This window comes from Notamacropus eugenii, chromosome 2, assembly GCF_028372415.1.
Source record: "Notamacropus eugenii isolate mMacEug1 chromosome 2, mMacEug1.pri_v2, whole genome shotgun sequence".
NCBI lineage: Eukaryota > Metazoa > Chordata > Mammalia > Diprotodontia > Macropodidae > Notamacropus > Notamacropus eugenii.
In genome coordinates this window covers 90,855,468-90,920,210 of record NC_092873.1, presented here as the reverse complement: position 1 = coordinate 90,920,210, position 64,743 = coordinate 90,855,468, and the positions used below count along the sequence as shown (strand labels likewise).

The following is a 64,743-nucleotide window of genomic DNA, read 5'->3' as shown; positions in this document are numbered from 1 at the left end:
CCTCTTGGAATCCCCGTTTTTTCAAGATAGCTCAAGCACCATTTTGAGAAAGGTGTAGCTTTCCTAACACCACCCCACCACCCTGCTGCCATTACTAAGATCCCTCTCTCCCAAACGACTTCGTATTTTAACTGTTTTATACTTGTGCCATTTAAATGTTTCTGTATATACTTGAATATTGTCTCCCCGCTTAGAATGTAAGCTCCTTGAGAGTGGGGATTGCTTCATTCTTCATCCTTATATCTCCAGTATCTAGCATAGGAAAAGGCACATAGTACTTACTTAATACTTACTGATCAACTGTCAGAATTTAGAAAAAGATGGGAAAACTAGTTTGAAATGATAGAGTGAAATATGCTGAACTCAGAGAACAAGATTTATACAATGACTGAAACTATGAAAATGAAAAAAACAACCAAACGTATAAAAGAAATTGGAACACTGAGGGATTGTAACAAACAGACTTGGTTCTAGAAAACAGTTGGTAAAATAATGACCAACCATAACTCTAACATAACCATAACTCATGATGAAATATCTTATCTGCCTCCAGATAGAGAGAGGGGATGGATTCAGAATGCAGTCTGATGTACATAGACATGCAATATACACATGTGCTGTAACATGCATGTGTTACATGAGAACATGTACACACATGCAGATACATTAACACATATGTACATATCTATTTATTACATGGCTAATGCATGAATTTGTTTCGTTTAGCTATATATACATATTTGTAACATTTTTATTTCTCTTGCTTTCTCAATGGGGCAGAAGAAAAGGGATGTGCCAGGGAGAGAATTCAGAACTAAAAATTAAATTAAATTAAATTAAAAAAGGAAAGAAATATTTGATAAAAACACATCTCCCTCCTAGTGGAAAGGTCTTGGAGGAATAGAGTGTCATATTTGATAATCTGGTTGTCAAGGTTACTGTCTTGCTTGGATCTGCTTCGTGGTTTTTTTCAAGAAAGTTAATGCAATCTTAGGTTTCTTTAAGAGGTACCAAGGAGCCAGAAGGTGTCCTAGATCCTATAAACTCTACTGATTGGACCACATCTGAAGTATTGTGTTCAGCTCTGGATGTCACATTTCAGAGAGGATGTTGAGAAGCTAAAGAGCATCCCGAGGAAGACAACTAAGAGGGTGAAAAGACATTGAATTCGTCCCATGTGAAGATGGTTTGAAGATATTTATGTGCCTTCATCAGATTTGATACTTGAGTTTGACATCAGAAGGGTCAAGCTCTGGCCAATCAGCCTGCAAACCTCCCTAGTGGGGCCCAAACCAAACTAAAATGTAATTGGAAAGTGTTTATTAATATAAATAAAAATACAATATGAGTAATGCAATTTGGAGCAGCTAGTTGGATAGAACATTGGATTTGGAATCAGAAAGACTCCTCTTTCTGAGTTGAAATCCAGCTTCAGACACTTACTAGCTGTGTGACCCTGGGCAGGGGGCCATCTCCAGTCCTCGGGATCTCTCTCTTGCCAGTGGATTCAGATGGCTCTGAAGGAGAGAGTGAGGCTGGTGACTCTGTGCAGCCTTCCCTCACTTACATCCAATTCACTTGCAAGTTGTGATATCACCTTCCTGATGTCATGGTCCTCTCTGAGAAGGACAAACCATGAACGAATGACCCTGGGGCAAGTCACTTATTCCTGTTTGCCTCAGTTTCCATATCTGTAAAATGAGCTGGAGAAGAAATGACAAACCACTCCAGTATCTTTGCCTCAAAAACCCCAAATGGGGTCACATAGAGTCTGAAACAACTGAACAACAACAAAATATTAATTTGTGTTTTTCTAAGTCAATATATGGCACACAGGGATTAGCTGCTATTTGAGGCTGACAACACTGTTCTTACATGATGTCGACCTGAAAGTTTGGTTAAAAAAGGCAAACAGGCTAAATGCATACTGTTTATTCCCTTAAAGCTTGCAGTTACATGGCCATGGAGCCAGAGAAGGAAATCTCTGACTGACTGTTAACAGGAATGACCAGGCTTTATACCCTATTACAATCAAGCTATTTGTTTTACTTAACTTTTTTTAGGTAAAAGAAATTGTTGGAAGTGACTACATTAAAATAAAACGTATGAATTTTAAAGGAAAGAATAAAATTCATGTGCACCTGGGAGGGATTCCTGCATTATTTCAACAGATGTGGAACTCAGCATTTTCTCTTTTATTTCTATACTTTCATCCATATTCTGCATGACCGGAAGGAATTCTCTCTGCATCTTCAGTTCTCTAGTTTCATTCAAAGCTCATCTCAGATGCCAGTTTCTCTTAATATGCTATTTCTGAAATCCCTTGGGGAATTGTTTCACTTTTGTCTCGTCATCAACTCTGAACTTTGTAGCACTGAGCATGACTCACCTCTTTCTGGACCTCAGGTTTCCTCCGCAATAAAGGAACAGGTTCACCTCTGCAGCTTCCAGCTCATAGTGATCTGTTCCATAACTCTTACACAGTGTGTCCCCAAAGTCTTAATTCAGTTCTAAGATATGAAGGCTTAAAAGTGCACTAAGACTTTTGGGACACTCTGTATACATCTGTGTTTGTATCTGTATCTATAATTATGTATCTATCCACACACACATATACATATATTTATATAGAGATAGATACATATGTACACACATACGTTTATAAACACACATATACACATACCTACGTATAGACACACACACATATAGACATATAGACATGGACATTCATATATATTCACACACATACACATACATATACACACATACATTTATATAAATTCACACGCATACACACACATACACACTCATATACACACAGATTTATATAAATTCACACACTTATGCATGGTGTGTATATATGTACATGTATGTACCTGTGTATTTGTGCATGTATGAACGCACACGCGTGTATACGTATGTACATATATGTAGTGTATATGTACATGTATGAATGCACATGTATATGTATGCACGTGCGTGTGTACATGAATATGTGTATGCATGTGCGTGAGTATATATGTACGTGTGCATATATGTGCCTACATGTACATGCATGTGTGTACGTGTATGCATGTATACATATTTATATGCACGTATATATGTATATGTACATGAATGTACGCGCGTGTATATACATGTGTGCATGTACGTGTGTATATGTATATATGTACGTGTGTGCATATGTATGCATGTATGTGTGTATGCATGCATGTGTATGTGTACATGCATATCGCGTATACATGCACGTGTGTATACATACATGAATATGCATATATGTACATGTGTGCAGGTGCGCGCGTATGTACATGTACGTGTGTGTATGTATGTACGTGTATATGCATACATGAATGTGCATGTACATGTTATATATGTGTGTGTACGTGTGCATGTATGTACGTGTATATATGCACACGTGTGTGCACACGTGTGTATATGTGCATGTATGCACGTACGTATATGTCATGTATGTACGTGCATATATGTATATGTATGCAAGTGTATATGTACATGTATGTATGTATGTGTGCGTGTGCGTGTGTATATATGTATTTGTATGTATGCACGTGTATATATGTATACGTATGTATGTGCGTGTATATATGTATCTATATGTATGCATGTACGCGTGTGTGTGCATGTGTGTGCATGTACGTGTGTATATATATGTTCGTGTATGTATATGCATGTGCGTGTGTACGTACGTATAACTGTCACAAGCCCCCCACCCCCACCCCGCATCCCTGTAGCAGTCCCTGCGCCTGCGGTCCGAACCCCTGCGGAGAGCCACTCCACACAACTCCCCACCCCCCTACCCCCGTCTCGGCCCCAGCCCCTTCTGCCCCGTTCCGCTGAAGGCGGGAGCGGCGCCTTTCGCGGAGAGGGCACCGCCGAGGGGGCGCAGCAGCGCCGGGCTCCAGCGCAGGCTGTGCCGTGGCTAGCCCCGTGACCCCGGCCCCAGCCCCGCGCTTCCTGGTTACTGCCTGCCTCGGCAGACAGCCACAACGGCTTTAAAGCAGCGGGGTGAGGGCCAGACGCGGAGTCTGCGGTTCTTCTCGCGGCTGGATTCGGGCCAGGCTCCCCGGCGGCTCGGACCCCAGACCCCCCGGGCCTGTCCCCGCCCTAAAGCTTGGATCTAATGAAAATCCACGGAAAACCAATTGGCATAAACATGCGCTGGTGTTTTCACTCTCTGCCTCGCCCTGTCTCCCGCCCCCCCCCACCCCCCAGGGAAAGCGGCTAGGCCTACGGCCCGGGTCTAGGGGGGACGGGCGCGGGTGGGACTGGGAACCGTGGGATGTCCTGGCCCCCCAGGGACAGACTAAGGGACAAGTAGCCTTGGGGAGCTGCTGCAGCCCGGGGATGGGTCAGCCGTGGGGAAGTACGTGGAGGGGGAGGGGAAGGACTCGGGGCAGGGGTGTTCTCTCTTTCCCCACGGCTCTAACAACTTCTGGGCCACCACGACGGCCGGGGGAGCATGTCGGGTATCTTAGAAACAGCGGGGGCGGGGAGGGGGGGGAGGAATGGTCTCCGCAGCTTCTCCATTTTCTGGGCCAGCCTCAAAGGATGCCGGGAAAAGAGGTTTCTCTTCTCCCTCGCCTTTCTCCCTCCCTTCCTCCTTGACCCCTCCCCTAACCCTCCCCGGCTCTGCAGCCCTCTGCCGCCCCCTGACGTCCGGCTATCGCCCCTGCGGCTCCCGGCCGCGCCCTCCGGAGCTAGCTGGTCCCGCCCCCTCCCTCTCTTCCTTGTAATCGGCGGCTCGGGGACTCCGCCCACCCTGCCGTTTGGGGTCCTCCGCGCTTTTTACCTCTCCGGCCCCGCCCACCGCTTCCCCTCCGGATTGGCTGCTCTCTGCTCCTGGGCCCCGCCCGTTTTCCCGGGGCCCTAGCGTCACGCGCCGCTCCGGCCGCTTCCGGGGTGGGAGGGGTGGGGGTGGGGGGGTCCTCGCTCGCTGCCTTGCGGAGGCCGTGTAAGCTGGGGCCGCAGCCGCGGGAGGTAAGGCCGTTTGGCAGTGCCCGGGGGGCTGCAGAGTGTGGGCGCGGCGTCCTGTGCCCTGGAGTGCAGAGGCCTGCCTGGCTAGAGGCAGCCGTCCCCCCCAGACCCCTCCCAGGAGCTCCCCAGGAACACTGCATCCCACTTTCTCCCCCCTCACCCCGGGCCCCGGAGAATCCCGAGGCACTTTGACTCGCGGGAGGTGCCCCTTGAGGGAAGTGGCTCTGGGGCAAAGGATGCCCGTGGGGTCCCCATGCCAAGCTGGGCGCGGGGACGAGCTGGAACGGCGGGAGTGTGTGGGCCGGGCCTGACAAACGCGGGGGCCCGCCCCAGACGCCTTGCCCCGCGGAGACCCGGCCGGGTGGAGTGGGTGGCCTCTTGGAGTTGCCCCGGGAGACCGATCCTCGGGTCAGAGTAGCCCCCTTCCCGCTGTGGTGTCACCTGGTGCCGGCCTCCTCAGGGTCCTGAGAACCCAGGGCTGGGTCGGGCTGATGATGCCGGTCCCCAACCTCGTGCCAAACTAAGGGTACTACTGGCCCTAGGGAGGTGACGTCATCCCCTCTCGGCTCCGGCCCGCCCCAGACTTCGGTCCCTGCTCCTTGGGCATTTCGGGGGTTGGACGGAGGAGCGTCTTCCGGACCCGAGCCCGGGGATCTCTTAAACCCACGTTTGGGGGGGGGGGGGGTTAGTCCGTCCCTTGTAGGGGCGAAGGGTGTGCTCCATCTTGCCTTTGGGGTCAGGCGGGTGGGGCCCCCAGGTCTGCCCTGAGTTAGGAATCTGATGCTCTTTTGGAAATGGAGCCTCTGCAGTCCAGTCTGGCCTTGGTCCCGGACGATAGGGAGTGGGAAAAGGTGCGTGGTCAGGTAGGGTCCAGCTGGGCCCAACCCGACGAGTACAGAACCCTGCACACAGTAGGTGTTTAATAAATATCTTTTGCATTAAGAGTCTGAAGTGGGTGGTGAGACAAAGACGAAAAATTCTAGGAAGTGTCATCTTGGAGTCCAACTTTTTCATTTAAAAGCCCCAGAAAAGGAGGTTATGACTTGCTTGAGCCTCCCAGGTGGGAGTTGAACCCGGGTGTTTTACACCGCAGTGGTGGATCACAGGTGTCTGACAAGAGGAATGGTATCTGAAATTAGGAGACAATATGTCTTGCCACTTAGTAGCTTTGTGGCCCTTGGGCAAATAACTCCTTTGAGGGCCTCAGTTTCCTCTTCTATCAAAAGGGAAATTTTACTATTTGCGCTTTAAAACCCTACCTTCATACCTCCCTGCATCCTAGTGCTGTTGTGAGGAACTCGCTTTGTAAGCCAGAAAGCCCTGCGGAAATGTGAGTTGATATTATTATGGTTCTTGTACAGTGTCCTGAGGCCTCGGGTAGGGGAAGGGCGAGGTCAAGGTCAGCCTGCTGAAGGGGTTCACCCAGAGTGAAATGGAGAACTTTTGTGCCCCAGGGACCCGAGTGGAGGTGTCCCTCCCGAAGCGCCCCATGCTGACGGCTCCTCCCCTGCCCTGGCTACTGGTGTGATGAGTAACACCACAGCACCCAGTGCCCCCAGGGCTGCCAGCGACTCCATGGTGGGCTACGTGCTTGGCCCCTTCTTCCTCATCACCCTAGTGGGGGTGGTGGTGGCTGTGGTAAGGAGAGAAGCCCTACCTCTGTCCCTCCCTTTACCCCAAAGGCCCTTCCAGGGTGGTGGAAAGATCTCTTGGTTTGGGATGGGAGGTGGTGTGGGGGGTATCCCTGGGGGGGGCCCATCCCCACCCAGTGTGCTTTGTCCTTATTGCAGATGATGTACATCCAGAAGAAGAAAAGGTAAGTGCTGGTCCAGGTGAAGGGAAGAGGGGGCAGGTGAAGGCAGTTCTGCTTCAGGGACTGCTTTGGACTGGGGACCTTCCCAATTGGGCAGCTAGATGGCGCACTGGACAGAATACTGGAAACGGGGGTCAGGACTGGTGTTCAGTTTATGCCTTGGACACTTAATGGCTAGTGTGGCACTAGGCTGCACTTAGCCACTATGTGCCTCAGTTTCCCCATCTCTCAGCACACCTGCCTCATAGGGTTGATCAAAGGTGTGAAGTGCTTTGCAAACTTTGCAGATCAGTTTTCTCAGTCTGGGGTGAAAGTACATTTTATCTTAAAGATTTCTCAATGTCTGTTTTGGGGGCCTAGGCCACTTGGTCTCAGAAATGGTTAGAGGGAAATTAGAAGCCCCCCCCCCCCTTCCTTTCTGGTTAACTTTGCCCAGTCTAGTGAGCAGACAGGTTTTCAGTGTCTGTTTTGAGACCGTCACCTTGGTCTGAGGAATGGGAAGGGGGAAATTGGCGGACCCCTTCCTTCCCAGGGTGGACAGGCTGCGGCACCACCTACTGCCTATGTACAGCTATGACCCAGCAGAAGAACTGCATGAAGCTGAGCAGGAGTTGCTGTGTGAGGTGGGGGATCCCAAGGTGAGTGATTAAATCCTCCCAGGTGAATTTTTTTGGGATCCTGAGCATCCTCGAATAGGGATTATTTTGACCTTTTGTATATGCTGGGCTGGTGAAAGGAGAGGGGAGTGCGGGGTAATGCTTCCCCAACAGGCTGGAAGCATGGTTCACACCTACCCGGTTGCCTGTCTGGGATTCAGGGTTGTACAAGGACATCGTACAGGACGTTTCAAGCTACCTCTTCTCCCCTCGCAGGTGGTCCATGGCTGGCACAGCAGCTACCAGCACAAACGGATGCCCCTTTTGGATGTGAAGACATGAAACTGTGCCCACCCCCTCCCCCCCAATCATGCACTGGCCTCATTGTAGGGGAGACCTTTTTACCTATTACAAGAGTCCAAACTGCTTACTTCTGCTGCCTTCCCCTCCCTAGCAATGACACACCATAGTCATTCCTTAATTGACTTGGTAGCTGGGACTGCCCTCTTACTTCTAGGCAGGGGTTGCCCCCACACCCCCAAGGGGCTAGAACTTCATCTCCATTGTTTTTCTGACTTTGCACTTACCTAAGCACCTTTTGGCAAATCCTACAACTGGAGGGGAGATAGTAGGAATTACCTGGACTTGTGTTGTACTCCTCCCCTCCTTGCCAGATTTGTTCCAGCATGCTCAACTTTGCCCTTGCTACTGTCAGATGCTGGGTTATGGTTTCCTAGGGAGGGATTTGTAGCAGAATCCTCTCTAGGGATGGCTTTGTTTATATTATACAGTGTACATATATTTTGTAAATAAAATGTTTTGTGGATGAGAGTGTGGTTGAGATAGCTCTGGCTAGGGAGAAAGCCCTAGCTATCATACATGTTCTTTGCTGGTAAGGTGAAAGACCCTTTTGGCTCCAGGAACCAGCTGTAAAACTGGCCCAGAGCATTTAAAAGTATATTCTTTAAGCCCATACAAACTATCAATTCAGGGTGTTGTCCCCCCCATAATGAGATTATTACGTCCAGAAAAAAAAGGAGTTAATTTTTTATTCAAGTAACTGCAAATAGGAAACCAGAGTGGGGAGGCCTCATGACGGTGTGGGACCACCCCTTCCCCCACTTTGGGGGACCTCCTTCCCTTAACCCTCCACACTTTAAGATTACCAAAGGAGGGACTGATACAAGTGGGGACAGGCAGCTCCCCTGGGGCCCACCTCCCCAAACAATGTCACTTTTTTTTAGTAAACTAGGCCTGGTGTCCACTATCTCCCCAAGCCCTCCTTTGTGATGATTTGGGGAGGATGAGCAGAGTGGATGGAGGAGGGGCAGAGGGCAGGTGAACATGAGAACCAACAAGACTGTATGGCTGAGTCTGGAAGCCACAGAATGTAAGAACAAAACCGTTTAAAAAAGAAAACCAACAAAACGTGTTCAGAGGTAGATTGTGAACAGAGGGAAGATGTAACCGGCTCCTTGGGGGAGGGGGATGGCATTCTGAAAGGAGGGATGTGGGGCTAGGGAAGAAAAGTCCTTGCAAAACATGCATTCCAAAGGCAAAAATCACAGGCCGAGGAAGGCCAGCCCAGGAGTGGGGGAAATTACTAGGATTGTCAAGTCCCCCTTCTCCCTAGATCTCCTGAGCAGCAAGGAATCAGATGAATCAGACCCTTTCCCTTCCCCGTAGCTACTTTTCAATTAATGCCCGACACCCCAGGCTCCAGCCCAGCCCCATTCCAGTTTGATGCTCAGGAAATGCCAGAGTGTGGAGAGAGCAAAAGGGTGGGTATTGGGGGGGGCCCCCCCTTCCACTCCCAGTAAGAAGTCTGCTTCCACCTCCACCCTTGGGACCAATCCTGACTGGGTAGAAGGTAGAAAGGAGGAGGGGGGTACAGAATATCCCCAGACAGACATCACTGAAGCTGAGCTCTTAGGATCAAAATACACATCTGTCCTTCCCTCTCAAATTCTTTTGAGTTGGGGTGGGGGAGAGGGATGATGGGAAAACAGGAACCCTGGTCCCATTGGGGGGGGGGGGAGGGCCAGAGACAAAGAAACAGGTGTTGGCAGCTAAGTCAAAAGGTTAGCTCTGTCCAGGGCAGGAGGAATACAAAAGAAATCCCAATCCTGGGAAAGGGTGGATGGATGTGGGAGGGGAAGGGAAGGAATACCACCTGCTGTCTGCTCCACCCTGCCCAGCACCATCCCCTCTAGGGTGGCCAGGGTTAGTGTGAATGCATCCAATGTGTGAATGGGGAGGCATTTTTCCCAGGTAGAGCTATTATTTCTCTGACCAGTAAAACCAGGAAGGACGGACTGAGGGAAAGGAAAGGGTGGGGAAAGAAAAATGGGGATTTTTAAAGATCAACATTTTTCTGTCTAGTCCCAGAATAAAAGGGCCGCTGCCGTTGTCGTTGTCATCAAGGGGAATGAGGTAGCGAGATATAAGCAGGCTTGGTTACTGCTCCTCCTCTGAAGACTCCTGGGATATCCCTTCTTCCTCTTCTTTCTCCTGCAGAGAAGGGAAGCCACTGGTTGTAGAAGGATGGGAGGGGGCTGTCTGTACGGGGAGGGGAGAGGGAGACAAAGCTCCCAAAGAAACCTACACACACCAGCTAGCTTCCCGCTCCCTGCCTCCACTTCCTCCAAGGGAAGGGCCCTCCCCCACCCCCTGAACCCACAGGGCCAAACACATTAGGAAGGGGAGCCCAGACTGCCACCCCCCAACACACACCCCATACACACGCCCAGTCCCCCCCCCCAAACCCCAAGTGCTCTAGGGTTGGGATGAGTCAGGGCTGAGTGTGTGGGTGACTCAGCATTCTTGCTACCCGGTTTCATTCATAAAATGAGGAGGAATTTAAAGGGAAAACAGAACTCGTTCCACTTGCTTCCTCTCCACCCCTCCCCCCTCCTGGCTCCCATAGCAGCCTGGCCTCTATCTCCCCAACAACCCCCAAGGCATTCTTTCCACTACAGAGGGGGAGGGGAATTCAGGAGGAAGGGGGGAAAGGAAGTAACCGGTCTAAACTCAGAGCAATCCTCCTTGGCAAGAGGAGGAAAAGCAAGCACAAAGGCAGATAGGGCAGGGGGACCCCATCTCCTGGTGGGCAGTTGTGGCAGAACAGGAGAAGAAGAGCGAGTGAGCCACCTGGCTAGATCTACCCTTTGTTTCTGTCTCTCCTGGACCCGTGGATCCTGCCCCGTTTCTCAGAGGAACCCCGGCCAGTCCAGAAAGTCCCCACAGGGTCGAAACAAGATCCCCAGAACACTAGAGAGCAGGAGCTGGCTGTAAGGGGGTGGCCGAGAGCTGACCTTGGTGAAGGAAAGGGAAGTGAGTTCTGGAGAACACTCACAGGGTGGGAATTCGGGGACACCGCACGGACCCAGGGCGGCCCCCATGCCAGGCAGAGACTCCAAAACAAGCTGCTTCCTGTTACTCACTCCTGGAGGTCTGCCAGGTGCGGTTTCTCTTCTTCCACCCCCCACCCCAGGGGAGGGGGACTGGTTTGGCTGAAGACAGAAAGCCACTGGTAGTAGGACAGGGTAGAAGGGGGTAAGTGGGAGGAGAAGGAAAATGGTTACGGTACACAGCTGCTTATAAGACTGGAGTACCTGTGCTTCAGGTTAACCACCACCTTGCAGACTACCCTGGGCAGCTTCCCCCAGCCTCGAAAGCCATCTGTTCTCCTCACTAGGAGGTCCCCAACCTTGACACTAGTAATCATCGTACCCCCTGGTTACTACTTCCCCACTTTTATTGGTCTAAGGTAGGTAGTCCGTGGAGAAGAAATTAGGAGTTTTAGTGGACAAAACTGCCTTGGGAGGAATATAGGAAGAGTAGGGGGAAGAAAAGAAAAGAAAGATTGGGGGGAAGAAACTCCGTGCAGGGCACTGATACTTGAGATTCCTTGACCAATCCAGATCCTAGAGGTAGAAGCAGGTGCCCCGTCTATCCCAGAGTACAGTCTCTCTTTCCATTCTCTCATACGTGCATCTCTTATACTTACCAGCTTTTTGGGTCTACCTCTTGGTTTCCTCCCTGGTGCAGTGGTGGTTTTCTAGAGGGGAACAGACCCAGGAATTAAATAGTTAAAAAAAAAAAAAAAAGGAAGCAAAGGCTCTAATTTTCTCCCACAGGTGTGGTGAACTGATCCCATCTCTACACAACCCAGAACGGTTGACATCTCTCCCACACTAGGTAGGATTTACCCTCAACACAAGACTCCTATACGTACACCACCCCCCCCCACAACCACCACCACACACCTCCTCACTCCCTTTTCCTCCCACCAGAGACCTCAGTCTCTTCCACCCATGACTCAGAGGATATGAGTCGAGCCTTCAAAATAAATAAATAAATAAAGCAAAAACAGCTTCTCAAAGAAGCCATCATGTTGTCCCCCCACCCCCACCCCACGTGTTCAGCCTCTTCCCTTTCCTTTACCACCCCCTCAATAACAGAATTTTCTGGGGGATGAATGGAGCACGCCCCCTCCCTTCTACACCCAAGATGAATCATTTCCCATTCTCCTCAAGGCCAGGAGAATCAGAAGGGGGCTAAAGCCCCTCTGGCCAACACCAATCTCTTTCCTCTCCAACCCTACGTGATAATTTAACTTTTATAAAAGTTTGTAAAAGACATTTTATGAAGTACTAGTCTACAGCAGGTCATCCTTTAAAATGTTTCTCATACTTTATACCATCTGATCCTCACAAACAGCCCCATGAGATAAAAATACAAGTATTCTTTTATTTCTCATTTGAAAAATGAGGAAACCAAAGCACATATGCAACGAGGTCACAAAGCAAGTAACAAAGCAGGGAGCCTCAAATCTCCTAGTTGGAAATCCAGTGTCCTTTTCCACTAATAATAGCTTGCATTTACATAGCTTTCACCATGTGCCAGGCACAGTGCTAAGCTCTTTACAGTTACCCTCGTTGTATCTTCACAACCACACTGGGAGAGGTAGGGGCTATTAATTATCCCCATTTTACAGAGACCAGAGATAAGGGGGAACCTGCCCTGGATCACACCTGAACTCCAGGTCCACACAGCTCTATCCTCTGAGCCATTCCCACCCCTGCCACTGTATCCCCCAACTCCAAGACAGGACACTAGGCTTGGTCAATGCTGGGAGACACGCACACACACCCATATACATCTATATAAACCTTGCCTGTGTATACATATACAATCACTCTGCCTCCAGCAGCCCTCCTCCCACCCCCATATTCTGTTGAGTAAAAAAAAAAAACCTCTTAACTTCCTCCTAAATCTATGCCCAAGGAGACCAAAATTGCTGCCTAAATGAGGGAAACCTTTTTCTCCCCCAGGAACTCACCCGGCCTTTCGCAGCCCCCTTGTTCTTGCTTCCCTTTGGTCTGCCCCGGGGTCTCTTGGGAGTTGGTGCCTCACTGGGCTCCTTCTGGAGGAAAGATGGGGCAAGGAGTAGAAAACAGAGGAAGAATGAACAGAGGGGACAGGGTAGGCACTCTCTCACCCACCAAATAAACAATTGCATCATGTTTCTCAAACATCAGGGAAGTCACAAATTTCTTGCCTTATAAGAACCTTAGTTAAGTAGAATGAAAGTTACTGAACCCATTTTACAGATAAAGTGAAATGGATTTAAGGTTACCCAAATACCAGTTGCTCTTTCCTTTCCATGATGAAGAATGGGAAGGGAATTCTAAGAATGGTTATTACCCCTGCACCCTACAAGGTTGCCAAAGAAGGGCAACCATGACATCTTTCTAAGCCTCTGATTCATTACCTATACATCAGGATACCACTCTTCCTTGATGCTTTTTCTTATGGCAGAAAGAATATTTTTTAAAAAACCCTCTGGACCTGCTTTCTGCCTGGGGCCCTGGGCTCCCCCAACACCTCCAATTCTATTGCATTCCCTGTTTATTGCCCCTCAACAGATAATCTAACTTCTCCCTCACACCTCTTCCTATCAGTCTCCCAGTGGGGCAAAAATAAAGGTAAAGGAGTGAAAGACCAAGCAGAAGAAAAAGCTACTTCAGAATTCTGGGGCTCTGCCAAACCACCTCCCCCAGGGAAACAAAGTAAAGTCCGAGACCCCACCTTGGAGGTCCCTACCTTTGCTGTTGAAATTTTCATAAGCCAAAGAGAAATAAAAAGCTAATGAATAATGCATGAGCAATGAGGGAAAGGCGTCCCAGCTATGGTTTCTTCAGTCACCTGGGCTGTTTATAGCTACAGTCCAAGAAACCCAACACCCATTTCCCTGCTCCACAGCAGCCAGCCACAAGAAGGAAGGTGACCACTGGGACAGTCAGCTCTGGAGGGGAGGGAGAGATGGAAAGGATGCTCAAGGGTGATTAAAGAGAGTGGAGAATCGCCAACCTCACCAAGCAGGGCATCTCCCAGGGATGGGGAACACAGAACTGACCCTTTCTTCCATTCTTTCCCTACACAAACCTTCCCTCTCCATCATCTAGAAACTACTCCTTGAAAGATGTCACATCTATTACTCATCCAAAACAGTGAGCAGGGGTTTTGTACGACGGGCATGTATCTCCATTTTACTGATGAGTTCCAAAGGTAATCTGACCTACACTCAATTCACAAAGTCTTTCCAGCTCCACCTTGGGATTCCTTAGCTAAGGCCCTCTTTTCTTCCTTCAAAATCCACCCCACAAAGGGGTTTAAGTGTTTATCAGCAGATGCTTAGGGAGCTTGGACATCGAAGGCTCAGGAAATTCAGCACATTTTAGCAATGACTAACATTTATTAATACAGCACCTACTATGTGCCAAGTGCTTGACAAATAGCTCATTTGGTCCTCACAGCAACCCTGAAACATTACTGTCATTCTACAAATGAAGAAACTGAGGCAAACAGGTTAAATGACTTGTCCAGGGTCACACAGCTAGTAAATGTCTGAGGCCATATGTCAACTCAGGTCTTCCCGAATCCAGGCTCAGCACTCTATCCACTCTAACATCTAGGTGCCTTGGCTTCTCTCCCTCTACCTCCAAAACTGACCATTCCAAGTGGTCATTTCCTTCCTTCTGGTTGACTTTGGCCAGAAAGAGGCTTATGGGCCAAGGGGCGTGAGTGGGTGTTGGATTACTTGGACTGCAGCTATAGACAAGCCACCTGAGATCTATCCCAAGGACAAAGGCTCACTTGGTCCCTACTTGGTCCAAGCTGACCATCATCCCCAACAAATCATGCTGATTATGGGGTTCTCTCCCTTTTTTCCTTCCCTGGAGGACTGTAACAGAACAACAGTATCCTCCCCTTTCTTCGCACAAAGAGTAGGGCTGGGGAAATTGTATCAGAAAGAAAGAAGACTGATACTATGATCCAACCCCTTCATATTACAAATGAGAAAAAGAAGGCTGAGAGTCAGTGATTTGCTTGGGGTTACAAGGCTAGCAAACTAGTAGAAGAGAGGGATCAACTGGTAGTGCACTTCACTCTCCTGACTACTATGATCCCATGTGTTAAGAGTTTAGCTCAGGGATGGGAACTGGGCTTTCCTAGGTTCTGTCCCCCACCTCTTCAGTACTGGGTTCTTTCTCCCTCCCAGCAAGATGACAGCAGATACCAGAATCTTTCTCACGGTCAATACTGTAGCAGTAGGTACGATGACAGGGAAGGGAGAATGACGTCTAGCTTCCTCTGCTCCAATTTTTCTGGTATTCCAAATTTACTCCCCCCCAGTTGACCCAGAAGGTTACATTGAGGCACCACTAGGTTATACTCATTCTCAGGCCCAACAGAAAACTGCAGTCTAAGTCTCCACAGATTTACAAATTGCAGGACTATTTAAAAGTGGGGTTCCAAGAGAGACAATACCTTTCCAAATGTTATAAAACTAAGTAGGAAGGTTAGATTTGAATCTAGTCCCGACTCCTAACCCAAATGATCTTTCTACTAACAGAATGGTGAAATAAAAGCATTGGACCAATTCCCTTCTTTGACATTGTACCCTTATTGGAAGACCCCTAGAACCTTGCGGGGGTTGGGAGGAGACAGGACAGGCTGGGAGTTGCAGATACTTTCAGACATCTTTACCACGAACTTACCGGGGGCTGTTTCCTGGGTCGGCCCCGCCCTCTCTTCTCAGACCCGTCTTTCTCTTGCTTGGAGGCCAGAGGCTGGCTGGACTTTGAACCAGATTCACTCATCCTTCCCCCTTCTCTACTGAGAGCTGGTAAAGGGTAGGGGGATGGGGTTCTGGGTGGGGGAGAGAATCATAAAAAAAAAAAAAAAAAAGATTATAAAACTCTTCTTGTAGCCAGCTGCCACCATTCCCTCATTCTTCTCTCCCCCTGCACCACCAAGCCATTCCCACTCCCCCTCCCTCTGTCCTAAGCATGGAATTCCCTGGCTCCAACCCAAGCTGGTTCCTCCCCTCCTTCTTCAGTAGCATCTGCTATCTGAGCAGTGGTGGGGGCCGGACAAGATGGAGTTAATCTGTGTCTTATCTCCCCAGCTCAGAAAGGCTCTTTGTCCCAACCCCAGTTTCTGCCACCCCCATAGGGCCCAGGGCAGAAGTGGAGGCACAACCCGCCTACCAACCTAGCTTTTCCAGGTAGGGACCCGCCCAGAAGCAAAGTTTGGAAGAGAAGGGAAGGGGAATGGGGGAGGGGAGGGTAGCACATTCAGGCTGTGCTCGGCACCACAAACATCACTTAGGACCCTCCCTTCCTCTGCCAAGCCTGTTTCACAGGATAAAAGAAACTGAGGTACTAACTAGGGAAGAAAGAAAGTACTCTGAGGATGGGACATGTTTGGAGAGGACTTACCACTATGCCTTGTATGACCTTGGGGAAGCTACCTAATTCCCCTGGCCTGTTTCCTCATCTGTTAAATGAGGCTGGTATTTAGGATCCTGGGTTCTGGTCCAGTTTCAGCCACTTTACATTTGAGAATTATTCGGGGCCAGCTAGGTAACACAATAGATAAAGATCTGGACCTAGAGTCAAGAGATGACCCAAGTTCGAATCTAGCCTAAGAGACATTCTACCTGTGACCCTGGCCAAGTCACTGAACCTGTTTGTCTGTCTCCTCAACTGTAACAGGGCAATAATCACAACACTTACCTGGCAGGTTTATTGTTGGGATCAAAGGAGGTAATACTTGTAAAGCTCTTAGCATAGCAGTTGCTATAATAAATGTTTATTCCTTTCCCCTCCCACCTCAAGAGACTCAAAGATCTGTGCTCCCCTCTTTGCAGTTTCCTTCACCCTCCCCATCCCCTCTCTACCCGTATCTTCAAAAGGTCAAAGGTCCAAACATTCCTTTTGTGTACCAAGGAGAGACTATTTGGATGCTTAAAAAAGTTCTAGAAAAAGTCCAGAAAGTTCTAGAAACTTGGTTCTAGGTAATCTAATCTGTCCTATTTGCCTACAGGCAGTTTCACTCTTCAAGCATCCTCTTAACTTTTCTCAAAGTTCTAGGATTGAGTCACCTGCAGTTAGAGCAATCTTCCAAATGTTAAACCTAAGATTTCCCTTACTGTATAAAGGTGAAACATTTCACAATCAGGCAGCTAAGAACAGGACTGTATGTAAGAAGCTCTCCCATCTAATGCCAAATCATTTCCATCCACAGCCTTAGCCCTGCATCTGTGAACTGGGGAGAGCATTACTATCACTATCTACCTCACAGGGCTGTGGTGAATGAAGCCTGGAGGTGACATAGGAGCTGGGCCCAAGACGTCAAGGCAGAGGGAACCCCTCCCCCATGAGGAAATTCCTTCCTCTAAAGAAGATCTTACAGAATTGCTGAGGGGCTTTAGTGACGTGACTTGTCTAGGGTCACAAAGCCAGCATTTGTCAGATGTAAGACATGAACTAGTTTTCATGACTCAGAGATGGACTCTACTAGTTTACTTCACCACCTCCCTTCTTTCTTAAAGTAATTCTAGGAGAGAGGTGGGGCATCAAGGCCACATGTGGCCCTTCAGATCCTCAAGTTTGGCCCTTTGAATCCAAACTTCACAGAACAAATCCCCTTAACAAAAGGATTTGTTCTGTATAATTTGGACTCAGTCAAAAGGCTGCACCGAGGACCTAGAAGACCACATGTGGCCTCATGGCTCCAAGTTCCCCAAACCTGTTCCTAGAAGAAAGGAATCATGGTTCTTATCAGAGATTGGAATCTCTTTCCTAGACTTGAAACATGAACTCCATGAGTTATTACCCCATTCTAAATTATTATTCCCAAGTCACAGATGGAAGACCAAGGTTAAAAATGACCACTGATCAGTCACATAGAGGGGTACTTGAGTCTCTCGAGAGACTAGAACCTTGGAGTTTGGACTCCTCTTTTGCCTGCCCAGGATTAACCTTTCAGGGAACAGGCACTCCTTTGCTCCAAATTCCACACACTGTCCCCCCCTGATCACTCAATGCATCACCTTGATGGGAATCATCCATAAAATAAGGATAATGCAATAATTGCAATGCTTATCCCTGGAAGATCAAATAAAAGAAAAGGGGAGGAAATAAGAGAAATAGAGCTGAAATGGATATTGGTCTATACATGAGGAACTGAAACCCAAAGACTTCATTTAAAAGTGGCCTGACCAAAATCCTAGGGGTTAAATGACAGGAGGCAGGATTTAATCCAGGTTCACACTCCAAAACCAGCCCCCTTCCTGCTGGATCATGTCTTTCCAATTCTATATGCCATTAGACTAAAAAAAACTTAAGTCTCAAAACTTTAATTTTTTTGTTGTGTTTCTAAGTAGTTTTTTAAAATAGTTTTTTCAGTACGTACTCATACATACACAGATTTTAAAACAAAACATGTTTTGTAAACTGATCTCAATGGATTCTGAAGCCCCCTCATCTTTCTGCCCTGGGGAAATTCTCTCCACAGCAGGTCTCTGCCCTATTGGTAATTATTGTATTTTATAACATTTCAGATTTTGAGATACTTTTAAACAAGGTGGTTTGGTGATTTATCCTGCTTTGTAATTAGTGGTTTGCCTTGCTTTGTAATTAGACAGTGATTAGAATCTTATATTACACCACAGGTTTCCGTTAAAAACGAAACAAAATTAATCAGCTAAATGAGAGCCCAACTCATATGAAATCTGGACCATCTGCCCCATCCCTCCCCCCAAGTTCCCACCCAGGAATTGCAATTCACTCAGTCATCCTTGCAAGTCAACTCTGAGCACAAACACCTGCTTGTTCTGGGATGGGAGGTCTGGGGAGGGGGATGTGAGGTAAGAGATGGGGGACCCAGCCCTAGACCCTTTTAAGCCTCTTCCTGCTTAGTCATACCTGAAACCTCTGAGACCCACTCCTTAACATTTGCTGCTGCTCAGCTCACCCAAAACCTGTGTTTCTACTTCCTGGGAGAACGAAGCATCAAATTAAAATGAACGGCCTCACCAAAAGGAGGAGGCAAATTCGGTCGTTCCACCTCAAGTCTTGGAGCCTTACTTGTGAGCGCTCTGGAACGGACCTTCCCTGCACCTATCCAACTCCGACGAGGACACTGAGGCCCAGGCTGGGTAAGAGGTGGGAAGGGCAGGGCTGGCTCCCTTCCCTTCCCTTCCCCAGGTGGAATCACACTACCTGGTGGGAGGCTTGCACAGCCCTCCTCCCCCAGGAAGCTGGGCTTGTGCAGAAACCAGGCCATCGGCCTCGGAAGCTTTCGGGGGAACCTCATTTCCAGGCCTGGCTCCCAGTGAGTTAGTGACTACACCACGCTCCCTGCCCCCAATGCCTACCAGTCAGCCGGTTACCTGTCCCTTTGGGGGTGAATGGGGAAACAATGGCTGGGTGCCCCTTCGCACCCCCCCAGAAAACCAGGGGTGCCAAACGAGCTAGTCGCAACAGGGCCCCACAAAGCTGAGAAACCTGTTTGTGGGGGCGGGAAGGCCGGCCTGGCCCGGCCCGGGGTGAGAGCAGCGAGCCGCCGGCTCCAGTCTCCGGGCGGGGTGGGGCTGGGGCGGCTTAAACCCCATTTACTCCAAAGGAGCCCCGCCTCCCGGGGGGAGGGGAGGGCCACCGGCGGGGGGGGCACCAGCCCTCCGCCACTACCTTGACTTTCCTCTCCCTCCGCTCCCGCGGGGGGATGGGCACAACCCGACGCACGTGCCCACCGGCCCCCTCCCGGGCCCAGCTTCTCCCTCGTGCCCCCTCCACCACCGGGTCCTCCGCAAGGAGCAGCCCCTCCCCTTACGGCAGAACGGGAGGTGGAAGCGGGGGGCGGGGAGGCCGAGGGAGCCGAACCCCGGCGTCCCTCTCCCTCCCGGGGGGCTACCTGCGAGCGCGCGAGTCCCCTCCCCCCAGACCTCCCGCGCCAATCCCGGGTTTCCGCCTCCGAGCCCGGGCAGGGGGCGTGCGGCGCCCCCCATGCGGGCCTCCCCCCGGCGGCCGCTCGCGCAGCCCGGGAGCCTGGGAATAAAGCCGGCAGCGCGCGCTTCCCGCCCCCTCCCCGCACGCGCGGCGGCGGCGCCCCCCGCCCCTCCCCTCCCTCCGTCGGCGGCCTCCGCAGCCGCGGGCGCTCACCGGCAGCGGGCCGGCTCGGGTGCGTAGCTCCGGGCTGCGGGGAATGACCTGGCCAGGCTTCGTGCTCGGGCCGCTCGGCTCCTCCCGCCGCCGCCGCCGCCGCTCGCTACAAATGCGGATCTGAAACCGGGAGAGGAGAGAAGCGCTCAGAGACCGCCGGCCGCGTGCTCCGCGCCCAGGCCCCCGCGGGGTATTTATGTGTCACATTGGGGGGGGCGAGGGCAGGAGGGGAGGGGGGTAGAAAAATAGAAAGAAAAAGAACGGAGGCGAGCGGCAGGAAGCCGGTCCGGCCCGTGCGTCCCCCCACCCGCAATCAATCAATAAATAGAAATTATTGCGAGGGTGGTGGGTGGGGAGGAAGAGGAGGAAAAAGAAGGTAGAAAGCCGCCCGAGCAGCAGCCGCGAACTCACGCCCTCTTGGAGCGGCGCCAGCTCCAGAAATAGCCCCGGCTCACACTCCCAATTAGAGAAGCGCAGCCCCGGCTCAGGAGAGCTTAAAAAGAGACCGGGGCAGGGGGGAGCACGGGGGGGCGGCCCGGGGGCCGGCCCGCGCGCAGGCTGTGTCACCGCAGGGGGCGGGGCCATGCAAATGAGCTGGGGATTTAAAAAGGCGGCCTCGGCTAACGTGCTAGGTGGGCGCGGATGGGGGTGGGGTGAGGTGAGGGGGGCGGGTGAGCGCGGGCCTGAGGGATCAGGTTTCGAGGGGGGGGGCCGGGCTCGGGGCGGGGTGGGTTCCTGAGTACCTGTCTCCACGTGGTCCTGGGGCTGGGGGCTGAGGGCGCGTGGTCGAGTGTGGGGTCTGGAGGTGGAAGTGCGTTACTACGCACTGTTCGGAGAAGCCCTGGGGTTGTGGTTCTTGGGGAGGGACGCACATGCCCGATTGGATAGTCTCCTTCCTTTTCCCCTCCCCTTTTCCCCTCCCCCTCCCAGTTTCCCTCGGTGAAAGTAGGGGTCTCTTTTCTTGTTTGTTAGGGGCAGTTTCGAGCCAGCGAGGCCGGGATGGTGTAGTGGAAAGGGCGCCAGGCTTGCAGCCAGAAGGGCTTCTCTGCCTTTTATGCGCTGTAGGACTTAGAGGAAGTCAGCGTAACCTCTGTGGCACCCAGATTCCTCAGGCGTGAAAAGAGGCACTTGGACTAAATCGTATCCCTAAGGGTCTCTTGCCCCTTTATTCTAGGAACCCCCCCCCCACACACAAGCAAACCTCCAACCCTGGCGCGGAGGTGGGACGATTTGGGTGGGACGAGCCTAAGCGTGTGGGTGAGGGGGTGTACAGGTATGTACAGGCGAGATTAGTACCGGTGCCCCCCGACTGGGTGCCTGCGAGTGTGAGAGCTGAACGCTGAAACACCTGTTAGCACGGCCCTAATAAGAAAAGAATAAACAATTAGCCAATTTATGGTTTTTCTCCTTATAAAGTACTCCACTTCCCTAAACTAAGTTAGGTTGTCAAGGGGCTTTATTCCTTGTCTTACTTGTGAAAGGGTTGACCAAAGTTTGGCTGACTGGTAAATGCGAGACGGTTTGAATTAAAACGTGTGTGAAATCAAACTAATTTATTAATGGACACTAATGGCCTGTAATCAAGGCACAGCCTGGTAGTCGAACGTTTAGCTTGTTTGCCTAAAATGTAAACCAGGGAATGCCCTTTGGGCAGTTGAGCTGGCGGCTGTGTTAGTTTTCCTGGGGTTCCTTGTGCCGGACACCCTTCTCTGCCCCCTCCACCCCCTCCCAACTCCTTGTAAAATGGGAGGCGGACACACTTTGAGAATGGAAAGAAGTAGAAAGTCGCCTGCAGTGAAAGGGACAGACCCGGGGAGGAGAGATGGCGCCTTCCTCAGCTCCCAAACCTTCGGGCCCCCGAATTCCTGAAGGCGTCCTCACTACCTCCTGCGATGAGGGGTATAGCCATGCGGGGCTCGGTGACACACGCTCGACTGTGACTCACATGTTTTTTTCTTTATTTCTTCCTTCCCGTGTCATTCATTCCCTGGCCCTTTCCCTTCCAAGAAGAAAAAAGTTCTAAGGAAGAAAAATCCCAAGCCCTAAACCAAGAGCCATAGTGAGGACCCAGCCCTGGCATGGGGAGGCGTCCTTCTTTCCCCTACCTCAATCTGGAAATCTTTAAAAATGCTTTTAAAGCGGGGGGGTAGGGGGGGAGCCACTGGGCAGTTGACTGTAACTTTGGGTTCTGTGGGCTTTTGTAGGAGGAGAAGGAGATGGAATTGGGGGCAAATCCTCCTAGATAGGAGAGGGAACATTTGGATCTTTTCTCCGAGGCTCAGGGCTGGGAGATTTGGGAGAGAAGACAGATAGCAGAGAACTATTTATTCGCAAGTGGAGAAGGGCTTGGGAGAATGAGGACGTGAGGACGTTGAGATTGGAGCATGTAATCGGGACCATTCCTGGGGAAGGGGGGGGGGCGAAGGGGGGAGCCCAAATCACATATCTATCGATGGATTTTTAAAAACGGAACTCCTTCCTTCGGAAAGAAAAAAGAAAGCAAGCATTTTCACACAGGTGAAATCAGGTCACATTGAACACCAAAGGGCAGCTTTGTAGGCAGGGAGGGAAAAGTCGAAATCATGCACACAAAAAAGCCTGGGAGAGAGGGGGGTGGCGGCGGGGAGTAGCAGTTCCTTCACTAGACCCAAGTCTTTCAGAGGGTAGGGGGCGGGGTATTGAGAGTTGATTGTATATGACCCTCTAGGCGCTTTTAATAGAAACTGCTGGAGCTTCCTTTTTCTTTTCCCTTCCCTGCCCTCCCCCCTCCTCCCTCGTCTTTGACCAGAGCAACAATGTTGCATTCCCCAAAGTCCTGAATTGGGAGCCATCTTGTTTGTATCCTAAGGATCCATCTGTCCTTGAAAAATGTGGTTAAGGTTTCCCCAGTTTCTACTGGGGAAGTGTCTGAGGTTGGGGTGGGGGTGGAGAGGGCTTGTCTGGCCTAGGGCTATTTTAGATTTCCTCTACGCCCCCCTCCCCCTTAAAAGTGTTTTAACTGCTGGAAATATGCATCTCCCTGGCTTCCTGTGTGGCCTGGAAAGGGGGAGGGGCCCCCTTTGCTACAGTGGCAACCTGATGTGGTGTGCAAAGAAACCTAGGTCCTCCTGGTTCTGCCATGAACTCAGTAAATAACCTTAGAGAAATGAGTGGCTTTTCTTCTCTGAGCCTTGGTTTTCCTCTTCTGTGAAAAGGGACTACTAGATTATCTCAGAAGTCGATTTCAGCTCTGATATTGTGGGAGTCTCAAGAATCCAGTGTACTTCAACTTCAGATAATTTTCCCATCCCTGTTGACTACTTTTGACACTACTGTGTGCCAAGCCCTGCACCAGGTATTTTGAAGGAATATAAGAAGATACCTAGCTCTCAGCATCCCTATAATCAATCCAGCACCAAGATACACCATAATTAAAAAAAAAAATAGGTAGCAGCAAGAGAAATTCTGTAAGACATTTTGTAAGAAGAATATTAGTGCTGAAGTAGGAAATGCTTAATTTGGAGTCTGAAGACAATTTACCTGTATCACCTTCAGTACTTAATTTACCTCTGTTTTCTCATCTAGAGAATGACAGGGTAAACTTTAAGGTCATTCCATCTCCAAGTGTATGATTCCATAATCTGAATTTTAATCCCAGCTCTGCTTGTGTGTTAGTTGTGTGTACTTGAGCAAGTGATTTCCCCCTGTGGTTGGGACTTCATTTGCCAATCTGTAAAATGAGAAGGTTGGATTACATACAGAGGGTGGGGAACCTGAAGCCTCCAGGCCACCTGTGACCCTCTAGGTCTTCAAATTCTGCCCTTTGACTGAACCCAAACTTCACAGAACAAATCCCCTCAGTGAAAAGATTTGTTCTGTAAAACTTGGATCTTTCGAAGATCTCTTAAATTGCTTCCAGCTCTTAAGTCCCATGAGCGTCTTGGTACCAAATTTGATCAAATGCTTCTGACTATTAGGAAGGGGGAAAATTACTTTTGTGGGTTAGAGTGGACTTCGTGGACAAGATAGGTCAATGCTTAGCCCATAATAACAACAGTTAGCTTTTATAGAATATCTTAAGATTTGTCAAATGCTTACAAATATTTTATTTTATCCTTACAACAACTGCGGGAGATAGGTGCTATTATTATTCCTATTTTATAGATGAGGAAACTGACAGTGATTAAGTGCCTTGCTCAGGTTCACCCAACTGTTAAGTATCTGAGGATGGTTTTGAACTCAGGACTCCATGACTCCAAGCCCATAGATGTTTAACTGTAAGCACAAATTAACCAAAAGTTTGTTAAATTTATCACACTTGGGGAGAAAGGAGTCCATTTGGACCAAGAGAGACGCTAGTAGGCACACATGGGCAAAAGTACGTAGAATTTTCCCGTCAGATTAGGGGAGGGGAGAGAAGAAGTGAGGTGCTCAATTTGGTTGGGATTTAATCATACATAGTGGTTCTGGCTCTATTCATTGTGATTTTACTTTGTTCATTTTTTACTTTAGTAATTTAATTTTCTGCTCTCTTTCAAAAAATCCAGTTAGCTCAATGTAATAAGATGAAAGGTAATAGGGATAAATGCTAAGTCTTATACTTGTGTTTGGGAAATCGACTTTACCAAGGTGGTAGTGGGGGAACAGTTAGAAAGCAGTCTGAAAAAGATAAATGGGGGTTTTAGTGACTTGCGTATTCAACATAATAATAGTGTGACTTAAAAAAACATTTATCTCATGCTGAATTATGAGAGGCCTGGCTTTCAGGAATAAAAAGATGGTGGTCCCTCTGCACTCTACCTCCATCAAACCTCATCTATATTATGTCTTTCAAGTCCAGATGCTGTCACATTTTAGGAAGGACACTGGTTTCTAGAAAAAGAGCCAGAATGGTTAAGAACTTTTGAGTCCATGTCATCTAAAAGAATTGTGTCAAAGGAGCCTATGGAAGAGAAGATGCAGGGGAGTGGGTACATAATAGTTGTCAATAAGTATTTATTAAGCATTTACTGTTTGCTACATGCTGATGATACCAACCAAAGCAAAAGCAAAGTCTCTGCCTTTAAGGAGATTACATTCTTCTTTTTTTTAGTAGTATTTTTTCTAATTACATGTAAAATGCATTTTTTTATTACAAATTTTTACATTCATTTAGAAAATTTGAGTTCCAAATTTTCTCCCTCCCTTTTTCACCTCTCTCTTCCCTAAGACAGTAAACAATTTGATATAAGTTATATATGTAAAACATTTCTGTATTAATCACGTTGTAAAAGAAGAAACAGACAAAAAAACCCCACAAAAAATAAAGTGAAAACAGTACGTTTTGAGCTGAATTCAGACTCCATCAGTTCTCTCTCTGGATGTGAATAGCAATTTTCCTCGTGAGACCTTTGCAATTATTGTGGATCATTGTATTGCTAGGTGTAGCTAAGTCATTCATAATTGATCATCACTCAGTATTACTGTTACTATGTACACTGTTCTCCTGGTTCTGCTCATTTCGCTTTGCATCAGTTTGTGTAAATCCAGGTCTTTTTGTCATTTCTCATTGCAGGAGATTTCATTCTGATGGGGAAGACAATATATAAACAACTTTGTACATTACAAGATATATATATATAAATATATGTGTGTGTGTGTGTACATACACACACACACACATATATAGTATAAATTGGAAGCCATGTTAGAGGAAAGACAAGAATAGGTGGTTGGGGGGGAGGGGAGGAGACTAGATGAAGAAAGACCTCTTATAGAAGATGGAATTTGAGCAGCTGAGTCTTCAAAGAAGCCAAGGAATTGAGGAAACGGGTGAGGAGGGATCATAGAGAACAGAGAGTAAAGAAAAGTAGAAAGGTAGTAAAGAACCAGATTGTGAAAAGCTTTAAAAGCCAAACAGGATTTTTATATTTGAATCTGGAGGTAATAGAACTACTGGAGTTGATTGAATAAGGGGATGACATGGTTAAATCTGACTTGAGAAAGATCACTTTGGTAGATGAGTGGAGGGTGGACTGGAGTGAGGGATAGACTTGAGGCAGGACAACCAATCAGGAGATTATTTCAGTAGTCTAGGTGTGATGCAGGGTGAAGAGCCTCTGTACCAGCATGTCAGAAGACAGAAGGGAACATGGAGGAGACATGTTTCAAAGGTAGAAATGGCAAGACTTTGGGAAGAATAGGAACCATCTGTAGAAGTTACAAAGAGGCAAATTTAGGATTGATTTTGGGAGAAATTTCCTATTAGAGCTATCCAAAAGTGAAATTCAGTAGGTGGATGAATTCTTCCTGGATTCACATCCTGTCTGACCACCAAATCTGGCCCTCTCAATACCCTCTGCCCAGCTCTCCCTTTTCATTTCTTGCTCAGGTAACAATAATCAAATCAACACTGCCATTATTTATGTGACTATGCTCATCATCTCTTCAAACAAAATACCTTTCCTGGCCATACCCTTTACTAGAGTATAGAGTCAGTTGTGGAGCAGTGGTTAAGAAAATGGCCTTGTGACCAGGAAAACCTGCATTCAAGTCTTACCTTGGGGGAAAATATATATATATATTTTGCATGTATATTATGTATACACAACAAACACACACTAATTGTATGACCCAGAGCAAGTCACTTAACTCAGTGCTTTAGATATCCTTCTTAAAACTGTACATTTCAGAAAGGGTGCCCACCTTCAGTGGTAGAGGGAATTTCCTCACCTGGAAGTTCTCTGTAGTCAGTGACATCACAAAACTTACTACAGCATGAGTCCCTTTTTCCACCTTTCACCCTAGAGATGCCTCCACCTCTTCTCATGGATGAATTGCTGCCCAGAACCTGCTACATCTCACTTCTCTTCCGGTTCCACTCCTGACTCTTGACTTTTCTACCTTCAGCGTGGTATATCAGGGATAGCAGGCTGACCAGACAGGGTAACAACCTCAAGCCCTTTGAATCAGGAGTACGTGTGTGTGCCAACTCGTGTACGCATTTCTTTCTGTAATTGCATAAACTGTTTGGCACTTTCTGATTCCTCCAAAATATTAGAAATTATGTGGTATAGAGGAATCACATCAATTGGTAAAGTCAGATATTAAATTATTCAGCTATTCAGAAATCTCAACGAACTGGACTTTCTTCTTTTCTCTCCTTCTCTAGCTTCGTTTTCCTCCTATCTTCTTTCTAGCCGTCTTTGTCCTTATGAGCAGGAACTGTTTTTTTTCTTTTTTTGGCCCTAAGAACTCAACACATAGCACTTCATTCATTCTTCCCATTTGCTTTTTCTCCAGACCTTTCTTTTTTTCTCTTTCCTTCTATCCCTTGCTTTTCCCTTCTTTCCCTCCTTTCTTCCTTTTTATTTTTTGTTCTTTTCCCCTTTTGTCCTCTTTTAGCCTCACCATTTCTTTATCTTTAGTGACATTGGTCTTCTGGTTATTCCATGAATGAGACACTCCATCTCAGACTCTGAACATATTCTCTGGCAGTTCTTCATGTTTAGAATGCCCTTCCTCCTCCACTCCAACAACTGACTTTCCTGGCTTCCTTTAAATGCCAACTAAAATCCCACCTTCTACAGGAAATGGTCTCCAACCCCTTTTAATTCTAGTGCCTTCCCTCTATTAATTATCTACTTTGTATATATTTGCATGTTGGCTCTTCCAATTGTAAGATTGTAAGTTCCTTGAGGCGAGGGACTGCCTTTTGCCTCTTTTTACCACCCCTGAGCTGAGCACAATGCCAGACACATAGGAGATACTTAATCAGTGTTTATTGATTCTTGAATTTCTTTCTGTTTGTCTCCTTTCTTCTTCCCTCCTTTTTTCTTTTTCTCTTTATTTTTTTCTTGGCTACTGCATTGGGTTGTGAGGAAAAGGTTGTGATATCAGGACGTTTAATAAACATACACTGCTTCTAAGGTCTGAATAACAGGGTGACTGCAGGTTCTGGCGTTAGAGTGTTTATACCCATTTGTTTGCTGATTATCTTATTAGACGGGGAGCTGTTTGAAAGCAGAGACTGTCTTTTGGCTGTCAAAGAGTAGATGATTGATAAATGCTTGCTGATGGACTGATTTATACCACTGTATAGTCAGAGAATCTCAGAGCTGTAAGGGACTTTAGAGAATTCTTTGGTCTGTCTTGCTTATTTTTTCCATGTGAAACTGAGGCATAGAAATGACTTGCCTAAGATCACACAAGCAGGTAAACTGGGATTTGAACCCAGGTCTCTTTATTCCCAATCCGGTTCACTTGCCATTCAACCGTCTCTTGGCTCCTTAGAAGAGAGCATTCATGTACCAAAAAAATGATCTAGAGCAGGCTTTTTTTTTTCTTTTTAATTTTAAGAAATCTATGAACTTGGATAGGGAAAAAACCCCACATCTTTATTTTCACTAGGCTGTAATTGAACTTTAGCATTTCCTTCAATTATGAATTTTAAAAAATTACTCTGTGAAAGGTTCCATAGGTTTCACCACATTACCAATGCAAAAGAGAGAGAGAGAGAGAGAGAGAGAGAGAGAGAGAGAGAGATTGTCTATCAGATCCTTACTAACTGTTTGACCCTGGGCAAGTCACTTAACCCACTTTGCCTCAGTTTCCTCATCTGTCAGATGAGCTGGAGAAGGAAATGGCAAACCACTTCAATATTTCTGCCAAGAAAACCCCAAATGAGCTCCTGAAAGATCAGACACAACTGGAAAATGACTGAATATCAACAAAAATCAGATCCTTGATCACTCAAGACAGAGTCCAGCATGTTTCTTAGTAGTGGGATGCTGAAACCACAAAGGTGCTAGAGGTAGGGGGGTATGTTAGCAAACACTGATGTTGGGTTCAGAATACCTGGAGGCTCTGCTCCAGCACCTACTAGCTGTGGACAAGTCCCTTTTTCTCTCCAACCTCATCTTTCCTCTCTGTGGAAGTGGGAATGATAACTTGTACTCCCAGGGCTGGGGTGAGTAGAGAAGCCATTTGTGGTGTATAAATGTTAGTTATTGCCCGATTTGTAGACTCCCTATCTTCATTCACACCTCAGTTAAGAGCCTCCTCCTTTGCCAGCTGTTTCCTGGTTCCTTTGCCATTCCACATCAGACCCCCCAATTATTCACATTTTCGCTTTTCTCTCTGTGATGACTTTGCATTTACTTATCTCTGTACAGTCCTTACTTGTATACCTCTGTACCTCCGGGAGAATAAAAGTTTGAAGGCAGAGAAAGTCTTGGGTATTTTTGGTTTGGTTTTGTGTGTGTGTGTGTGTGCATGAAATAAACTCTTAATGAATATTTGTTGTTAAATTGAATATGTAATATAAAGCATTTTAGAGGTCCCCAAGCATTATACAAGCACAAACTAATACTATTTCTTTTACGAGACTGTAAACCCCTTGTGGATGCAGCAAGAACTATGTCTCATCCTGCTGGGGATCCCCCATAGCACCTTAAGAGTTACCTAGTTTGCATTCAGAATTCCTCATTAAAAACCAGGGGAGGGAATAGATGAATATGAATGAATGAAAAGAAATGATCAGGGGAAAATTTTGGGACAAGTACAGTGGGAAACTGGAGAGTGGTATTTGGGTAATGAGAAAGGAACATTGGGAGGGAGGGATGTATGTGTGTACAGTGGCCACTCCTCTTTCCCCCTGGGATTCCTCTTTGGTGACAGAGCAATTGATCTCTTCAAGACCTAGATGGATGGGTCCTTAAACCTATCCAATCACTTTTAGAAGCTCTGAACTGGGTTCTGGTGGCTTGGTGTAGTGTAAGGAACCCTGAGTAAGGAGTCAGGAAACAGGATTCTACTCCTGGCTTTGCCTCTCATTTGCTCTGTGACCTGTGAACATGAATTTCCTCAACTGTAAAACTGAGGGAAAGTGGTATTAATGGACTGGATGATTCCTAAGGACCGCAGGACTAAGAGCCTGAGCTCAAATCGCTCAATAACCTAATATTTCTACACTTCATTTTTGTCACCTGTAAAATGATAGGGTTGGAATAGATGTCCTCTAAAATCCTGTGATTGTATGAATTGTACTCATCTGTGAGCCTTGAGCAGGAGGGGGTTGGGGGAGGGAAGGGAGAGAGGAACCAGAAATAACTCAAGGTTCCTGTACAATCTTCTCCATTAAATTCCTACCTTCTCCCTAGCACCTCTCCCACCCCATTCATACCAAAATAGCATCACATGGGATGTTTGTCACAGTTGGTATCTTTTTACCCTTTTTATTTTATTTTATTTTTTTACAAAATGTGTTTAATTGAGGCCCTTTGTGTCTACATCACAATCATTTCCACCTCCCTCCTGATTCAGATATTGAACCCTCCCTTGGGAGAAAGAACAATTAAGCAAAAACATTGGCTTCATAAACCTTGTCTGACAAAGTACGTCATAAATAGTAGTTTCCCGCCTCTCTATAGTGAGGGAGGAGGTTAGGTTTTATTATCTTTGCTGGTTTTTCCATTACTCAGTTCAACTTCCTGTTTAGTGATTTTTTTTTTTTTATGTATATTGGTATACTCATTCTGTATATTGCCCTCTTGGCTCTGCTTATTTCACTCGATATTGGTTTATGCAGATCTTGCCATGTTTCTCTATATTCCTTATATCTATTATTTCTTGCCGGACAAGATTCTTCCATTCATATGCTACAGTCATCTTCTGATGGATAGGCACCCACTTTGTCTCTAGTTCTTTGTGATCGTAAAGAAGCTTCTATGAATATTTTGGTGTGTGTTGGACCTTTGTTTGAGTCTGTCTTCTGGGAGTAGGAAAAGGGAAAGGAGAAGAATTGCTGTTTATACAGTAGTGCTTCCTCCATGAGACCTCCTCTGATCCCCCCAGTTGCTCGTATTCTCCCTAACCCCGTTGCTTTGTATTTATTTATTTTGTGTATGCTTATCTGCATAGTAAAGACGGTTTATGTAGGAGGTAGAGAGCCAGCCTTGCAGATAAAAAGAGTTGGGTTCTGGTTTCACCTCTGAGAGCGATTGTCCATGACTCCAGAATGACTCTGTAAGACCAAATATCAACTTGAAGAGGTGCCAGCATTGGTGGAAGGAGTTCCTTATTTCACTGAAATCACAGGTCCATTTTCTATCCCTAAACATGTACTTGTTGTCTCTGATGATAGAAACTAAATTCCTTGAAGGCAGTTCCATCTTTTTGTCTTATATAAAAGAGTCAAGCCATTCCCTCTTCCCCAGGACCTAGCACAATGCCTGGCACGCAGAATACTTTCCTTACCTGGATCATAAGCTCCCTGAAGACAGAGAGAGACTCAGTCTTATAGTTTGTCTCCTTCCTGGCACCTCATATAGGACTGGGCCCTTTGTCAAAGCTGAGTAAATGCTTGTTGAGTGAGTGAATAAATAAATGACCTCTTGTTTTTTTGAATATTGTACAGATGTGTCAGAGGGTTGGAACATGGGGTTCTCTGTATGCCCATCCTGCTGACTAAGTTTTTATGTCCCGATCAGGACGTCTTTTCCCCAGATGTGGGCTGTGAAACTTCTCTCTGATTCCTTGGTGTTACTGGAACAGACTTGGTATTCAGGGGAATGAATGAATCAAAGGCATTTATTAAGCATTTACTATATGCCATCCACTGGAGATACAAATAAAAAAATCAAGGCATCCCTTGCCCTCAGAGAATTTATATTTCTTTTTTTATTTAATGAATTGGAATTTATATTTCTAAGGCAAGTAGGAGAAGACAACAAGGAGGGAATGTTTCATGATAATGATGAAGAAAGATATTTTTGCTTAGAGAGAAGGGAAAAGGGGAAACCTTATCTTTCCTGCTCTGAAGCCTGGACTTTTTCCCAGACTTTTCAATCAAACTGAAATGCTTAAGTGCATTGGAAAAGAGGGCTGAATTTGGAATCTGGGGCCCTGAGTTCCAAACCTATCTCAGCTATTTATTACTAATATGACCTCTAAGGCAAGACACTTCACTTTGATTGGCTTCAGTTAACCTCATTTGAAAAATGATGGGCTTTGATGTTCCATGATCTTTAAAGTCCTTTCAGTTGATAAATCTGTTATCTTGGATGAACCCTAGTTAGTAGAGATAGCACAGTATGATAGGAAGGGCAACAACTCTGGCAATCAGTCAGTGCTACTGATTAGCTCAGAGGTATTAAGCAAGTCTTTCAGGCCTCAGTTTCTTCATCTGTCAAATGACTTGGAAGGAGTGTGTTGGAGTCAGCTCCAACCAAATCATGCCTAGAGAGTGATTAAGTTTTTATCATGAGCTATTTACCCCTCAGAATGAGTAGTCCAAAGATCAGAGTTTGATTTATTGTTTTGTGGATTGCCTAGACTTGTTTGTCTTTCATTTTCTAAGAGTGAACATCTCAGGGGATGTCTTGACTTGTGGGTGAATTGGATTTAAGTGAGGCAGAATGAGTGTACCAATATACGTTATAAAAATAAAATCACTAAACAGGAAGTTGAACTGACTGCACAAAGTCATCCACCTCACTCTTTCTTCTAGAGTCATGGGAGTCCATGGGCAAGATAAAAGTCAGAGATGACTGGTGATGGCCCAGGATGCAGTGGGATGACCTTAGTGTCTTAGATACCTAACCAGGTTCTAATGCTCCACAGTGCCTGCTTCAGTCGTGTTCATGACCTTTGGAATAAATTGTTCTCATCCTCCTGTTCCACTGGAGGAAGTCTTCTCTTCCCTGGGGTAGATACCCCTCTAACTCACCAAAGGGTTTAAGGCCCATTGATTATCCTCAACTTGGTTTAGTCGTCCACTGAGATGGTATACTGGAGCATGGCCACTGTACATGCTACAACTTCTTGGAGCCACAGGTGAGAATTGGATGAGTAGTGGACACTCAAAGTGGATGAGCAGCCTTGAAAAGGATTCAACAGGCCTTCACACCACAGGTGCTAGTCCTCCATGAATAACTCATACCTCCTAACTTGTGAAAGTGTTACTATCCTATACTAAACTTTAAAAGTATGTCATTCGTATTTTTTTCTTCATTCACTAGCACACCCTTGATGAGATATATGCCTTGAAAAGTAGAAAGCTTTATAAAAAGGTAAGGTATTATCATTACCAGGCCAACAGTGATCTTACATTTTTAGCTGCTAGAAACTTCTTATCCTGACAGCAAATCTGTAAATTGGAGTGTGTTAGACTGGAATGGAAGAAGCAATTACATATTACTCCATACAGTGGATGCTGAAGTGCTGTTCATTTCAGGTCCAAGAAAAGTTAAGTAGGCATTGGGGGAATGGGGTGGGGACACAGAGGTTCACATGAACTCTGAGGCCATAATGTAGCTCAGCCGGTAGGAGAATTCAGAAGTCCTAGGATCATAGGAATTGAAGCTGGAAGTGAAATGAATCCCCTTTTACAGGTAGGAAGACTGAGGCTTAGAAAGGAGACATGGATTTTTATCAGGATAGCAACTGGTAGAGAAGCAGAACTGGAAGTGAAACCCAGGTCCCCTAACTATAAATACATTGCTTTGTACTCTACACCATCCTGATTTCCCTTTAGACAGGCAGGTATACTGAGGAGAGTTCAGGCAGAGACACTAGGCACCAGGGAAGAGAGGAGAGACTCGTGTGTGTGTGTGTGTGTGTGTGTGTGTGTGTGTGTGAGAGTGTCTGTGTGTGTGACAGGCATACTCTGATGCCTCCTAGTGACTCCGCCTTAGCCACTGGGCCATGCCAGGTGGGGCTTCCCTGGGCTGCTGCTGGCAGCATAGATTTCTAGGTCACTACACAGAGTACCCTGCCAAATCCCAGGCCCTGCCCACAACTGGGCCCCTGAAGCCAAGCCCCTCCTCCCTCTACTCAGCCTTCCAGTCCCTCCCCCAGGGTATATTGGTCCTAGTTTACACACTTCTCACTCAATCCTCAGTTCCAAAAGGGTCTCAGTTTGGCCCCTTGACACGAGTGTGCAGAACATCTGTATGTGACAATAGTAGCCCCCCAACTAAGGTGTCATTATTGCCTCATCTGGTTCTTCACCCTTTCTTTAACAACATAGAAATAAGCAGGATCTAGAGAGATGGAACTAGAGAGAAATCCCCTTGTTTTATCTAGTCTCTTCTGGTGATCCCTGGAGATATTCAGGGTGGGGGGTGGAAGAGGAGGGAGGATATGTTTGGGGGCATTTCTTCTTGGTCTAGGCACAATTAAGTTGAGAAGGGGGATGGACAACTCTTAACCTTAGTTCTGACTCCTATCTCCCCTCCAACTCCTGGGATCTACCCAAATTAAATGGAAAAAAAATTTAAATATTAAATTAAAATTTTAAAATTCAATTTAAAAAACTATTTACACTCCCGCTCTCTGTGGCCTTAAACACTTTGTATTAGACTCTGGGGAAAAATACATGTTTTACCAAAAACAAATAAACCACTAACTTCACCCTCAGAGAGCTTATATTTTAGTAGGTGGATATGCCTCTGCAAATTAGACTCGTTTTTCCTTAGAAAGTATATAAACCATCCTTGAGACTTGAGAGGAAACTAAAGGCTAAGGCTGTTGACATCACTTACTGGTCACCTGAATAGAAAATAGAATTCCAAGCTCTCTGATATTTGGCTGGCAGTCTACCATGGACAACTCAGAGACAGGGGTGTATTGCTCAGTTGAATCAACTCAGGTTGTTCTGATGCATATCTGGTTTAAGTATCCTCTCATGGCTAAGTAGATTCCTTCTGTTAACTGTTGGATGACTGACAAGTGTCTCATTTCATTCTGTCTAATGAGTTCTCTTTCTTAGAGTACATCTTTTTTTTTCTTTCATGTTTGTTTTTCTTGGTTTCAGTATGACTTAAAATGCCAGGGAAATAGCCTGAGTTAGGCTCAGCCCAGAACAACATACTCAGATAACTGTACATGAGTGCACTAGACCATGTACCCCAAGGAAGTCACTGATAAGAAGAAAGCCCCTTTATACATCAACATATTTATAGCAGCACTATTTGTAGTAGCAAAGACCTGGAAACAAAAGTAAATGCCCATCGATTGGGGAATAACTAAACAATTTGTGGTATGTGATGGAATATTTCGATACTGTAAGAAATGATAAATACAGAGAAGCATTGAAAGAGCCAAGAAAACAGGATGTGAAATGACTGTAACAGTGTAAATGGGAAAAACAGCCACCACAAAACCATCCAAATGGAAGGTTGCAGAATTACAAAAAACAGGTATGGCCCCAACAAGAGATAAGATTCTCTGAACCCCCGATCCCTTTGCAGAAGTGGTGGGGGTTCCTGGGTGTAGAACACTACATATATTTTCCAATTTTTTGATGTATCAGTTTTGCTGGTTTTTTTTTCCTTTCCTCCTTTTCTTTAAAAAAAAAATGCTCTTTGTCATATGGACAAGGAGTAGGGGGAGAGATATTAGGAAAAATTTTGGCAATGTAAAAAGAAAAGATGATAATGAAAGTTTTTATTTTAAAAAATAAATGGACTACAAAAATGTCTACTATGGTAGCTTGTTTTGGGGGGCAAAGAATTAGAAGTTGAAGGGATGCCCATCAACTGGGGAATGGCTGAATAAGTTATGGTATGTAATTATGATGAAATACTATTGTACTATAAGAAATGGTGAGCAGGATGCTCTCAGAAAAACCTGGAAAGACTTGCATGGGTTGATGCAAAGTGAAATGGACTGGTGCAAAGCAACAGCATTATTGTAAGATGATCAACTATGAATGACTTAGCTATTCTCAGCAATGGAACAGTCCAAAACAACTGTGAAGGACTTAGGATGAAAGATGCTGGTCCTCTCCAGAGAAAAAACTGTAGAGTGAAACAAATTTTTTTTTAACTTTATTTTCTTGATTTTTTTTTCTATGTTGTCTTTCACAATACTTCTATTATAGATATGTTTTGCATCACTACAGGTGTACAATCTATAACATACTTGCTTTCTTAATTGAGAGGGGGCAGGGAGGAAGGGAGAGAATTTGGAACTCAAAGTTTTAAAAATGAATGTTAAAATTTGTTTTCATATGTAAACTGGGCAAAAATTTTTTAACAACTAAATATGTAAAAAATAAATATACTAGAAATGAATAAATGATACTTATGATCGATATGACCTTGGGCAAATCACTTCAACTCCCAGTATTTCAGTCTTCCCATCTATAAAATGAAGCGATTGGATTAGATGGCCTTAGAAGTCCCTTCCAGCTCCAAATCCAGATCTTAACAAACTCGTAGAGAGACTATTTGAAATTTATGAGGTCCTAAGAGTATCCACCCATTCTCTGCCCAAAAGAAAAGAAATACCTATCATGAGCCTTAGTTGGTCTGGGTCCATGGCCCTGACTATAGATTTCCTAGTTTGGGAACTAAGGGCTACCAGGTGAAGGAATCACAGAAGGTAAGTCTTTGCCCTAAGAGGGGGCAGGGTGGCAATGGAAATATAAGTGATACCCACAGCTTGCTCTCTTTTCTGCCTGATTTCTGTGTGCAGGAAAATGACGGTCTGAGGAAAAAGACTACAAACTGAATTCTATGGTCCTAACACATATAGGTGCCTGATTGCCTACCCTTCCTCTTTCATCCTCACTTCACCTGAATTGGGAGCACATGCTGGTGATGGGCAGAAAGCCTTACAATACAATGAGAGGAATTAACTCTGGACCCTGGCATGTAGGATTCACTCTTTCTCCTTCCATTTCCATTGGGACTCTCAGCAAGGTTGTTGGAAGCCTTACAGTTACGGCTAAGTGGGAACCACTTCAGAATTCGAATAGCTGGGCTTTTGGGACATGACTAAATCAGCCTGGGCTGAGGTTGGCTACAGCTGCTCCTCCTATGGCCTGAGACTTGGGACAAGAATGTCAGAGGTGAGACTGCAGAAGTGACCTAGCATGGTAAGGTGAAAAGAACCTTAAGTTAGGGGTCTGGTTGTAGGCCCAGATTCATGTTCCACCACCTTACTTGCTAAATGAATCTGGAAAAATCACTTCACCTGGTGGGTCTCAATTTCCTCATCTGTAAAACGAAGGCATTAGATTAGGAGATCTTTTAAGTACTGTCTAGCTCTAAATCTGTGATCCTAGAGTAAGAGTTAGGATCTTGCAACTGGCAACTTTTTACAAATCCCAAACTGATAATCAAGGAGGGGAAGACTGATTTTTCTAACAAACTTTTTGCCTTGATAACATAGTATGTGACCTGGAACTAGGGTCTGGACACATTCCTCTCTTAGTTGTTCTGGGTCCGTGGTTCTGACTGTAGATTTCCTAGTTTGGGAACTAAAGGTTACCAAATGGGAATTTTGGATTCTTTGACTTGGGAATTCCTCTGACTTATATTCTAAGATCTAGAGGTTAGAGGGAGGAAACTGGGGGAAGGTGTGGGACATTATTAACATGGATTATTTGTATGAGAGCATTTGACCTATTTCCATTTTTATTGTACCCAATAAATCATATGATCTGGTATTTTAAATTTCTGAGTTCTGTGAATGTGGAAAATCATAACCAGAAAGAAGATATGAAGTTGGGCCTTATAACTTCTTACAGATCATATATTTTAGATATTTTAAATAATATTCTTATTTGATGCACTAGATTAAATTCTAAACTGAGACAACATGCCCATAAAAGCCATGGACTTGTCCCCAGTTTAGGGGAGGGAGAGAGGGAAATAGTCTAGGCATCTGTCTATACGCTAAATACCACCTGGTGGTTATAAAGGGTGCTACATCTTCTCCTACCCATATTCCAGAGAGATCTAGGGTGACTACTGGGCTGGTGTCTTAAGGTGGACGCTACCTTGTAGATAACTCAAATATTGTACTCCCTTGTTGGATAATTAATACAGTGACACACTGCCTTTCTTTAGGCTTATAGTTGTTATAAGGGTTGGATGAAAAAATACAAATGTGAATCAAAACTAGATCTGAGGGGTTAGGGTCTATCAATAAGTGACATCCGGAATGAATTACAGAGGTCTAATACTGAGGTAAGCAACAAATCATTGAGTTTCAGAAACTTTTCTTTCAATGATGTGACCAGAGCCATGCATTACAGGGGAAAATATACAAGATGATTGAAGAGGGAAGGGAATGGAGGTAAGAAGACTTGTAGGAGATCATAGCAACAGTTTAGATAAATGGTAATGTGGGATTGAACTAGGGACAATAGTGGAAATAGAGGAGTAAGATAGATGGAGAGTTGTGGGGGAGATAGAATCACATAACAGTTTGAAAACTGTATGGCTATGAGAAATAAAGGAAAAGAAAGTCAAAAACAACCCCAACATCATGGTACAGAGGACAAAAACAGTTAAGTCAGAAGGAGACTCAGAAAAGAGTTAAAGACTATACAATGGGTTTTAGATATGTTAAGAAAGGTCTAATTCTTTCCACACTTAAGATCTACTTAGTAGGGAAGGGCCAGAGAAAAGAAGAGAAGGGGTGGGCACCTGAAGGTGGAAATAGGTCAACTGGCCCAAGATGGTGGGTGGGTCTAGGCAATTAGAATTCATTCTTTAAACAATGACCATTTGTTAAGTGCTCTAAGAGCAGTGCATTTTCAATACTGGGGGGAGATATAAAGCTTAGATTAGGTATGATCCCTGCCCTCCCAGAACTTCTAGACTTATATCTTTACTAAGTGGGATAAGATGCACATCATGAATGGGGAGGGACTCTTGGGAAATCCCTCTCTTTGGTTCAGAATATTTGTGTGACAATAAAACAAATGCAGAGAACTGTAATATACAAGGAGTGCGTTTTGGTTGTGTTGACTCTTCCCACCCCATTTGGGTTTTCTTGGCAAAGATACTGGAATGGTTTGCTGTTGCCTTCTCCAGTTCATTTTACACATGAGGAAACTGAGGCAAATGGGGTTAGGTGATTTGACCAGGGTCATATAGCTGAGAAGTGTCTGAGGCTGGATTTGAACTCAAGTCTTCATGACTCCAGGCCCAATACTTTAATGAGCCACCAGCTACCTTTAATGAGTGCATTCTAGAAGTACAAAACAAATTGTGAGGTCATAGAGAGTTAGATGGGACCTCAGACGACATTGAATCCAACCCCCCTCATTTTGCAGATGAAGAAACTGAGGCCCAGGGAAATGAAATGACTTGCCCACAGTCACACTGTGCAAACATTGGAGTCAGGATTTGGACCCTGGTCTTCTGATTCCAGAGCCAATGCTCTTCCATTGTACCATGATGCCTCCCTCTCTTTGATGTGTTAGATTTGAGTTTCTATATTGGCCTCTTTAAACACACCAGTAGGACAATAGATCCCACTCTCCCTTCCTCCATACTCAGTGATCTAACATCTGTGACGCTTTTTAGAACACAGATAGCTGACCTTTTTCTCACGGGGAATTGAGACTCATTCCCTCTTCTTCCTCTACTACCCAGGCAATTGCCAGTTATCTTGACTTTCGTACTGCCACTGGACTTACATGACTGGAGGAGAGAGTAAGACTGACTCACTTAAATCCAAGTCATGAGCAAGTCAAGACATCACTCTCATGATATCATTAGTCTACAATAACAATGGGAGAATGACCATTCCTGCTCTGTGCTAAGAGGCTGGCAGCTCTTGGTGACTGAACTGATATGCATGTGTGTGTGTGTGTGTGTGGTAGGATGAGCATGTGTGTTCATATGAGTGTGTGGCAGATATGTGTATTTTCATATATGATAGGAAATCAGTATTTGTGCCTTTGTGAGTGCACAGTTGTGAAGAGTCGCTCAGTTGTGTCCAACTCTTCATGGCCCTATTTGGATTTTTTTGGTGGGTTTTGTTTTGTTTTGTTTTTGCCAAGATACTAAAGTAGTTTGCTGTTTCCTTCTCCAGCTCATTTGACAGATGAAGAACTTAGGCAAACCCCAGGTTATTCAGCTAGTAAGTATCTGAGGCCAGATCTGAACTTAAGAAGAAGAGTCTTCCTGACTTCAGGCCTGGCACTCTATCCACTGTGCCATCACCATCTAGCTACCCAAATAATTTTTATATAATACTTAATTCCCTGGGAGGTAGGTACTGCAATTATACTCACTTTACAGATGAGGAAACTGAGGTAAACTGAGGTTAAGTGACTTGCCCAGGGTCTTCTTGACTCCAGCTCCAGCACTTTATCCACTGCACCATCTAGCTGCTTTTGTGAAGAGTGTATCCAGATAATTGCTCCAGTTTCTATATGAAAGGCACTGGATGTAAGAGGCCCTGGGTTCAAATCTCACTCCACTACGTGTGATCTTTAGCAAGTCAGCCTCTCTAAGCCTTAGTTTCTTCCTCGGTAAAATGCTGGAATTGACTTAGATGACATTACTTTCAGCTCTGGAATCTACGAGGCAGGTATGACACATTTTACAGGGGAGGACATGGAGGCCTAGACAGGCTAAGGACCCATGACTAGTGGGTGTACAAGGACTCACAACTAGTAAGTGGCAGGGCCAGAGTTAGAGGCCTTTCCTCTTACTAGCAGCTGCCTTTGTGCATACTATATCTCTGGCCATAGCCATCTCGGAAATTGGGATGACCGAAGGAGACAGAGTGGGGATGGTTCTGTGTCAACTCAGAAAAACAACTCCATTTGTTTAGTAGCACTAAGTGCCCTCATGGTGGATCAGAACATCCTTTAGTATGAAAGTCAGCATCATGAAGGGCAAAGGGGGGAAGGGAGAAGTGTGAGTTCCAAAGGGGGGGGGTATGTGTGTGTGTGTGTGTGTGTGTGTGTGTGTGTGTGTGTGTGTGTGTGTGTGACTACAGACCCATCAACCTGGGAGCTTTGTGCTCTTTGTCAAATGCACGTGAGTGTTTATTTCAGGCTTCTTTGTGTGTACAAATATTTGTGCATCCTTGTCTATATACTTGATTTTTATGTGCATCTCTGGGTGGGAGGCAGGGGTGGGAGTGGGGGGATATTTGTGGGCTTGAGCATCTGTCTGGCTTTTTAAGCTCAGGCAAGGTCACTGTGTCAAAGGAGCATTTCTGACACTTTCTCTGCCTGTGATCCCAGCTCTGAAAGCCCCTACTGCAGGGACTTCCCTTCCAGCCTGACTCATGATGCCTCATGCCTCTGACTCAGGCCTGGGCTTCCAGCCAGTTCCCTCCTTCCCTCTCCCCTCCCCTTCTGCTCACCCGGGTCTGCCACAGCCCAGCTAAATGAACAGGGAAGAGATACACAGAAAGAGATAGGGAAAGGGACAGAGAGATGGAGAAAGACTAAGAAACCAAGGCTACAGAGATGAAGAAAGTGAAGGAAAGAGATAAAGAGACAAAAGGACAGATGGGGAGAGAGTGAAGACCAGAGATAAGGAGAAACTAAGAAACAGGAACAGGGAGCTGGAGACACTGAGGAACATATCATAGGAAGAGAGAGGAGAGGCAGAGAGGTATGGAGCCTGTGGGACCAAGAGGGAGAAGCTAAGGGATAAGGAGACCAGATGACCAGGAGATGGCAAATCCATAACCAGGAACAAAAATTTAGGGGGTGAACGAGTGACACAGGAGGTGCCACTGGTATAAAGCGCAACATACCCTTAGATATAGTCAAGACAAGAGAGGTTCAACTCTTGATCTCATGGAGATTATGAGAAAAGGGGAACTTCTTAAGAGGAATGGCCAGAGATGGGTCCATTTCTGATAACGATCTTTGACTATGGCCACCAGTAGTAGAGGTCCTTGAGATGAGGTGTGGGGACAGTGGTCATTTCAGGGAGAAAGGATACTCTCTCCCATGTCACCCTGGGGCAAGGTACCATTTGTCGAGAGAGGTGAAAATGCTGAGGGATGGAGGAAAGACGTCAGTGATGGAGAGACTGAAGGGCAAAGAGAAGAAACATGTTGATAGCTGAAAGAAAAGAGAAAGAAACTGATAAAAAAAAGATCAAAAGAGACTGAGATGAAGAGATACAAATTGGAAAGAAACCCATGGAGATGGATCTAAAGAAATCTAATAAAAAATAGAAACAATGGCAGAATGAAGATTAAGGAAGAGGCAAAGAGAAAATTTGCAAGCAAAAAGACAAAGAAAGGCTGACCAAGGAAAGAGAGAATAGCTGTGATACCTCTAAGGTTAGGAACAGAGGAATAAGAGTGAAAGGAAGAGAGGAGCAACTCTGGGAAGGAAAGGAGAGGATGAAGGAAAAACAGGAACCAGAAGGTAACTAGCTGTAACATCAAGGACCCCGGCATACAGAGGAGGGCCTGCTGTACAAGTTCTTAGATCTCCTTTCCTAAAAGGAAAGCAACTTTCGAGGGCTCAGCAATCTACTTTAATCAAGCACATAGATCATTCACTTAGTTCAGGGGGAAAAGGCAGCACCCTGAACTTCAGAGAAAATACAGGGAAATAAAGACCAACAGCCAGGGCTTCCAACTGTCTGAACATATACAATACATACATGACAGATCAACAGACAGATCCTACTGTCTGACCATTACATACATACAATTACCAGGAAAAGAAGCACTAACATCTGAGTTTTCAAAGGTGGGGGAGGGCTCCTTAGTGGCTGCCTAGAGTCTCATCTGGCCAAACAAACACTTCCTATGAGTAAGCTCCAAAGTGAAACCTCCCCTCAGAATATTTATACACTTTTCAGGCCCAGAGGGCATCACAAACCCTAGTGAAGCAGTGCCTCATTGGAAATTAACAAAAGGTGTGGGCCTTCTTACAAAACAAATCTCCCCTAATCAAACTTCCCTCAGTGGGCAGGTCCATTAGTGGGTGGGGAAGATCTTTAACTCTCATAATTAACATTACACTAGCCAGGTTTCAACCCTTTAGGGTCCTTGAGCTGACTTTGTCCTTTCCTAGTCATGTTGGGAAAGGCAGTCTTGGGGTGGCATAGCCAGAAGCAGATTATAGCGTAACACCAGTCATCCTGGTCCCCTTGCTCAACAAAAGTTGATGATTTGTGGGAGAAGGGAAGAGAGCAAGGAAGCAGCTTGGTGTAGTGGAAAGAACACTGAATTTGGACTTAGGACTTGGATTTATTTATCAAACTCACTCTCTCTCTCTCTCTCTCTCTCTTCTCTTCTCTTCTCTCTCCTTTCTCTTCTCTCTCTCCCCTCTCTCTCCCCTCTCTTTCCTTTCTCTCCTCTCTTCTCTCTCTCTCTCTGTCTCCTCCTCTCCTCTCTCTGTCTCTCTTCTTTCCTTTCTTTTCCTCTTCTCCCTCTCCCTTTTCCTCTCCCTTTTCCTTTCCCTTTCTCTCCTGAGAGGCAGGGTAGCATAATGGATAGAGAATTGACCCCCAAGTCACAAAGACCTGGGTTTAGATTCTGACTCTGACACATACCTCCAGGAGTAAATGCAAAATGCTGTGCCTCAAATTCAAAACCTTTCATAAGCTAGCCCCTTCCTACCTTTCCAATCTCCTTATGATCCAATGAGGGGCAGCTAGATTGTATAGGAGATAGAGCACCAGTACAAGAGTCAGGAGGACCTGAGTTCAAATCTCACCTCAGATACTTGACACTCACTAGCTGTGTGACCTTGGGCAAGTCACTTAACCCCAATTACCTCATCCTGAGTCATCTCCAGTCATCCTGATGAATATCTGGTCACTGAATTCAGATGGCCCTGGAGGAGAAGTGAAGCTGGTGACCTGCACAGCCCTCCCTCACCCAAAACAAAGTCAAGTGCAAGTCATGTCACTATTTCTCTGATGCCATGGCCTTCTTCGGCAACGAAGGACGAACACACACACACGATCCAGTGACACTGATCTGATTGTTCCACCAAAAAGACACTCCTTTCATCTCCTGGCATTCCTCTCTGGCTGTCCCCCAAGCCTGAAATGCTTTCCCTCATCTGATTATAGACTACTGATCTCCCTGTCTTCCTCCAAGTACCAACTAAAACCCCAACTTCTACAGGAATCCTTCCCTAACTCCTCTTAATTCCAGTGCCTTGCCACTATCATTTCCTATTTTTCCTGTATTTTTAATGCATTTATCTGCATGTTGTCTCCCCCATTCTATTGTATGTTCGTTGGGGACAGGGGCTGCATTTTGTCTCTTTTTGTATCTGTAGTCCCTGGCACATAGTAGGCGCTTAATAAATGTCTTTTTTTTTTTTTTTACCTTGGACAAATCACTTGCATTGGCAGAGGGAATTTCCTTATCAGACATTCCATTTTTTTCTGCCAATAAAATCATAGATCTGGTCTGTTTTCTTTCTCCTCTCCTCCCTACCCTCCACTTCCCATTCCTATATATTTGATTCCATTTCTGGATAGGTCTATTTTATTTCCCAAGGGTCTATCTAGGACTCCTTTCCTTTTTTTTCCTACCAGGTTGCTTATTTCCACTTTCCAAGGTGACACAGAACAGAGCCAGACCCTCCTTTGTGTGAGATGAGGGGTTATAGAAAGGCCAAACTACTTTTACCACTTAGACTGGAATTCATGTCTTCTTAGATGTATAGAATGTCAGAGCCAGAAGGCACCTTAGAGATCATCTAACCCAACCATTCCCTACCCCCACCCCATTTTATTTTATTTTTTAAAAATCAATTTTTATTATAAACTTAACAAAGGTCTTAGCAAATATAAAACATCAAATAAATATAATGAAGACCAAAATCCCCAAATGCAGTCATAAACTCCGATCTGTTTACATTTCAGTAAAAGGGAAAAATATATAAGCTTTAACAAAATAATAACTGATTTGTTCTCGTTTGTTGCCTTCTGACTCTTTTCCATCTGTGCACTTGTAAAGTTTTGTTACTGTTGTAATTTTTTATGCCTTCGTAGCCAACGTGTGGGCAATTCTGATTTCACTTTCCTGCCTCTGCATAAGTCTCTATAGGTCTTTCCATATTTCTTCGTAGGCTTCATGTTTATCATTTTTTATGGCTCAATACTATTCCATTACAGTAATATACCACAATTTATTCAGCCATTCTCCCGATCGTTGGAGACATAAGTTTTTTTCCCCCATTTTTTTGATAGATCAAATAAAGCAGTTATAAATATTTTTATGCACCTAGGTCTCTTTCCCTTTTTAATAACACCCTTAGGGTGTAAGTCCTAGCAGTGGGACAAATGATCTGCACCAGAGTGTGAGTCTTACAAAGGACCCAATGGCCCTCCAGAAACAAGTCTCCATGAACATCAACCAATGCCTATTTTCCCAAAGTCCCACCAGCTGTTAATTTGGAATTTTGCCATTTTTAAAAAAACAAATTTTGCCAACTTGATAGATGTCAATTTTATTTCATTTAACTTGTTTTCATTTTCATTTCTATGACTGTTAGAGAGTTGATAAAATTTTAAAAATGATCATCAAACATTTATGTTCCCTCCTTGTGTCTTTTATCATTTCTCTACTGGAGACTGTGGCTTACTCTTGTAAATTTCTCTCAATTCCTCATAAATTCCAAATGTCAGTCCTTTATCAGATAAATTTATTATAAATATTTTTTCACCATCTGTTGCTTTTCTTTGTATTTTAGGCAAAATGCTTTTTGTTACAAAAAATCTTTTCAATTTTACAGTTGGATTAAACTATGTTGTCTCTAGTAATTTCTTTGATTTGTTTGATTTTTTTTCTTCTTTCTGTAATTGAAATTAACATATATCTTTTGGAATTTTTTTTGTGAGTGGTATTTAGATTATTGATCCAGCTGTAATGTATAGTAGCATATGGAACAAGATATGGCTATGAACTTATTTTTTTGTTATAGTGCCAACTGATTTTCCCAAAACCATTTAATTGAATAATTATTAATATATTAATATTAACATAATAAAATAATTACCAAATGAGATAATATTTGTAAATACTTATAAAATGCTTAGTATAACACCTGGCACATAGTAACTATTATTATTATAATATTATTATTATTTCTTTCTCTGATGCTTTGTGGTCTTAAGTTTTTTAACCCTAAATTTTCGCATACAGGGCATCCCAAACACCTTAGTGATGTTCTAATAGGCTTTTGTAACATCTTGTATATTTGGCTCCATTTCTGAACATTTTATTCTGTTCCAGTGATGTATTTTTAAAAATATATTTAGTTTTTATAATTGCCACTTTATTTTGATAGTAAATATAAAATTAATAAAATACAAAGTGTCACTCTTTCCTCATCCCCACTCCCAATAGAATATAAACTCTTTGAAAGCAGAGGTTATCCTGGAGAGGCAGCCTAGGCAACCAATGATTGTTGGATTTGGAGTCCAAAGATATGGGTTCAGATGCTGGCACTGTCACTTATTAACTGTACAGCCTTAAGCAAGTTATTTTATCTCTCTCTGTGACCTTGGGCAAGTGGCTTAACCTTCCTGATCCCAAGTTTTTGACTTCTAAGATGAGAGGCTTAGATTCAATAGCCTTGAAAGTCTTCTAGTTCTAAATCTGTGAGCCTTGTGTGACTTTTTTGTCTTTGCAACCCCAGCACTTAGCATGATACCTTGCATGGAACAATCAATCAATAAGCGTTTATTAAGCACCTACTGTGTGCTAGGCACCAAGCTAACGTCTGAGGATACAAGAAGAGAAAAATACAGTCCCTGCCTTCAAGGAGTCTACAGTCTAACAGGAGAGACAACATGCAAACAAATGTATATGAAGCAAACTACTTACAAGATTAATAGGAAATAATTAGTAGAAGGAAATCATAATAAATACTTACTGAATTGAAACGAAATATGTATGTAATGGGGTCTGTTCCATTGAGAGAACATGTCTGCAGTGGAGAGCTTGAAAAATCTGCTTTTTGGAGAATTGTGATAACATACTTACGGAGGTGACTTAGAGAGATTGTGGGACATTTGTAGACATTCTATAACTGGTTTGACTTCTCCTAACCACAATGTTAACAGGAGCAGTCTCTCCAAGGCGTATGTATTCAATGTTACTAAGACTCTTCATGTAGAGGGACCCATCAGAGGCACTCTGTGCATGTGCCAGATTGCTGTTGCAATTTTGATATATGGTACATTTTGAGAAATAATATATTGGAAAGGTCACTAGTTTTAAGACCTATATTTGGGTGCATGTGTTTGAATACATTTGAGCCAAACATATGCCTGTATGACAGTGAAAGGACCACTTCTTGTGTATAAAATAAGGGGAAATAAATCTATAGTTATCAACCTGTGGGCCACAACCTGCTATAAGGCTATGAAATTATTGCAAAAATGCCCATGTGATTAAATTATTCATCATTATAAATAAGCAAACCTCCTTCTTATGAAAGTAACAAGTTATATACCCCATATGTTTGTGAAAGGGAGTTATTCTTGAAAGCCCAGGCCTTGGCACAATGAGCTCTAAAGCTAAGAATTAAAGATGCCTCTGAACAGGTGATTGTTTTATATGATGAAAATCAGTCCCTTGAATGAATTAGAAGAGAACAACACAAGAGGATGAAAAATGATTGGCTACTCCTTATAGTGACTTAAAAGCCAGGACACTGAATCTAGGAGAGAGAACCTCACTTGAAGAGGACCCCAAGAAAATGGATAAATAAAAGGTGAATGAAAGTGGATAATGAGATGTAAGAGGCCACCTAGAGCTAACTGAGAGAGTGGAAGGACAGGCAGAAACAATTGCCACAAAGAAAGGGACTCTAGCAGTTAGGCTCCTTGGGGCAATGAGGCAAGATGTGAGTTGAAGCAAGTTATGTTGATGAACCTCTCGTGTTTTCTTCCCAAACCCAAAGAAGTAATCCTCTATCTCCTTCCTCCCATGATGGCAGTTTGAAACCATTTTCTCTGAATGTAGAAAGTCTATTTACCTTTCTTTGTTTAAATTCTTACATCTTTATAAACCATATAATCACTATCATTTCAAGTCAGAGTTTACTTATTGGGAACAGGCAATTGAAAGGCAAATAACAGAAAAGAGATTTAGATTTAGAACTGACATGAATTGTTTTGCCAGAAGTACTGTCTCTGGCTGGGGGCTCAGAGCTAATAAAAAGGTAAAGGTGATTATAGATCCTTTGATATTACAGATCGTTTGATACTACTATATAGAGCAGAAAAGGAGTGTCTATACTAGAAAGCCCAAGTAGGCAATGAGTCAGTAGGAGAATGAGGGACAAATAGGAGTGGTTAAACAACTGATCACTAAACCAGCCCTTTAATGAATGAATGAATAAAATGTATATTATGCATCCATTATGTGTAAAGCACTATACTAGGTGCTAGAGATACAAATAAACAATCCCTACTCTCAAGGAGCTCACTTTCTACTGGGAGAGACAACATATATAGAAGGTTTCAGCTGCAAGTTAGATGAAAAGTTCCATGGTCTATAGGGTCTGAAGATGTTCATTCCTTTTCTGAAAATGTCATTTCCTATAGTTAGTCTTATACAACATGATTGTTATGGAAACCATTTGCAAAATTACACATATATAGCCTATATTGAGTTGCTTTCCTTCCCAATGGGGATGGGTGGGGAGGGAGGAAGGAAGAGAAGTTGGAACTCAAAGTTTTAGGAACAACTGTTGAGTATTGTTCTTGCATACAACTGGGAAATAGAAAATACAGGTAATGGGGTATAGAAAAAAAAAGAAAATGTCATTTCCACTGATAAAATTGTATCCATTTCTGATGCTGAGCCATTGGACAGTGTTAGGGATTTTGGTGACAAGAACTTCTTTATTGGATCTTTCAATAGCACCCGAAGGAACAATTGCCAAGCCACATCATCACAGAGATTGCTGTCTAGGATGACGGTTCAGGGTACTGGGCTGCTATTCCAAAAGCTCTTGAGTTTAGAACCCTGAGCTATCTCCGACAAGATCTGAAAGGAGATAGTGGTCAAGATGGTGATATTGGAGGTTTGACTCTTTTGGCTCATCCTTCTTCCTTTCAGTCTCTCCTTCGAGGTGGCTTACTGCTTTAGGACGCTGATTTGCCTACCCTGTGGGTGGCAGCTGGTTGGCAGCTGGGAGGGATGACTGGACCCTTCACCATAGGAGCTGTTTCCCTAAATGATGACATAGAGGGATGGGCTGGAAATAACATCAGTGATCTGGAGTCTTCTGCTTATCTGCATATTGGTGGCAGCAGTTGGTTAGCAATTCTTGCTTGTGGGGATGATGATTTAACACTGATATATTTTATGTATTACTAGTTTTCAAATGTAGATAGATGATTTTATAACTAGCAAAATAAAAAAAATGGATTAAAAAGTGATACTGAATCCATAGTCACTTTTTCACATACATTTTCTTATTGAAAGGATATCAATAAGTACAATTACTACTTGAGGAGATCTGGAAATTTGTCGTCAAATCAAAAAGGGATTCTTGTACTTAAAAAGGCAGAAAAATACAGAACCCCTCAAGTAGCAGTGTGAGGATATCAGGAGAATACGTTGATTTCTGGTCCTGTGGCTCTGGAAGTATAAGTTTTCTTGGTCGTGTATGTTCCCTGTTTATGTGTCTCTCCACTTGTGAATTGTGTTTGTTTCTTCCCACTTATACTTGCACATTTGTGTAAAGTACACTCTGGATTTATGGAGGAAATATTTTATTGTTGCTTTTTTGGTATACCATTTCAATAAATGCCTTTGTTTAAAAATAAACAAAAAGACTGGAAGCCACTGGAACAGGTGACCTCTAAGGTCTAGCTCTAGCTATCTACGATTCCATGAGACTAACTGAGCAAATCATAGGACTTAAAACTGAAAAGGGACCCTAGATGTCGTCTTGTTTAAATCTTTCATTTTACAGGTAAAAAGACTGAGGAATAAAAAAGTTTTAACCAAAGGCTAAGTTGCTTGCTGATTACAGAGGTGGTGTCAGATCATAGGTTATCTTGTTTATTTGTTTTTGCATATAATTTACATATAAATTATTTATAATTTATTTACAATAAAATTTACATATAAATTTTGTTATTCTATCTAATTCTACAAAGTAATATTTTGATTACCATTTCATTGAAACTATAATTTAAAAATTTTAAATTATTGATATTTTTTTACCATATTGACTCAACTTAGTCATGTGCAAGGGATTCTGATTGTTTCGTTCTTCCTTCCTTCATTTTTGTCAACATTATCTTAAATCTGTCCTCCTGTAAGACTTAGTGTGTTTTAGAAGGCTAATTCCTAGATATTTTATACATTTTGTCATTGCCATAAATGTTCTTTGTGTTTATGCCAACTTTTCCTTCCTAGCCAAGTTCTAGTTTGCCTTTTCTGGCTTATTTCACATTATTATTTTCATTTACACACTTCATATTCAAAGCTAGTCAGACTGGCGTACTTTCTGTTGTCTATTCATGCTCTCCATCTCCCCACTCCTGCCTTTGCAGAGACTGACCTATAGTTGGAGTGCGCTCTTTTCTCAGACTCTTCCCATGCCTGGAACGCTATCCTTCCGGAAATGAAATGCTGGCTTTTAAAATTCCTAGCTTCCTTCAAAGTTCAACTCAAGTGCCAGCTAGTTCCTGCAAATGGTTCTAGTGTCTCCAGTTGTAGCTCTCTTCCTGCTTTCGTAAAATCACTTCAGTTTTTACCTTGCATATGCCTTGAAAATATTTAGCTGTACCTGTACTGTATCATCCCCAGTAAACTGGAAGCTCCACAAGGGCAGGAATTGTTTTGGTTTTGTGTTTAGCACAAGTGAATTGCTTGTAGTAGACATTTAGTAAATGTTGATGGAAGTTTACCTTATACCTTACTAAATTCAATTAATTTATTGGATTTTCTGACTATACAATGACATCTTCAGTTAGAAATTTTTTTACCCTCTTTATTGTTAATGTTATTACCTTAGTCTCTTTTTCATACCTTATTGCTTAACTTTTTTGTTGTAGCAAAGTAGAAGCAAATCAATTGGGAAATGGTTAAACAAATTGTGATATATGAATGTAATACAATGTTATTGTGATATTTAAAAAAGGTGACTATGAAGAATTCAGAGAAGTATAACAAAGCTTATATGAACTGATGCGAAGTGAAGTCATCAGAACCAAGAAATTACAAAATTATTACAATGATATAAATAGAACAAAAAACTGAAACTGAATCTTGTGTAATTATAATGACCAAGTTTGACTTCGGGGAAGAACTGAGAAAATACAGTCTCCTTTCATTGCAGAAGTGTAGAATATTGTGTGTTCTCTCAGACAATGCTGATGTCTTGCTTATGCTGAATTACCTTTTTTCTTTCTTTTTTAAACTTTGTTATAAGCTTGTTAGATAAAGGAATATACATAAATATATGTATATATATATAAATGAATGTGATATAAATATGATATAAAAGCAAGAAGTATCAATAAAAATAAGATTAAATTTTTAGAATTATTGTTGTTTCATTTTTAGTCAAGTCTGACTCTTCATGATCCCATTTGGGGTTTTCTTAGCAAAGATACTGAATGGTATGCCATTTCCTTCTCCAGATAAGGGAACTGGGGCAAGCAGGGTTAAGTAACTTGCCCAGTGTCATACAACTAGTAAGTGTCTGAGGCTGTATTTGAACTCAGGTCTTCCGACTCGATGCCTAGCACTATCAGTCAGGTTTGAGTATAAAAACCATATTTGCCTTATAGAAAAAAAATAAGGCTATATACCATCCTTTTTAAATTTAAAAATCATATTGTATGAATATATATGTACATATATATACATACACACACATATAAAACCTTTTTCTTTGAATATTTAGGAAAATTCACTTGTGAATTTATCTAATCCCAGTTCTTCTATATATGACAGCGCATTAATGATTTCTCTGACTTCTCCTTCTGGTACTAATCTATCAGCTTTTCTATTTCTAATTTGGGTATTTTATTTTTCATAAATATTCATTTACTAGCAATATTAGTAAGTCAAGATAAAGAAATGTAAAGGCATAGGTAAAGAGGAGATAAAATTATCCCTGTTTGCTGCTGCTAATACTTAGAAAATCCTAGGGAATCAGCAAAGATACTAATTGAGATAATCGCTTCAGCAAAGTTTTCAGGTTACAAAGTAAGTTCTTAAAACTGATAGCATTTCCATAGAATAATGACAAAATCTTAGCAGCAGTAATAGAAAGGGAAATCTCCAATTAACTATAAAGTGAAGAAATAAAGAACAACTTGAATAGCGAGGGGGATATTTGATTCTCACGTGTGGGCCTCACCAGCATAATAAAAATAACAATGCTACCAAGATTAATTTATATTTCTAAAGTCTCAGTCATTAAAACCATCTGTTATTGGTTAAAAAAAAAAAGAGAGCTAGATCAATGGAACAATCTTGACAAGGGAGAATCAGAAACAATGGAATTCTATAATCCAGGCTAATAAACTGGATAACACAAATTACTTGGGAAAGAACTCTCTATTTGAGAAAAACTTCTGCACAAACTAGAAAACAAGCCTGGTGGCAATGAGTCTTAGACCGACATCTTACACCATAATTCCATAATATATGCAAAATGGGTATGTGACATTAAAGATCATGCCATCAAAAAACAAAACAAAACAAAACGAGAAGGCAAACAGATCATAGACCTTTCACAATTATAGGTAGAAGACGTATTTTTAACCAAACAAAGGGTAGAGGCAATTACAAAAGATAAAATAGATAGCTTTGATTACATGAAACAAAAGCTTCTTCACAAGTGAAATGAATGTCCCTCTAAGGTAAAAGGAGAAGTGGTCAAATAAGGGGAAAAAAATCTTTTTTGAAATTTCTTTTTAAGGGTTTGTTATCCAAGATATGTAAACAGTGAACAGATGTAAAACCTTAAGCCATTTCTCAATAAATAAATGGTCAAAGGAAATGAAAAAACACAAAATAAATAAATAAAAACAAAATAATGAATGAAAATAAAAATAAATAAATCCGCAAACTTTTAACAGTCATATGAAAGAATACTTCAGATCACTAATAAGAAAAAAACACATATCAAAACAACCCTGAAGTTTCATTTCACGTCCTGAAAATTCACAAAGAGGACAAAAGATGGGAACAGTCAGTGTTGGACAGACTGTGGGAAGAGAGGGACACTTAGTCCATTATCTATTTAGCTGTGAATCAGTATAACCTTTTTGATAAGCAATTCAGAATTGTGCAAATAAAGTGGCTAAATGTTCATACTCTTTGTCCCTTTCCATTACTATTGGCTTATTACTATTGATTAGAAGCTATTGATAAGAAGAAAGTCCCCGTATACACCAAAATATTTTTAGCAGCACTTTTTGTGAAGGTAAAGAGTTGAAAACAAAGTAGATGTCTGTTGATTCGGGAATAGCTAAACAAATAGGGATACGTAGATACAGAAATTTTACTGTACTGTTAGAGGTGATGAATGTGATGAATACAGAAAAGCTTGGAAGGATCTACATGAACTAATGTAGAGTGAGGTAAGCAGAGCCAGGAAAAAAATATACACAGTAAGTACAGCATTGTAAATGGAATGAATAACCACAAAACAAAAGTGAACATTAAAGAATTAATAAGAACAACGATGGCTCAAGAGAAGAGATACGGGAAGAACCTTTATTCCACCCCTTTATAGAGACTGGGAGGTCCACAGTAGTGGTAAATTGCACGTGTTCAGATTTTTCAATCAGTCTGGTTGATTTTTTTCTTTAAAAATAATACTTATATATGATAGCTTGTGGGAGGGGAGGGGAGAGGAAGGGAGGAATATTTAAGGAAATTTTGGTGATATAAAAAAACAGACAATGTGTAAAGATATATAAAATACTTACATATTTTTGATATAAATAACAAAGAAATCGATAAAATTTATTTTACAGTATTTGTTTATTTTTATTTCAAATGTACGGGCATAAAATTGAACATAATAACATCCGATTAATAACTGTTTGCTTTTGCATTGACTGTGTTCTCCCCTTTCTCATTTAAAATTTTGATAATCTGACATTTTACTCTTTTTTTATTAAATGTTAAAGTGTTTATAATTCATTTTGGTCTTTGAAAAAATAGCTCTTTGATTTATTAATCTACTATTCTTTTATTTCCCATTTTATTAATGTCTTATTTGGACAATCTCCCCTTTTCTGGATTTCTTTAATGTTTTCTTTTGCTTATTTTGCAGTTTATTTAAATGCAAATTAACTAGTGTTTTTCTTCTATTTTGTTACTATAAATTTTTAACACATAACCATTTTACCACTTAGTATGACTTTGGTTGTGTCTTCTAAATTTTAATATGCAATAATTTTTTGCTGTTTTGTAGGTAATCTATTACTGATTTTTAAAACATTTCATTTCTAACTTTAGCATAATATGGTTTCTCAGTTTCCACATAGATCTGCCTCTTTTGCTGAGATCGTTGTTTACTTCTAGTTTTAATGCATTATGACTTGTAAATATGGGATTAGAAATTTCTGCCTTTCTAAAGTTACCTAAAACTTCTTCATGATCAAGAACATAATAAACATTTTGTAGTTGTTTTGCATTTCTAGAGAAAAAAAATATGTATTCCCTGCTTTTTCCATGAATTTCTTACCATATCTCCATTAAATTCATTTTATTCAACACTGTGGTCATGTCTATAGTACCTTTCGCACTTTTCCTTTTGTTTAATTTATCATAGTCTATTAGTGATGTTAAAAATTTATGATTGATTTATATCTTTTTGGATGAGACTTTTTCCTCTATAAATCTAATTATTATTATTTGGTGTAAAAAAATTAAAGTTGAGACCCACTCAAAGGGCCATGAAGAAACATATATAATGGATATAAGGGACCTGCAACATTCTGGCAATGAAGTATTTCATGAGAAAAGCAGCATAAAAGATGTTATCAGGTATGTATGTCTTGAAAAGAAGGTGGGGTGGGTTTGTCATAGGGCAAGAGCTAGGTATAGCTAAACATTCTCCATTGGAATTCAGATTATGTGGATACAGAGGAAGACCCCTAGCATATTGGGTAGATTCCCTATGGCGAATTTATACAAAAACATGGACAAGGTTCAGAAAGCACGGCTGAATTTCAATCTGCATTGTTGGAGAGAGTAACCATATAAGTGAGAACATATTTCCATTAAACTAGTGACAATATATTTTTTAAATTATGTGTTTTTAATTTTCAATGATGCTTCTAAGCATGATAAACATTTTTTTGTTATTCCTTAATATTTTCTAGCTTAAGTTTCGTTTTGTAAGATATCAAGGAAATTCTAGATTTTTCTTGAACTAGTTATAGCATGGTAATTTAAATCCATAATGTCACTTTAAACCAATGTATTTCTTTTTGTATCAGATGAGTTTCCTTTAGACTCCCTGTTGTTGGATTCTGTTGTTTTTAATTCACATGCTAACCTTTTTTCTTTTTATGGGACAGTTCAGTCAATTTATATTAATTGTTGCAATGTTTAAATTTGACTCATTTCTACTATTCTTTGTTAAATTCGTGTTTTGTCAGAATGAAACACAGCTTTACAGTTTTGGTATTGTTATTCCTAAACCAAACTGAAAGAAAAAGTGCTAAATTATTTTATGCTATTAACTCTATATCACTAGAACTGGAGTCCTCTTTTTTTAGAAATAGAAATAACATGGCCATTTACCTCTCCTTTGTTCTCACTTGCCTTTTCTCTTTTTTCTCAGCTGTATTCTATTTTTATTTCTTTTCATTCCAGCTAACTTTGATTCATCTTCTTTTTTCTCTTCTACTAAGGCCAACATTGTCATATAGTAATTTAACCAATATAATATTGTTGTTATTTTGATCACCTTATGAAAGAGACTTACAGGGATGTGCTGGATCAAGCTTAAATACTCAGTAGAGATGATTGTTAAATTTCCAGTGTAAGCATTTAAACCTCAGAAATCAGCAAAGCTATAAATCAGAGGTTTTTTGTTTTATGGAATGTCTACTTTTAAGAAAGTAATGGAGAAAATGTTAATAATACAGATTAAGCTTAAAAGTGTGCTCTATATACTTTTTTTCCTGGTTGTTAAACATTTTCCACTACACCTCTGCTTTTATATTAAGATAACAATGAATTATAATTCAAATCTTCTATTTACTTAACTTTCTGGGTATTTTTCTGCTTAGTTCCATTTTTTTTCAAAGCAAGTGATTTTTCCCTCTCTACTAATTATTGAAGTCTTCTTAGTTTTCAGATGTCTACATTTATTTTCTTTTTTTTAAAATAAGTTTTTCATTCATAGTTTTTATTTTTTATATCATCTTTCCCTCAGTATCCCTCATCTTTCCCTTTCCAGAGAGCTATCACATACAACAAATAGTATTTCTTAAAATATACAAAAAAAAAAGAAATAAAAAAGAGGGAAAAAAATTAGCATAACTGATAAAAAAAATCTGAAAATATGTGCAATGTACCAAAGCTATGGACCTCCCACCTCTGCAAAGGGGTGGTGTGGGAGTATATCTTTTCTTTGGAGCCATGCTTTTTTCTGTGTAATTTTGCAACATTCTCTTTAGATTTTTTTTGTGTATGTGGTTTTTCTTATTATTACATTGTTGTAGTACGTGTTTATTTGAAGTGCTTACTTCACTCTGCATTAGTTCATGTAGATCTTTCCATGTTTCCCTGCCTTCATGACATACATCTTTTTTTTTTTTTACAGAATAGCAATGTTTTATTACATTCATGTACCATAACTTGATTAGTCATTTCCCAATTGGTGGATATCTATTTTGTTTATAATTCTTTGGTATCACAAAAAGAGCTACTATAAATATTTTGATATGTATGGGAACTTTCTTCATATCAATATATCATTTGTTTAAAAAAAAAGAATGCTTACATTTTTCTGGGAAGCCAATAATATCTAGACCATAATGTTCTAAAATGTCAAACACACACATATAGTCTAATTTCTTTGGTTATTTGTGGTTGTTGTAAAAAAAATGTTGATTTATCCCAAATTAATGTTGATAAATGTTATCTGTCTTCTTGACTTTGAAAAATTTTTTTCTTTGTCTTAGCAGGCTTTGAAGTTCACCAGTGGTGTGCCTTGCTGAGTTAAATACTTAATTTATCTGTTATTGAGGGTCTGTAACTTATTTTTATTTATAGAATCAAGATTATTTTTGATACTTATGATATATTTTCTTGTACAATTTCCTTATGTATAGTAATTAAATTCTTTCCTTTGAAAGTTGGCTCCAGGAGCTCCACTAATTTTGAGGTTTTCTCTCCCTGATTCATCTGCCAAATCTATAATTTTCAAGTGCATGATTCTGAATTTTTTGATTTTGTTTCATTATTTTCTAAGCTTGCTACTCTTGTACTTTAACGGTTATGTCTGCCATTCTGTTTTTTACTGTTTTAATCTTGGTTTTTTGTTGTGTACAATGGATTTCATACAATCCCAGAACCCCTTGGAACTTCCCCAGCTCAAGCATGGGATGTTTGCGGGGTAATCATAGTTGGCAAATACAACTTTAACACTCATTTTCTATGATAAGAACCTAAAATAGCAGAGTTTTTAATTAGGATAGAATAGTAAGGGAAATGATAAGCTAAAACCAAGTCATAGAATCAATCCAACTCCCTCTGCTCCTCCCCTTCCCCCTACACACACACACACACACACACACACACACACACACACACACACACACTCTCTCTCTCTCTCTCACACACACACACACACACACACACACACACACACACACACACACACACACACACACACACACACACATAGAAGAATAATCTCACATGGCTTCCCACCACGGGGAGAGAGAACACTGCCTGGACAACTAGTTCCCATATGGCTCTGTCTCCCAGCAACAAACTACGCTTTCCGCGGCGTGTTTCTGCTTTGCCTTTGCCTGGATGCTGCTACCACCTTGTGGACATCTCTTTTGTGGCTGAGATTCTCCAAAGGAGGATTGTCCATATTACTCTTGCCCTAGTTAACATTTCCTTGGATTAATCAACATATTTTCAGATCTTTTGTTAGTCAAGGCCAGAGCCCCACTCAGGAGGCACAGAAGAGGGTCCCTCTGGGTTATCAGAGATATTTTCTATGCACTCCCACTACTAACCCATCCTCCTTAGTAAGGTGAGTTGGGTCCGGTAAATTCCTTTCAACCTACCTTTCATAACTTAAGCTTTAAGGTGGCCCCTAGCAACACTGTTGACTGTGGGGAAGAACCTGCCACGTTTGCCCTGACTTCACAGATCGCAGAATTTCAGGATTTCAGTGACTGTTTAGTTCAAACTGTGCCTGAAAACTGTACCTTTCCACAATACACTTAATAAACGATCATCCAATCTTTGCTTAGTTCCAAAGTAGGAGAACTCCTTACTCTCAATTAACAAGCATTTGCTTATCAAGCCAGTATTTATGCACCAGGCACAGAGCTATGAGGATATAAAGACCTAGTAAAACAGGCTCTGCCTTCAAGGAATTTCCATGTTAATGAAGGAGACAATATGTACCCAGCAAAGTGGCTTGTTCAGCACATTCCGAGGTAGTCCCTGCCTCTTCTGGTTGACTGTGAAATAGCTTGTGGCCACTTAAGACCCAAGGCTGAAGGTTTTGCTATGGGATGTGGCTGGGGTCTCTTAATTGGCCTCATAAGAGCCGATGATTAAAAACCATAGCTAACCTTTATGTAGCACTCACTATGTGCCAGGCACTGTTAATTACTTTACAACGATTATGTCATTTGAATTCCCACCACCACCTTGGGAAGTAGGTGCCGTATTGATCTTCATTTTACAGTTAGGAAACTGAAGCAAAAAGAGGTTAAGTGACTTACCCAGAGTCATACAGCTAGTGTCAGAGGACAGATTTGAATGTAGATCTTTCTGCATCAGGGCCAGCGCTCCATACTAATTAGCCACTGGTCTTTCCAGCTCTCTCTTTCTGGCTATGGAGCATGAAGATGATTTTGAGCTGCATCCAGAGATTTGGGTGTGAGAAGAAACTCATTCTCCCACCCTGTCCCCATGTGGCTGTGAACATATGGTTTCCTCTACCTATTTTGTGACTGCTCTTTTCTGATCTTAGTATCTCTTGGTGGATATGTCTTGGATTGGTAGAGACCTTGTTTGTAGTTTGAAATGCCTGAAAGTTCTGATATCAATGAGAAGGGCAGTCAAGTATTGAATGACAATGTCCGTCAGACAGAGGTGAGTTGAGTTGGTAAAAGGAATCCATTATTCTGGAGCTGAGATCTTATTCAGGAGAAGCAGGCTGGAGAAATGAGACCCCTGACGGTCCTAGGGTAGGGATTCTAGTTCACAGTACCCTGGACCAAGATTTTAGCTGAAGACAAAGATGATTCCAATGGGGATTACGGCCAACCAATGGAGTCACAAATCTTAACAAAGGGCAAGTCCAAGGGACCCGGTGGAATAAGCCCAGTGGAGATGCTAAGACCCACTAACAGAAGCATGAAGACATCACAAGAAGACATGAGTGATGTGGGTCGTGAGGGAGTAAGTGGTGTTGGAAGTAAGTTATCTTGGCTACCCATGTTCCTTACTGGTGATTCACCACTTATGAATTCTGTGAGTATCCAGCCTTCCCATTGGTGCTACAAGTATCTGTGAGAGTGTATGCTCCAGGTTTCTGGGAGAGGTGTTTTGTTGCTAATATGCCATTTTAGTAAATGCCTTGGTGTTGACTTAATTAGCTGACTACTCAAAGGCAAACATATTAGCAGGGGCTTGTAAGCTATACTTTTAATAACTTGGTCTCACAGAGTACCTTGAAACTGAGGTAATTGTCCCCTAGAGAATCCAGATTACAAGTGTAATTTGGGCAAGTTGGGCAAGCATAGCCTAAAAGGGGCCCTACATTAGGAAAGTTTTCTAAATTTGCTTTTTCCCAACTTCTACACATTATTCCTAATATTTGTTCTCAGGGGCCAAGCAGAAAAAATAGAATTTCTCTTTCATGTAAGGTTTCTCCTCACTCATAATTTCTAAGATGAAATGGTTATTTTTCTCTAAGGTTTCTTCGTTATAGGTGAAAATCAGCTCTAGAAAAGAATTTCCTTTTGTTATTTCCTCCACCTTTTGAAGGATGAAATTTACTCTAAGGCAAATAAAAAAAATTAATAGCTCTTCTTCTTTTGGCAGACAGAGTGCTATCAGCAGAGAGATGGGGGCTATGGGCCCAGGATACTTCCCACATGGTCAGATGATCGATCATGTGTGATCAATTTCTTCTAGTTTTCCTTCACTTTTTCTTTGTTTCAAGGGAGTTTTATGTGCATGTGGATATATCTGCAATTAACTGTGATGTAAAAAAAAACTATATCAATAAAAGATTTAAAAATGAAAAGAAAATGGTTTGCAAAGACAAATAGATAAAAAAAAAAGAGACCCTGAAATGAACAACCATTTGAAGAGGATTTCTCAGACAGAGGCCCTCCCCCCCAAATCCTGTTGTCTTCAGCTGCTTGAGAAAGGGTTTGGGGGAGGGGTGGTGGTGTTTTCTTTCTCTCTGTCCAGCTGCTCTCCATGGCTCTCCCCAGTGCCATAGTCTGCATAATTTTCTAAGCAAGGAGGGGAGGATGAATCTCTAGGGTACTCCAGTTACCTCCCAGAAAATGCAAGCAAATCCTCCAGAGTCCCTTACCAGTCTCCAAATGCCAGTTTCCCTCTCGGCTTCCGGCTCCTCCCCTCCCCCATCTCCCCCAGTTACCATTCCCGCCTACCATTATGCAAGGTTTCAGGAGCCACCATTCTTTCCAGTCACTGTAATGGTAGATGGAGGGGAAGAGGACAAAAGATCTCAGCATCTTTTTACACCTGCATAGCGTTTTAGCTAAATGTATCTTCTGCAGCACAGTCCAGCATGGTGCTGGTTCTACATTCAGAAGGCATTTAAATGCTGAATTAAATTGTTAACTGAAAACCTGAGAATGCACATTCCTAGAGTCCTCTCTCCTATCTCTCCCTCCCCGACATGCAATTCTTTTCATCTTCATATTTCTTCCAGTGTCTAGGACCTGCTTAGGCTTGCACATAAATAAATATTTGTTAAATTCATTGAATTCTCCTTCCTTCCTCCACCATGAAAAGAAAAGATAAAAGACAGAGGTGGAATGAAGAACTTGGGGGAGGGTCCTTAAGGGGATATGGGTAAGCTAGAGGGTGTTTGGTAGGTGGGGGTGGGGGCTGAGTTTTGTATGAGAACTACAAGCTTCTGGGAGGGGTTAACCTGGGGGCCAGAGAGCTGAAATAGGGGGGACAAGAGAGGAAATGCATTGGATGGAAAAGGCAGAAGTAAGATGGAGGCTATGGGGATAAAGTAAGTCAGGGACAGGGAACAAGAGGACTGCACCTCTGGGAAGCTGGGTGGGTATCCTGTGGGCCTCCAGTCCTCTAAAAAAACAATATCTTCGTTTTTAATCACTTATATTTATCTTCCCTATTCCTTCTGAGACAACTATCATTTATAATTATGTATTTTATATTTATATATATTATTATATATTTTATAAGATATTATATATCTTCTTTTCTTAAAGAAGAAAAGTTAAATGTAGAAAAAGTCTATCCTATTTGTCGTTTATCGATCTATCAGTCTATCTATCTATATATCTATGTTTCTTTCTATCTATCTAATCTGTCTGTCTATCCATCTGTGTAGATAAGAAGATTGGTAGGTAGGTAGATATAGACAGTTCCTCCTACCTCTTTAAAAAAGTGGGATGGATGGGGTGGGGAGGTGTCTTTTTTTCTCTTTTTTGGGACCACACTTGGTTGTTATGATTTAACAGCATTCTGTTTACATGTTGTTGTTATTTCCATGTATATTCAGTACATACAAGGCTGGACTTGTAGTCAGAAAGACCTGTGTTCAAATTTAGCCTCACACACTAACCATGTGACCTTAGACAAGTCACTTAACCTTTATCTGCCTCAGTTTTTTTATCTATAAAATGGCACCAGCCTCATAGAGTGGCTTTGAGGGTCAAATGTAATGACATATAAAGCTCTTTGCAAATAAGCATTAAAACACTATATATGCTAGCTATCCTCCTCCTCCTCCTCTCCTCCTCATCATCATTTTAGTCATTGTGTATATTTTCTTGGTGGTTTTGTATCAGTTCATATAAATCTCTCCAGTTGGTTCTAATTCTCCATAGGTGGAACAACTGATTTTCCATAGATAGAACAAGCAGCACTTTTTAAATTTTAATTACTTTCTTTTTCAAATTATTTGTTTATTTAATTTTAGTTTTTCATTTTTATAAGATTTTGAGATCTAAATATCCCCCCTCCACTCTCCCCAAGACAGCATGCAATCTGATATAGGGTGTACACGTATAGTCATATTAAACATATTTCCACATTAGTCATTTTGTGGAAAAAGAATCAGAATCAAAGGGAAAAACCACGAGAAAGAAAGAAAACCCCAAAAAACAAAACAAAAGAAAGGGGAGAGAGTAGTATAGTTCGATCTGTATTCAGCCTCCATCGTTCTTTCTCTGGATGTGGGTAGCATTTTTCATCATGGGTCTTTTGGAATTTAGGACAAGTAGTTTTGAGAAGAACAGCGAGGCCCTGGAGTCAGGAAGGCCTGAGTTCAAATCCAGCATTGGACACTTACTAGCTATGTGACTCTGGGCAAGTCACTTAACCCTATTTGCCTCAATTTCCTCATCTGTAAAATGAGCTAGAGAAGGAAATGGCAAACCACTTCAGGATCCTTGCCGAGAAAAACACTAAACGAGGTCATGGAGATTCAGACATGACTGAAATGGCTTGACAACTCTCTGGAACCAGCAAAAGGGACGATAGGGTGCATAAAGCCGGGAGCAGAAGCAGGAAGGAAGGTGAAGGCTGTAGGGTAATGAGATGGGGTATAGTTTTAAGCATTTCTTGTGTTCTCATGTGGTTTCCAGGTGCCACCTAATGGATGCTTGCTGCACTGTAGATCTCTTTTCTGCAATGGAATGAGAGACTGTAGTTTTCTAAACTCAGAGATTCTCAAAAGTGTGTCATGTGTATCCTTCCCCCGGGGTCTCCCATCCTCTTAAATAGCTGGTTGTTAAATATTTACTAGCACACTCTTGTCCCGAGTTTTCCATCTGGCAAAATTCTTCCTCACCCCTTACACAAGCCATTTACAAAAATAGAATCACAAATCTAAAGCTGGAAGATCATCTAGTGACTCAGACGTGTCAAACATGTGGTCTGCGGGCCAAAAGCATCCCATAACACTTCCAAGTACACCCCGTACTAGATTCAAATTTATTTATTATTATAGTATTACTATCTGTACTATATTATTATGCTATTTATTATTAAAGTATATTTAGATTAAAATATAACTGGGTACTAGTTAACAAAAAAAATAAAATAAAACAAATAATTTTACACCTTGAAACTAAGTCAATATGCAAGCCTCTGCTTCTATTTGAAATTGATATAGTTGAACCTTCTGATTTTATGGAATGCGGAAACTGAGGCCCAAGATTGTATACGTAACAATTCTCAGGGGTGACATGTGAAACACAGTTCTCTGACTACAGGGTCATTGATTCTTTCCATTCATTGTACCATACTGCCTTCCTATCCCTCACCTCAGCTTCTCCTGCTACTTCCCTCCCTCTAGATTCCATGTTACTTACTGTCCTATCCTCTGCAGTCTACCTTACCCCATGTTCACAAGGCAACCTTCCATATCATCAGCCTCCATATCCTCGGGGGTTGAAAAATCTCACAGTGATTGGGGATGTGCCGTGGGGTAGGGCGTAGGGGAAGGGAATGAGTAAGACAGTGAAAAGAACTGTGTCTTTGGTACCACTCATAACATAGCTGTACGACCTTGGGCAGCTGGCTTTGCTTTTCTGGGTCTCAGTTTCTTTGTCATACAGGAAAATGTCCCACTTTTTTTTACATGAAACTTCCAATCTTTATTTCATTTCACCTTTTAAAGAAGTGTAATAATCTCCATGTTATTTTCCAAACTGTCCTCTTTCTGTGCTTTCTTTTGGATTGCCTTTGTTTTCTTCTGTTCATTTTTTATTTGTTTTTAAGTTTATTATTTTTATTTTTCATTTAAGCATTTTTAAATGAATACGTCCCTCCACTGCCTTCCCCACTGAGCAAAGTTTAAAAACTCTCAAATTAAGGTCCTTATTGCATAGCTGCACAGTTCAAATAAATAAATTCTGATATTAGCCACATCCAAAAATTTTCCATTTCTAAGAATGTTTTTTAAACAGTCTTATGTTGTTTATGATGACAATTGAAAATAAATATAGGTGTATCTCATTTTATTGTGCTTTGTAGATACTGCATTTTTTTCTTTTTTACAAACTGAAGGTTTGTGGCAACCCTACATTGAGCCAATCTATTGACTCCATTTTTCTAACAGTTTGTGCTCATACCATATCTCTATGTCACATTTTGGTAATTTTCTTAATATTTCAACTTTTTCATTGTTATTATATCTATTACAGTGATCTGTGATCAGTGATCTTCTATGTTAATATTGTAATTGTTTTGGGATGCCACAAATCAAACCCATAAGAGACAATTTAATAGATAAATGTTGTGTATATTCTGACTGCTCCACCGACCAGCTGTGCCCCTTTGTTCTTCCTCTCCAGGCCTCTCTATTCCCTGAGACACAACAATATTGAAATTAGGCCAATTAAGAGTCAGTGAATGCAGTAAACGTCATTGTTTTATTTTAAGAAATTGCCACAGCCACCCCAACCTTCAGCAACCACTACCCTGATCAGTCAGCAGCCATCAACATTGAGTCAAAATCTTCCACCAACTAAAAGATTATGACTTGCTCAAGAATCAGATGATGTTTAGCATTTTTTAGCAATAAAGTATTTTTTAAATTAAGGTCTGTCCATTTTTTAGGCATAATACTGTACACTTAATAGACTCTACAGTATAGTATAAACATAACTTTTATATGCACCGGGAAGCCAAAAAATTCGTGTGACTTGTTTTATTGCAATATTGATTTTATTGC

The 64,743-nt window shown here is 42.6% G+C and overlaps 2 protein-coding genes and 1 long non-coding RNA gene across 15 annotated transcripts in view; 2 read left to right on the top strand and 1 right to left on the bottom strand.

Moving 5' to 3' along the window:
- LOC140525962 (uncharacterized) overlaps positions 1–2,443 on the top strand; it is a 4,016-nt gene extending 1,573 nt beyond the window's left edge. Inside the window, exon 2 of the long non-coding RNA XR_011974169.1 lies at positions 1,006–2,443. This is a non-coding gene — a long non-coding RNA (uncharacterized lncRNA). The remainder of the gene's footprint in view (positions 1–1,005) is intronic.
- Positions 2,444–4,819: 2,376 nt separating this feature from the next.
- On the top strand, positions 4,820–8,230 carry SMIM29 (small integral membrane protein 29). 3 transcript variants are annotated; one of them, XM_072641797.1, is made up of 5 exons: positions 4,820–4,995; positions 6,447–6,630; positions 6,783–6,808; positions 7,338–7,443; positions 7,678–8,230. In XM_072641797.1, the coding sequence occupies exons 2-5, from the start codon at positions 6,520–6,522 to the stop codon at positions 7,741–7,743; spliced, it is 309 nt and encodes a 102-aa protein (XP_072497898.1). In that variant the 5' UTR covers positions 4,820–4,995; positions 6,447–6,519; the 3' UTR covers positions 7,744–8,230. The 3 variants fall into 3 exon arrangements, with proteins under 3 accessions (XP_072497898.1, XP_072497899.1, XP_072497897.1); XM_072641798.1 differs by having other exon boundaries at positions 4,883–4,995; positions 6,354–6,630; XM_072641796.1 differs by lacking the exon at positions 4,820–4,995 and adding an exon at positions 6,280–6,322.
- Positions 8,231–8,424: 194 nt separating this feature from the next.
- On the bottom strand, positions 8,425–20,826 carry HMGA1 (high mobility group AT-hook 1). Of its 11 annotated transcripts, none has more exons than XR_011974170.1 (7): positions 20,660–20,777; positions 19,917–20,036; positions 15,468–15,618; positions 12,746–12,829; positions 11,411–11,461; positions 10,757–10,930; positions 8,425–9,912 (listed from the first exon to the last, which is right to left on the bottom strand). XR_011974170.1 is itself a non-coding variant. In XM_072641787.1 (7 exons), coding segments are annotated over exons 3-7 (396 nt in total). In that variant the 5' UTR covers positions 15,570–15,618; positions 19,917–20,036; positions 20,660–20,779; the 3' UTR covers positions 8,425–9,910. The 11 variants fall into 11 exon arrangements, 9 of the variants coding, with proteins under 9 accessions (XP_072497888.1, XP_072497892.1, XP_072497896.1 ...); XR_011974172.1 differs by lacking the exon at positions 20,660–20,777 and adding an exon at positions 20,328–20,509; XM_072641787.1 differs by having other exon boundaries at positions 10,757–10,913; positions 20,660–20,779.
- Positions 20,827–64,743: the final 43,917 nt, after the last annotated feature.

Bases quoted from the DNA above. Each gene is read 5' to 3' on its own strand.
- HMGA1 (XM_072641787.1), bottom strand. From the start codon at position 15,569: ATGAGTGAATCTGGTTCAAAGTCCAGCCAGCCTCTGGCCTCCAAGCAA. The intron at 12,830-15,467 runs GTAAGTTCGTGG...TCTTTCCTCCAG, and splicing joins GACCCAGGAAACAGCCCCCG to AAGGAGCCCAGTGAGGCACC. The intron at 10,914-11,410 runs GTAAGTATAAGA...TTCTGTCTTCAG, and splicing joins GAGGTAGACCCAAAAAGCTG to CCAAACCAGTCCCCCTCCCC.
- SMIM29 (XM_072641796.1), top strand. The intron at 6,809-7,337 runs GTAAGTGCTGGT...CTTCCTTCCCAG, and splicing joins TACATCCAGAAGAAGAAAAG to GGTGGACAGGCTGCGGCACC. The intron at 7,444-7,677 runs GTGAGTGATTAA...CTCCCCTCGCAG, and splicing joins GTGAGGTGGGGGATCCCAAG to GTGGTCCATGGCTGGCACAG.